This window comes from Anomaloglossus baeobatrachus, chromosome 4, assembly GCF_048569485.1.
Source record: "Anomaloglossus baeobatrachus isolate aAnoBae1 chromosome 4, aAnoBae1.hap1, whole genome shotgun sequence".
NCBI lineage: Eukaryota > Metazoa > Chordata > Amphibia > Anura > Aromobatidae > Anomaloglossus > Anomaloglossus baeobatrachus.
The window spans coordinates 590,735,636-590,807,724 of record NC_134356.1 but is presented as its reverse complement, the minus strand read 5'-3'; positions in this window follow the sequence as shown (position 1 = coordinate 590,807,724).

Genomic DNA, 72,089 nt, shown 5'->3' with positions numbered 1-72,089 from the left:
TAGCAGTGAGTACGACAGTGCCACCCGGCCGCGCACCGCCCTGCACCACCCAGCTACCCCCAAGGGGCCCCGGGGCCACCATCCCTACCCACGGAGGGGTTAACATCTTGCTGCACTACCATCTCCCCCGGGTGTCCCGTAACTGCAGCGGTGGTGTCTACACCTTCACCACATCCCGTGGGTGGCGTCACGAATTCAAGCGCGGCTCCGGCCGTGCACCTACCTAACCCCCACCAAAAGCGCCAGCATCCCCTTTCAGAGAGAAGTGACCCCGGGTCGGGAGGCGCTCGAGCCACCCACCAATGAGCCCGGATCCGAGCGGCTCGGCTGCGGCCGAGCGCGGGGCGGTACACATGTGTAATCATTTGTGAAAGTGATTTACTTTACCCACATTACCTTATACCATAGTGCTTGTTCATACAGGCTTATTTATGTTTGTCTTTTGGGTTACATGTTTTTAACTATTTAAGTAAAGGTTAAGTTTTAATAATTGATTTCTACCCTCACTGATCTGTATACATTGTCTCTTGGTAGACTGTTTCATATTGCTGAATTGATCATGAAGAAGTCACGCTATGAGATCTACAGATCAAATCCAGTGAAAAAGCTTGGTGTAACTTACTGGGCTACTTGCAGTAGTTTTGAAAATAGCACTGTTTTTTCTACTAGTTCTGTCAATGATGAACTTTTTTAACTCCATCTGCATCCTTGATTCCGAGCTTTCTGTCTACACTAAGGGGCACTTTGCACACTACGACATCACAGGTGTGATGTCGGTGGGGTCAAATTGAAAGTGACGCACATCCGGCGTCGCAGGCGATATCGTAGTGTGTAAAACATTTTTGATATGATTAATGAGCGCAAAAGCGTCATAATCGTATCATTGGTGTAGCCTCGGTCATTTCCATGAATTGGGAAATACCGATGCTACGATGTTGTTCATCGTTCCTGCATCAACACACATCGCTGTGTGTGAAGCCGCAGGAGAGAGGAACATCTCCTACCTGCGTCTGCGGTTCACGCCGGCTATGCCGAAGGAAGGAGGGGGGCGGGATGTTTACGTCCCGCTCATCTCCGCCCCTCCGCTTCTATTGGCCGCCTGCCGTGTGACGTCGCTGTGATACCGCACGACCCGCCCCCTTAATAAGGAGGTGGTTCGCAGGCCAGAGCGACGTCGCAGGGCAGGTGAATGCATGTGAAGCTGGCGTAGCGATAATGTTCACTACGGCAGCTATCACAAGATATCGCAGCTGCGACGGGGGCGGGGACTATTGCGCACGGCATTGCAGCATCGGCTTGCGATGTCGTAGTGTGCAAAGGGCCCCTATGTATAGGCAAAAAGCAAAAACCAGTGGTGGGGTGAAGTACTCTGAGCTCATGAATATTAACGCCTACTTAGCAGCAGATTATTATTGAGAGAACAAGCAGAGTGGCAACTGAAATAACAGTGTTTTATCAAAACTACTGCAAGAATCCAAGAAAGTAACCCAGCGTTAGGATCGGGAGCCTAGCTCCTACATCATGTTGCTCTCAATTGGTGCAGCATAACCCTAGTAACAGAATCTCTTTTACTTGACTATCTCAATGACATATGATGTTGTAAATGTCAGGTTAAAATTTGCCACCTCTTGTACCTACGCCCCACGCTCAAGTCTTTTGAAGGCTCTAACAGGTTTTCTCCAGGATTGACCTATATTTAACTCCATCCATCTTCTTATCAATGCTTAATAATGTCCCTGGCCCTGCTGAAGAAAACCATCCCCACATCATGATGCTACCACCACTATGTTTGTTGATGGGGATGGTATTTTCACTGGCATGTGCAGTGTTAGTTCTCCACCACACAGAATGTTTCTCATTTAGCCCATAACGTCTACTTTAGTCTCATCTGACCAAAGCATTTTCTTTCTACATGCTTTCTGTGTCGGGACTTCTTATGGTTTGCTTTGAAAGGCCAAATTTCTGGTGTATACAACTAATAGTTGTCCTGTGAATAAATTATCCGCAGATCTCAGCTTGTCATTGAGCCGATAACTCAATCTGAGCACTCGCCGACTCCGGGCGCAATATCTTTGAAGCCCACACCGCTGACAGTTCCTGGATGTTTTTTCTGCCTCACAGCGCCTCTGAGCATCTGGGCCACCTTCTGCCCTGTCCTGCTCCACAATCACACCTGCCTCCCGCCCCACCACTGCTGCCTCACCGCCCTGCTCCACAACCGCTCCTGCCTCTTGGGACCCCAGCTCCACCACTGCTGCCACACCGCCCTGCTCCGCAACCGCCTCTGCCTCCTGTGACCCCCTCTCTACCACTGCTCCCACCCCTCCTGGTAAGACACCACTGGATTTGAAGATGGACCCTTTTTTTTCTTGGTCGGTGGGGTCAAATTGAAAGTGACGCACATCCGGCATCGCATGCGACATCGCAGTGTGTAAAGCCTGGATGATACGATTAACGAGCGCAAAAGCGTCGTAATCGTATCATCGGTGCAGCGTCGGCGTAATCCATAATTACGCTGACGCCATGGTCCGATGTTGTTCCTCGCTCCTGCGGCAGCACACATCGCTGTGTGTGAAGTCGCAGGAGCGAGGAACATCTCCTACCGGCCTCACTGCGGCTTCCGTAGGATATGCGGAAGGAAGGAGGTGGGCAGGATGTTTACATCCTGCTCATCTCCGCCCCTCCGCTCTGATTGGCCGCCTACCGTGTGACGTCGCAGTGACGCCGCACGACCCGCCCCCTTAACAAGGAGGCGGGCCGCCGGCCACAGGGACGTCGCACGGCAGGTGAGTGTGTGTGTGAAGCTGGCGTAGCGATAACTTTCGCTACGCCAGCTATCACCACATATCGCTGCTGCGACGGGGGCGGGCACTATCGCACTCGGCATCGCAGCATCGGCCTGCGATGTCGCAGTGTGCAAAGTGCCCCTTAGAGTCTCCCTTCAACCTTAAAAACTATGATACTATGATAGATACCAAAAACTGCCTTCTTGAATAAATTTGTATTGGTAAAGACATTTAGCATAGTTTTCTAAAGCCATTACTACAATAATAGAATTCTACCATGAAACATTTTCGCTTGTACTGTACGTTCCTTAATCTCTGGTTGTCTGCCCATTTTGCTGGGTATAAATCCTGATGTCTGCTGTGGTGTTCTGGGCTTTCAGCATCTGATGTTAAGAACAGCAATATCTCCGAGGCCAAGGCAATCCCTTGTCGACACAGTTTTATACAGAAAGTCCTATTAAGCTTATCTTAACCATGATTTTTTTTCTTTTTCTTTCAATATTGTAAGGCTAACTTAAAAACCTACTGCAGATGCAATTTACTGGGGGGGAAATTACTAAAGCTGTGTTCACACACAGTTCACACACAGTTGTTATGCTTATTGAATTTTTGCATTTTTGTATGCCTTTTCCCCCTTATTTTCCCCCTTATTTGGTGCATTTTTTGGTGCTGATGTGAAGCCATGTTTTGAATGTGGTTTTTATAGTACAGAAAAGCTTTGATTCTGCACTTAAAAAATACCTGCACATTTTTACATGTTTTTTTAGACTTCATATAGATGTTCTGAAGGAAAAAAAAGGACCAAAACCTTAGGGGCACTTTGCACACTACGACATCGCAGGTGCGATGTCGGTGGGGTCAAATTGAAAGTGACGCACATCCGGCGTCGCAGGCGATATCGTAGTGTGTAAAGCCTTTTTGATACAATTAACGAGAGCAAAATCATCGTAATCGTATCATCGGTGTAGCGTCTGTCATTTCCATAATTTGGAAATGACCGATGTTACGATGTTGTTCCTTGTTCCAGCGGAATCACACATCGCTGTGTGTGAAGCCGCAGGAGCGAGGAACATCTCCTACCTGCGTCCTGCGGCTCACGCCAGCTATGCGGAAGGAAGGAGGTGGGCGGGATGTTTACGTGCCGCTCATCTCCACCCCTCCGCTTCTATTGGCCGCCTGCCGTGTGACATCGCTATGACGCCGCACGACCCGCCCCCTTAATAAGGAGGCCTGGTCACCCGCCAGAGCAACGTCGCAGGGCAGGTGAGTGCATGTGGAGCTGGCGTAGCGATAATGTTCGCTACGCCAGCTATCACCATGATATCGCAGCTGCGACGGTGGCGGGGACTATCGTGCTCAGTGTGTCGCCCGGGGATAAGGGGTACTCAGATCCGGGCCACGGGGTCACTTCTGTGGGTATCACGGTGGCGTGACCCGGTCTGTGATCCCAGGCTCCACAGTAAGAAGGGGGTTAGGTAAGGGAGATTGTCTGTGACGCCACCCGTGGTGTGCGGTGAGGTAACAGAGCACCGCCGCTGCCGGTTAATGGATCCCGGGGATGGTGGTGGGCAGCAAGGTGGTGATTTCCCTCCACGGGTAGGGTGTTGGTGTCCCGGGACCCCGGTGAGGTGGTGCAGGGAGGGGATGGAGACGGTCTGAGAGCTGTGCGTCCGGTTGGACTGGGAGATGTTGTTACTCACAGTTCGCTTTGCAGAAAATTCACACAGAGTCAGGAATTAACCAGAAACTGCCGGAGTCCGCAGCCTTCGGTACGGGGGGTGTTAGTGTCCCACACACGGTGCAGCAGCCCCTGTTCTTTCCCTGCAGCCAGGTGCCTCTCTCTCCACTCTCTTCCTCTTTCTCCTCAGCCGGGAACGGGGAGTCCCCTCCCCTGCAGTGATCCGGGTCAACCTAGGTACCGGCGGGCCGCTACCCTGCCCCGGCTACCTCTGGCCCCTTCCTCACTAACAGCCTGTCTCGGCCCTTTTGGAGCACGCTTCTTTAGCAGCCCGGCAGCTACAACTCCGGGCTCCTCTCCTGTCTCTCTCTCCACACACTCTGCTCCAGCCCCTCCCCTCTGCTCTGTTTTTCTCTTACACTGGGGGATGTGGTTTGTCCTGCTGCACCGGTGTGGGATCAGGTTACCAAGAAGGATTAACTCTTTCTGTGACAACCTGGCTTTGACAGGGCATCACACTCAGCATCGCAAGCATCGGCTTGCGATGTCGTAGTGTGCAAAGTGCCCCTTAGAGTTTAGTCAAGTCTTTAGACGCACAGTGGGATCAATTTTTATGAAATCACATCTACTTTGATTGGACTGCAGGGTATGGCATGGCAGTAGTCATGGGCAAAGGATTGACTCCATACGCCAGGCACGCTACATGAAATACCTGGATCTGACTTGGTGTGTGGACTTTGACTGTGTGGGCTCATGTAGGCAGCATGTTGCCGCTGTTCTCGGATGGCCAGGACCATAAGACAACTCTGGAGACGACCATTTCAATTTAAGAAACAGTTGATAACTTAATGGTTCTGACAGTTCCTCAGTTACAACTTTACACAAGAAATACCAGGCACATAACTTCCAATTCTACAGCACACCATCAGACACCTGTTCAGGTGCCGCTTAGTTGTTCTCAATGTTATTGCCACTATGAGTTCCAGCATAACCCAGTTTAACATACCAGTTAAGTTTGTGACGGTCATTTTCCCTTCCAGCAAGACCTTGTCTAGTCTCAATAATGGTCCAGTCATGACTCGAGTAAAGCCTTCTGTTTCCAGATGCTCTGGGACAACTCACTCAGGTAGTTGACTACGTTCACATGCCAGTGAGGATAGCCCGGTGTCTTGACAGTTAGGGGTCCTGGCCATTAATCTGTACTCAGGCTCTTTCAGTCTATGGCCACTCATTTGATTGTCAGTCTCTAGCCCTCTCATTGTTCTCGTCCGATGCTTAAACCAACAATCAAGGATTTCCAGTCCTGTCTCTCTTCTTCCTCCTGTCACAAGTCAACCAATGCATACAGCCTCAACAGTCTGCCGCCTATGTGTCCGTCCTTACTACACAAGGCCTAAGTATTACATTTTTCTAAAAAAAAATGGGTTTAATAGAGAAAATAATTAATTTCTTTACGTCATTTACCGATCACCATAAATATTCTGATAACTGTTCCAGGTCTTTGCGATTACAGGGACACCAAATATGTCCATGTAATTTGCTGATTTGTGATGTTTATTATTTCATTAAAAGGTACATTAAAATGAGATTTGGTATAATTGTTTTTTTATTATCTTTTTAGTTATTTTATAGGAAGAAAAAAAAAAATCTCTTTATTTTCTCTTTAGTGTACAGGGACCCCGAAATACCCTGCTATATATACAGTACTTGTATCACTATGTACTAGTATCTGTGGCGCTAGAGCCTGCAAAGCAGATCAAGTATAGAGGAAGGAAGAGCTACAGAGCAGGCGAAGAGAGTGAGGTAGTCGGTACAAAAGCCCTGACATGCCAGGATAGTGAGACTGAGCCCTCAAATCGGGACAGTCCCTATGAATTTGGGATGGCTGGGAGCTATGTTCTGGGCCACATGACAACAGTTGCGACCTACTGATTCACTACAGTGTTGACTACTGTGACCAGATGTCCCTTCCTATTGTAAGTCTATGAGACTCAAAATGAGGCTCTCTACAGTCTCGAGGTGGTTAAGGACTAGAGCCACTCTAGAAGAATTAAAAGACAGCTACAGGTAAGACATTACTGATACCTGAAATAAGTAAAAAATGGTGGCATTGTAGGGGATGCAGGAGTGAAAAGACACACAATAGTGCCTAATCTGAGAGTCTACAAATGAACGTCACCATCTGCTGACTAAAGTTGGTAAGACTAGAGAAAGTAAAGAGAATGACAAAGAGTAAGAACCAAAGAGCAACATCCCCTAAGGAGTAGATAAAAAGAGACACTAAGGCTATGTGCGCACTTACCGGATTTTGCCGCGGATTGTCTGCGGATTTGCTGCATGTTTCGCTGCAGAAAATGTTCATAACATCTCTGCAGTGATTCACCAGCAAAACCTATGGGGAAAAAAAATCCTGTGCGCACTAGGCGGATTTTGACAGCTGTATGTTTTGCTGCGGGATTCCCGCAGCAAAAACAATTGCATGTCAATTCTTTTCCGCTCGTCGCTGCGGTATTTCACTCCATTGACTCCAATGTAATCGTGAAATCCCGCAGGGAATAACGCAGGAAGCAAATTCTGTGCAGTTCACTGCGTTTTCCTGCGTTATTCCCTGCGGTATTTCGCGGTTTACCTCCGGTAATGTACATCGCCTGTCTGCGGTTTTGCAGGGAAGTGATGTCATTACAGGAAGAGGAAGCCGTGCAGAGAGTAAACACACACATCACAAGCATCACAGACATAGAACACACATAGAAAGCAAACGGAAATATAGAAAACAAAACACGTGGGCTCCGCTGTATATTTACCGTCCAGCCGAGGTAAACACACAGCGGCGGCCCGGTATTCTCAAGCTGGGGAGGGAGAGGGGCAGGGTTAATGTCCCCCGCCTCACTCCCACCTCCCGCAGCCGAGAATATCAGCCGCAGCTGCCCCGGGACTGTCGCATGCATTATGCGGCAGTACCGGGGTGTCCCCGGCTCTTCCTGCAGCCGTGTAGTAGTGGCAGTCAGGGTAATACAAGGAGTTAATGGTGCCGGATCGCCGCCATTAACTCCAGGCTTGATCATGGCAGCGTCTATGTGACAGCTGACATGATCAACCCGTAAGTAAAGTGAAAAAACACACAGAAAAATCCTTTATTTTAAATAAAACACAAACAAGCCTCATTCACCCTTTTATTAACCCCTCCCGAAACAAAGCTCCGACGTAATCCACAGCTCTGGCGTCCTGCGATGCTTGCATCCAGCCGCGACTGACACAGACACTGCTGAATGCAGCCTCGCAGCGAGACAGCAGAGGTAACTTCAGGGTATTTCCCACGGCCGGTAATGTGAACTCACTGCCGACCGTGAGAAATTCAGAGTGTGCTCACAGGGACTCTATCTATCCCTCTATCTATCCTTCTATCTATCTATCCCTCTATCTATCTATCCCTCTATCTATCTATCATCCTTCTATCTATCCCTCTATCTATCTATCCCTCTATCTATCTATCATCCTTCTATCTATCCCTCTATCTATCTATCATCCTTCTATCTATCCCTCTGTCAGAATGGCCGGAGCACTGCCCCCCCCTCCCCCCGGGCATGTGAGGAGGCCAGCATGATGCTGATTGGAGTGGAGGTCATGGTGTCATGGGTAGGGGAGGGGGGGTAGGCCCGGGTACAGGATAAAAGGTGAAGCTGGGGGAGGAGTGACACTTTTCCCGCTTTGGGACACAAGTGAGAGTCCCCATCCCTGTACCTGTCATGGACTCCGTGGATCAGCTCCTGGAGCGGCTGAGAGCTGCTGCTGGGACCATCCCCCCAGGTGGCTGCAGAGCATGGTAGCGAGGATCTTCGGTGGGAGTCCGGGGGGGGCAGGGACTGCACCCCTGCGACAGCGGGCCCCCGGAGGTCTGGACCGGCAGAGAGGCGGTCACCTGACCTGACTCCCAGGGCCCAGCGTCGCCACAGAAGCCCCTCCGGGGACCCTCCAGGCCGGACGCCGCGAGCTGCGAGGTCCAGCAGGCCCCGGCCTGGGAGGAATTCTAACGGGCGGCTGGGCCCAGCGGCGGTCGGCAGGCCTGCGCTGGAGTTGGGGGCGGGGCCTGCTGCCGCCTTGTCGGCGAGTGACGTCAGCGGTGCGGCGGGGCGCTCTGGTGATGTACCTGCCGAGCGCCCTGAGCCCCTTCTCCCTGCAGCATCGATGTCTCAGAGGGATCCCTGTGAAGCGGGCGAAGCCAGGCGGCTGCGGTCGGCAACACATCGGGCCTGGTATTCAGGGCCTGAGGCTACAGAGGCCCTGTCTGGAAGAGGAGCCACTTGGAGCGGGGACGGGGGGGGGGGGCTGTGCTCGGAGAACCCTGAAGAGAATATGCAGCTCCCTCTCTTGTGTCGGCGCCACTGATCGACGGGTCCAGGATGTGCGGCCTCTGGGGCCTCGGGCTGTGCGGCTACAAGAGCCAGTGGAGCGGAGTCAGAGGGGAGGAGCCAAGTCAAGCTAGATCGGAGGGACGTCAGGATGCGGGAGGTCCGGCTGGCGGGGTCTCTACCCTTGTGCAGCTTGGTGAGTATGATTCTATGTTTTGTTTGTCTTCACATTATGTCAGGTACACAGTATGGGGGGGGGGGTGACAGGTCGGCGGGGGGTTCAGATTTGGGGGTGCTGTGGCAGCTTGGCTTAATCTGTCTGTCATTGCGGTTAGTGAGTCCACGGGTGGGAGTATTTCTTCCCCAATATCGGCTCAAACAGAAAAGGATAAGGAGGATAGGATGAATTTGGCTGATTGCACGCGCGGAGAGGTTTATGTGGGTTTTGAGGGCCCATTGGATTCCCATCTTAAGAAGAAAGTGGGGAAAAAGATCTGGAAGAATGAGTATATTGGGACATTTTCCCTCACCCCATTGGCAAAAAGTTTAGTTGGACAAAAAGGGGAAAATGATGTTAGCAAGCAGGAAAATGAGAAGTGGCGGTGGAGTTTGATTCCTCAGACATTTGATATTTGATTGCAGGCGTTGCAGTTTGGGCAAGCAATTGGCAAAAAGGGCCGAAGAATTGTTCTCATTGGTTTTGCTATATGGGCTCCATTGGGGAGGCCTATAGGGTTTATGAGGAGCAGACCTGGCTGTGTTCTGACGAGTATTTTCGTCAGAGGAAGGCTATCAGTCCAACCATAACATGGGATCAGATGGATATAGGTTTGGGGTGCGGGTGATGGGCCAGCCAGGTATGGGCAGTCCATTCAGGGCATGGCTGGGTTATACGGCCAGTATGGAGGCCAGGGTGCTAGTGGTCAGTACGGAAAGGCGGGTCCCAGAAGCCAGTTTGTGGGGATAAGTTAATGAGGGGTAATGCAAGTTCGGTGCCATTTGCTGGTTTTTAAAATACCTCGGCACCCGAGCAGCAGAACATCCCATGGGCATCCAAGTGTTTTTAAAAGAATAAGCCCAAGTCCGCTACCTCTAATACACAAGGGTCAGATGCCGATGAGCTTAGTCGGATGGTTCCGTACCTAAATAGGTATACTGATAGGAACAAAACTGAAATTTTTGAGGTTAGGTTGGAGAGGGTTTTAGGATTCCTGCTCCTGTTTGATGTTACAGGGACAACCAGGAAGCTGCCTTTGGCATATCAGCATGCGGGAGCCAGGTTAATTTCGGCAGATCCACCATCTGTCTCATCCCGGGGTAGGTCAGTGAATGATGGTATACTGGCTGAGCTTTGTTCAGTGGTGTATACGTCATTTGAGGAGGCTATAAAATGGGAGAAACGTTGTGGGAGGGGTGCGTTGATGGCAAAGGCAGATGTTGAGTCAGCTTTCTGGCTCTTGTCAGTTCATCCGGAATGGGTCCGGTTATTGGGTTGTTGTTGGGAGGGATATTATTTGGTGGACCGCTGCTTGCCAATGGGTGGTTCAATATCATGAGCATTTAGTGAAACGGTTAGTTCTTTTTAGAATGGGTGGTGCGTGATGTTTTTTGGTTTGGCTTCACTGGTACATTACCTGGATGAATTTTGTGGGATCGGTTGTTTCGGCACAGTGCACCAGCATTCTAGCAGCAATGGAAGGGGTAGCGAGGTGTTTTGGGGTGTTTTTGCACTGGAAGACCTGTTGGGTCAAAATACTTGTATTTGTTTCTGGGCGTTGTAATTGACTTAGTGATTTGGGAGGTTCGGCTTCCTGACGACAAGGTCGCGGCGCTAAAAGTGGATGTAGCATGGGCATGCCGGTGAAGGTAATTACGATTAAGGGAGGTTCAATCACTTGGAAAAAACTTAATTTGTGTGTTGGGTAATGTCAATGGGCTACGTTTTTTCACGTCGGCTAGCTTGCGCTACAGCTGCAGTGCTTGCTCTTCACCACGACATACTTTTGTCGGCGGAACAATAAGGGGACTTGTCGGTTTGGGGAGAGGTTTTTTGCTATGGGATAATGGTCATTGCTGCTAAGGGATGAGGGGGGGAATATGTCGAATGGGGAGTGGTTTACGGATGCTGCGGGTGGCTCAGGTTTCGGGGCCTTCTTTCAGGGTCAGTGGTGTGGATCGGTGACCAGTAAGTGGGATGGCGGAGGGTGTGATAAGGAATGTGTCGCTATTGGAAAGTTTTCCAATTTTGGTCCCACTTCATTTGTGGAGGCACCAGTTGTCTAATACGTAGAATCAGGTTTAAATATGACAATATGGGGTGGTGCTGGCGATTAAGCATGTCGCAGCATCCTATCCCCCAGTTGTACGAAGTGTTGCGGCAGCTGGTTGAATTGTTGGAAACTTAATGCGTGGCACACCAGTTCGTGTACCGGGGATAGTGAACCTAATAGCGGATTCCCTTTCTTGTTTTCAGTGGGGTAGTTTATGGGTTTGTGCACCGGAGACAGACGTCAGCAGCTTGTAGTGCCCTGCGCACTTTTGGAAATTGTGTCTTCCAGCAGCAGGACCACTGATTCGGGCCCTTTTTGACTGGTACCACTTGGGCGGCGTATCAAGCCACATGGGTTCTCGGGGAGCAGTGCGTGAGTAGTTGCAGGTTGACGGCCTGTGTCGTTTTAGCTTATGGGAATGTTTGGGTAAGGAATTTGCACGTAGTTTGTACATCGGCATGGTAGTATCATTGTTATGGTTGGCTTTTTCGGGGGCGTTTTGTCGGGGCGTTGTGTATTGGTGAATTGGCATTTCCCAGTATGACGTTCACCGGGGGATGGGGTAGTGGTGGCATCCTAATCTTGGAACATGGGGATCAAATTTGGATCTGGAAATCAAAAATGGATGAAGTGGGGGCACGCAGGTGGGTTCGTTTAAGGCAGTTCACGGCACCGGGTATGTGCCCGTGGCAGTGTTTTGAGTTTGGCAAGGGTCCACCCGAGTCTGGATGGCCCATTGTTATGTCACGAGGATGGGTTTTGTGTATGAAGATCAGTAATTAGAGTTTTTCGTCCATGTTTTGAGATCATGGGGGTTAGATCCGGTGATTTGTGCGTTGCATTCTCTTGGTATTGAGGCGGCGACGGAAGCCTCTATGTGTTTATCCCCGCTGAGACAGTTTAACAGATTGGCCGAGGGAAGTCTTAGCGTTGTTAAGTTGTAGGTTCAGCCGGTTTTTGTGGATAATTGACCGGGGGACGGGTTTCGATAGAGGGGGCCTGGGGGTGTCATTTTTGGTGTTTGTATTGGAGCTAATTGGTCTTGGCGGTTTGTGCATTTTGTTTCAGAAGCCCCCACTTCCCCCCCCCCCTTTTTCTGCTTGGTCTGGATCCTGGGCCATTCTAATGTGTATTGGGGGATATAGAGAGCAGAGGCGAGAGGGAACGGGAGACAGCTGATTTTCAGAGGGATAGGGTTCTTGTCAGATGGCCCGGGATCAGGGGTATGGGGTGGAATAGGGTATTGCAGGAGGTGCATAGGTATGCCTGTTGCCCGTTTTGGACAGGCTTCCTGAATTGTTGGTTTACACGTCGGGGGGAAATGGGTGAGCGGCTTTTTCGCATTTTGGTGAACAATATTTAAGCTGTTTTGTTGCGGTTATGGGTGTCTTGTACAGGCATGATAATTGTGTGGTCGGACATGGTTTCCGACAAGGGTTTGGGCAGAAAAGCACGGTATGGGGAGAAGCTGAATAAGGCTCGAGTGAAGGCTCATATGGTTATCTCAAAAATTGTTAGCCGCAAAGGGGGGTGTTGCGGTACGGCATTTGGAGTTGGAGCGGAAGGATGAAGAATTTTTGTAGGGGAATGGGGTGCATTTGAATGCAGTAAGGATCGTTGTGTGGGCCCTTGGATCAATGGGAGATATTGAACGGGCTTTGCTATTGCGGGGGGTCTCAGGCACTTGAAGGTTATCAAGGTGCCCTCGTTGTGGCAGGTTTATTGGTGGGTCCTTGAAGTTGGTTTAAATTGGTTCGGGGAACCCATCCGGTTATGGATCCCCTCATTGGCAGAATGGTTGGTCACCTGGTGATTTTTGGGGGATCCCGACGGGGTATGTCGGGGCCCCCGTGGGTGTTTGGTGGTTAATGGAGGAATAACCCTCACTGTTTGGTGCTCCTGAGCCAGTGTGGGTAACGGCTGGGAGCAATTTGGTTCTATGTTTTGGTTATGGGAATCACCAGGGTTTTAGCTTCAAGGACCTTACCATAATGCAATTTTCTATATGTTATGTATTTGTTTAATAAATGGCTGCTATGGCCAAAATTATCCAAAGATAAATTGGTGTCTGAGTGGTTATTAACGGATAAGGGGGAATTGAAAAGGGAAGTGTGTGCTAAATTCTGGCCGGAATCTACAATTCCAGGGTCATGACTATCTATGTATTCTTCTGTCTATTCTTCTGTCTATTTCTCTATCTCAGAATGAAATGACTTTTTTTTTTTTTCTTTCAATGTGCTTTATTGCAGTGAATGCAATAAAGCACATACCAACCCGCATGCGGCAAAACCACGGTAAAACCGCAGAAAACCGCATGCGGTTTTCGGGTGCGGTTTGCCGCGTTTTTTTACCCCGGGTGCGGTAATCTTTGAATACCTGCGGAATTTTCTTGAGAAAATTCCATTTTCCAGTGCGCACATAGCCTAAGTCAGATGACAGCTGTAGTGCAGTTAAAGTCTGGAAGATCAGATAAGGGGACAAGTCGTCACCTGGCAATGGAGCCAGCCAGACCTGTGTGAAGTGTGTTGTCTTAAAGCTGCCATCAAGAGATCAGATTTGTGGACAATTGAGAGACCAGATCCAAGTCAACTGAGCAGGTCTGAAAAAGACTACCAGGCTATGTCAGAATTACCGATGCATTAATCGATACGGGACTTGTGGCAGAGCAGTGTGGTACTGTGGACTCTTGTTAAGGCCTGTATGACACTTAAGGTCCAGTCACACTAAGCAACTTACCAGCGATCCCAACAACGATAGGGATCGCTGGTAAGTTGCTAGGAGGTTGCTGGTGAGATGTCACACTGCGACGCTCCAGCGATCCCACCAGCAACCTGACCTGGCAGGGATCGCTGGAGCGTCGCTACACGAGTTGCTGGTGAGCTCACCAGCAACCAGTGACCAGCCCCCAGCGCCGCGTGGAAGATGCTGCGCTTGGTAACTAAGGTAAATATCGGGTAACCAACCCGATATTTACCTTGGTTACCAGCGCACGGAGCTACACGTGCAGAGAGCAGGGAGCAGCGCACACTGAGCGCTGGCTCCCTGCTCTCCTAGTTACAGCACACAACGGGTTAATTACCCGATGTGTGCTGCAGCTACATGTGCACAGAGCAGGAGCCGGCACTGACAGTGAGAGCGGCGGACGCTGGTAACAAAGGTAAATATCGGGTAACCAAGGACAGGGCTTCTTGGTTACCCGATGTTTACATTGGTTACCAGCCTCCGCAGAAGCCGGCTCCTGCTGCCTGCACATTTAGTTGTTGCTGTCTCGCTGTCACACACAGCGATCTGTGCTTCACAGCGGGACAGCAACAACTAAATAATGGCCCAGGACATTCAGCAACAACCAGCGACCTCACAGCAGGGGCCAGGTTATTGCTGGATGTCACACACAACAACATCGCTAGCAACGTCACAAAAGTTGTTCGTTAGCAGCGATGTTGCTAGCGATGTTGCTTAGTGTGACGGGGCCTTTATGAGAGTCAACGGAGTGACGACTGTAATGGGCACGAATAGACAATGACACACTACACTTAGGATATTAGGTCTAACTTACCATTACAATAATAGTTGAACAATAGTGTGTTAGTAAAATTGTTTTAATACTCAGTGAGTTGTAATAGCAGAATAATAGTGGGCTGATAGCATTCTCTTAATTCCCAGTATACAGTGGGTACGGAAAGTATTCAGACCCCTTTACATTTTTCCCTTTTTTGTTTCATTGCAGCCATTTGGTAAATTCAAAAAGTTCATTTTTTTTCTTATTAATGTACACTCTGCACCCCGTCTTGACAGAAAAAACAGAAATGTAGACATTTTTGCAAATTTATTAAACAAGAAAAACTGAAATATCACATGGTCATAAGTATTCAGATCCTTTGCTCAGTATAGAGTAGAAGCACCCTTTTAAGCTAGTACAGCCAAGAGTCTTCTTGGGAATGTTGCAACAACTACCTGGATTTGGGGATCTTCTGTCATTCTAATTTGCAGATTCTCTCCAGTTCCGTCAGGTTGGATGGTGAACGTTGGTGGACAGCCATTTTCAGGTCTCTCCAGAGATGCTCAATTGGGTTTAGGTCAGAGCTCTGGCTGGGCCAGTCAAGAATGGTCACAGAGTTGTTCTGAATCCACTCCTTTATTATTTTAGCTGTGTGCTTAGGGTCATTGTCGTGTTGGAAGGTGAACCTTTGGCCAAGTCTGAGGTTCAGAGCACCCTGGAAGACTTTTTCTTCCAGGATATCTCTGTACTTGGCCGCATTTATCTTTCCTTCTATTGCAACCAGTTGTCCTGTCCCTGCAGCTGCAAAAAACACCCCCATAGCATGATGTTGCCACCACCATGTTTCACTGTTGGGAATGTAATGGACAGGTGATGAGCAGTGCCTGGTTTTCTCCACACATACAGCTTAGAATTATCACCAAAAAGTTCTATCTACGTCTCATCAAACCAGGGAATCTTATTTCTCATAGTCTGGAAGTTCTTCATGTGTTTTTTTGCAAACTCTATGCGAGCTTTCATATGTCTTACACTGAGGAGAGAATTCAGTCATGCCACTCTACCATAAAGACCCGACTGGTGGAGGGCTGCAGTGATAGTTGATATTGTGCAACTTTCTCTCATCTGCCTACTGCATCTCTGGAGCTCAGCCACAGAGATCTTGGGGTTCTTCTTTACCTCTCTCACCAAGGCTCTTCTCAGGTCTATGTGTCAGGTCTAGGCAACCCAGCCGACACATACCCTCGCATTGCTGGGGTTGCCGGCGTACGCTGGTGTGGGCTCCCGTGCATAAGGGGGGCGGGGTACGCTGGTAACCATGGTACACATCGGGTAATATTGTGTAGCATGGTTACCAGCGTATGCCGGCTCCCTGCCCATTCAGATCGTTGGTCTCCCGCTGTCACACACTGATGTGTGCTGCACAGCAGGAAACCAACAAGTGACCCAGCACTATCTCTTTGAATACTTACCTGATGTGTACCATGCTTACTAGCATACCCCGACTCCCGGAACACGTACGCTAACAATGATACACATCAGGTAACTATGGAAACCGCTTTGCATAGTTGCCCCCTCGGCCATGCCCCCATGCTCGGCCACACCCTCCGCTCTGCCTCTGCCCCGCTCGGCCACGCCCCCCACACTCTGCCCCCTCAGCCACGCCTCCCCCACACTCTGCCCCGCTCGGCCACGCCCCCCACACTCTGCCCTGCTCGACCACGCCCACCATGCTCATCCACGCCTCCCCGTTCAGCCACACACCCCACTTGGCCTCGCCCCCCACACTTTGCCCCCCCACGGCCATGCCCCCCACACTCTGCCCCCCCTCAGCCACGCCCCCCACACTCTGCCCCTCGGCCACGCCCCCCACACTCTACCCCCTCGGCCACGCCCCCACACGCTCGGCCACGCCCCCACACGCTCGGCCACACCTCTCCGCTCGGGCACGTCTGCCCCGCTCAGCCACGCCCCCACACACATTGGGCACCTATACACCACCCCCAGGACTACTCCACCTATCAGACACCTCTCCTCCAGGACTACTCCTCCTATTATACTCCCCTTCCCCAGGACTACTTCTCCTTTTATCCTCCTCTCTCCCCAAGGACAACTCCTCCTATTATACTCCTCACCCCCAGGACGACTATTCCTATTATACTCCTCTCCCCCCAGGACTACTCCTCCTATTATCCTCCTCTCACCCCAGGACTACTCCTGCTATTATACTTCTCACCCCAGGACTACTCCTCCTATTATACTTCTCACCTCCAGGACTACTCCTCCTATTATACTCCTCACCTCCAGGACTACTCCTCCTATTATACTCCTTACCTCCAGGACTACTCCTCCTATTATACTCCTTACCTCCAGGACTACTCCTCCTATTATACTCCTTACCTCCAGGACTACTCCTCCTATTATACTCCTCACCTCCAGGATTACTACTCCTATTATTCTTCTCTCCCCCCAGGACTACTCCTCCTATAATACTCCTCTCCCCCCAGGTCTCTTCCTTTTATTATCCTCCTCTCCCCCCAGGACTACTCCACCTATTATCCTCCTCTCCCCCCAGGACTACTCCACCTATTATCCTCCTCTCCCCCCAGGACTACTCCACCTATTATCCTGCTCTCCCCCCAGGACTCCTCCTCCTATTATCCTGCTCTCCCCCCAGGACTACTTCTCCTATTATACTCCTCTCCCCCCAGGACTACTTCTATTATACTCCTCTCACCCCAGGACTACTCCTATTATCCTCCTTTCTCCCCAGGACTACTCCTCCTATTATCCTGCTCTCCCCACAGGACTACTCCTCCTATTATCCTCCTCTCCCCCCAGGACTACTCCTCCTATTATCCTCCTCTCCCCCCAGGACTACTCCTCCTATTATCCTCCTCTCCCCCAGGACTACTCCACCTATTATCCTCCTCTCCCCCCAGGACTACTCCTCTTATTATACTCCTCACCTCCAGGACTACTCCTCCTATTATACTCCTTACCTCCAGGACTACTCCTCCTATTATCCTCCTCTCCCCCCAGGACTAATCCTCCTATTAGACTCCTCTCCCCCCAGGACTACTCCTCCTATTATCCTCCTCTCCCCCCAGGACTACTCCACCTATTATCCTCCTCTCCCCCCAGGACTACTCCTCCTATTATCCTGCTCTCCCCCCAGGACTACTTCTCCTATTATACTCCTCTCCCCCCAGGACTACTTCTATTATACTCCTCTCACCCCAGGACTACTCGTATTATCCTCCTTTCTCCCCAGGACTACTCCTCCTATTATCCTCCTCTCCCCCCAGGACTACTCCTCCTATTAGACTCCTCTCCCCCCAGGACTACTCCTCCTATTATCCTCCTCTCCCCCCAGGACTACTCCTCCTATTATCCTCCTCTCTCCCCAGGACTACTCCTCCTATTATACTCCTCTCCCCCCAGGACTACTTCTATTATACTCCTCTCACCCCAGGACTCCTCCTCCTATTATCCTCCTTTCTCCCCAGGACTACTCCTCCTATTATACTCCTCTCCCCCCAGGACTACTTCTCCTATTATACTCCTCTCCCCCCAGGACTACTTCTCCTATTATCCTCCTCTCCCCCCAGGACTACTCCTCTTATTATACTCCTCACCTCCAGGACTACTCCTCCTATTACACTCCTCACCTCAAGGACTACTCCTCCTATTACACTCCTCACCTCAAGGACTACTACTCCTATTATTCTTCTCTCCCCCCAGGACTACTCCTCCTATAATACTCCTCTCCCCCCAGGACTACTCCACCTACTATCCTCCTCTCCCCCCAGGACTACTCCACCTATTATCCTCCTCTCCCCCCAGGACTACTCCACCTATTTTCCTACTCTCCCCCCAGGACTACTCCACCTATTATCCTCCTCTCCCCCCAGGACTACTCCTCCTATTATCCTGCTCTCCCCCCAGGACTACTTCTCCTATTATACTCCTCTCCCCCCAGGACTACTTCTATTATACTCCTCTCACCCCAGGACTACTCCTATTATCCTCCTTTCTCCCCAGGACTACTCCTCCTATTATCCTGCTCTCCCCCCAGGACTACTCCTCCTATTATCCTCCTCTCCCCCCAGGACTACTCCTCCTATTATACTCCTTTCCCCCCAGGACTACTCCTCCTATTATCCTCCTCTCCCCCCAGGACTACTCCTCCTATTATCCTCCTCTCCCCCCAGGACTACTCCTCCTATTATTCTTCTCTCCCCCCAGGAATACTCCTCCTATTAGACTCCTCACCCCCAGGACGACTACTCCTATTATCCTCCACTCGCCCCAGGAATACTCCTCCTATTAGACTCCTCTCCCCCCAGGACTACTCCTCCTATTAGACTCCTCTCCCCCCAGGACTACTCCACCTATTATCCTCCTCTCCCCCCAGGACTACTCCTCCTATTATACTCCTCACCTCCAGGACTACTCCTCCTATTATCCTCCTTTCTCCCCAGAACTACTCCTCCTATTATCCTCCACTCCCCCCGGACTACTCCTCTTATTAGACTCCTCTCCCCCAGGACTACTCCTCCTATTATACTCCTCTCCCCCCAGGACTACTTCTATTATACTGCTCCCCCCCAGGAATACTCCTCCTATTAGACTCCTCACCCCCAGGACTACTCCTCCTATTATCCTCCTCTCCCCCCAGGAATACTCCTCCTATTAGACTCCTCACCCCCAGGACTACTACTCCTATTATCCTCCTCTCCCCCCAGGAATACTCCTCCTATTATACTCCTCTCTCCCCAGGACTACTCCTCCTATTATACTCCTCACCTCCAGGACTACTCCTCCTATTATCCTCCTCTCCCCCCAGGACTATTCCTCCTATTATCCTCCTCTCCCCCCAGGACTACATTTATTATACTCCTCTCACCCCAGGACTACTCCTCCTATTATCCTCCTCTCTCCCCAGGACTACTCCTCCTATTATCCTGCTCTCCCCACAGGACTACTCCTCCTATTATCCTCCTCTCCCCCCAGGACTACTCATCCTATTATTCTTTTCCCTCCCCAGTACTACTACTCCTATTATCCTCCTCTCCCCCCAGGAATACTCCTCCTATTAGACTCCTCACCCCCAAGACTACTCCTCCTAATATCCTCCTCTTCCCCCAGGACTACTCCTCCTATTATACTCCTTACCTCTAGGACTACTCCTCCTATTATCCTCCTCTCCCCCCAGGACTACTCCTCCTATTATACTCCTCACCTCCAGATCTACTCCTCCTATTATACTCCTCTCCCCCAGGACTCCTCCTCCTCCTATTATACTCCTCTCCCCCCAGGACTCCTCCTCCTATTATCCTCCTCTCCCCCCAGGACTACTCCTCCTATTATACTCCTCTCCCCCCAGGACTTCTCCTCCTATTATCCTGCTCTCCCCCAGGACTACTCCTCCTATTAGACTCCTCTCCCCCCAGGACTACTCCTCCTATTAGACTCCTCACCCCCAGGATGATTACTTCTATTATCCTCCTCTCCCCCCAGGAATATTCCTCCTATTGTCCTCTTCTCCCCCCAGGACTACTCCTCCTATTATACTCCTCTCCTCCAGTGTCGCGGGCGGAGGAGGGGACGCTGCGCTCTCCCACTGCTCGGGTCCGGCACGGCTACTACTGCTCGGTGGTGGCTCGAGCGGTGGGCCGGATCCCGGGGACTCGAGCGGCGCTCCTCGCCCGTGAGTGAAAAGGGGGGTGAATTTGTGGGGATTTATTGTCCGTGACACCACCCACGGTTGTGGTGATTTAGGTGACACCACCGCTGCTCTGGACGGGGATCCCGGGAGCGGTGACAGGGAGAGAGCTGAGTTGTTAATTCTCCCCTCCGTGGGTAGGGGGTTGTGTTGTCCCGGGGCCCGGTGATGGGGTAGGAATGGTTGATGGCAGGCGGGTTGCGGGGCCTGGTGAGGTGCAGGGTCGCAGAGGCAGCGCTGTGCCGCACGGCACGGTGGTACTCACTCAGCCTGAGACGATGATACAGTTCTCGGTAAAACACACGGCTGGAAAGACGGGTCCCACGGACGGCTGCTGTTGCTTTTCCCCGGCAGGTTGACGGTGACTGCTTTTCCCTGCACCTAAGTACGGTAAACGGTTCCAATGGGTTCCCACCGGTAACCCGCTCCCCGGCTTGGATATGGGCCGGAGGAGCCCCTTTTGCCCGCAGGCGCTGGCCCTGAGAAACGGTTGCCTTGGCGGTGGCGGTGTCTCCCCCACTGGGTTGGACTGTTGCCTTCTGTCGGGACTTGACTGTTTGGAAACCCAGGAGGTCCCCTTCACTAACGGATTCGGCAAATTCATGGCGACTCCTAGCCTTGCCGGGGTCCGAAAAGCCCCTGCCAGATGGTGCTGGCTTCTCCTTGTGTACCGGTCCATCCATGGTCCTTACGGTAAACTCCGATAGGCCACTCCTGCAGACGGTGACCACCATCTGCCAACCTTGCTGCTCCATCCAGGCCACACACCCGGACTAACTTCAGATCACTCAACTACCACTTTGCTCCTCACACTTGCTCCTCCACAACTAATCTAATCTGACTGTCGTTCCCTCCTCCAGGACTGTGAACTCCTCGGTGGGTGGAGACCAACCACCTGGCTCCACCCCCTGGTGTGGACATCAGCCCCTGAAGGAAGGCAACAAGGGTTTTGTGTCTGGCTTAGATGTGCCTAACCGGGGTATAGGGTTTGGTGGTGTAATTACCTGTGGCCCCTGGCTTGTCCAGGGCCCCACACCAGGACTACTCCTCCTATTATACTCCTCTCTCCGCAGGAATACTCCACCTATTATCCTCCTTTCTCCCCAGGACTACTCCTCCTATTATCCTCCTCTCCCCACAGGACTACTCCTCCTATTATTCTTCTCTCCCCACAGGACTACTCCTCCTATTAGACTCCTCTCCCCCCAGGACTACTCCTCCTATTAGACTCCTCACCCCCAGGATGACTACTCCTATTATCCTCCTCTCCCCCCAGGAATACCCCTCCTATTATCCTCCTCTCCCCTAGGACTACTCCTCCTATTATTCTCCTTTCTCCCCAGGACTGCTCCTCCTATTATCCTCCTCTCTCCCCAGGGCTACTCCTCCTATTAGACTCCTCTCCCCCTAGGACTACTCCTCCTATTATACTCCTCTCCCCCCAGGACTACTCCCCCTATTATACTCCTCACCTCCAGGACTACTCCTCCTATTATCCTCCTCTCCCCCCAGGACTATTCCTACTATTATACTCCTCTCCCTCCAGGACTACTCCTCCAACACACACACACACACACACACACTGCACAAAATATACCTTCCCCCAAAACACACACACACCCACATAAACCGTGCAACACATACAGCACCACACACACACACAACGCTGCAGACACACAGCGCTCTACAAACAACGCAACACACAAACAACACCGCTCTCACACACCCCCACCCAGACAACACCCAGAACATTTACAGCGCACTACACAAATACTTGGCAACTACAGACAACATCTATATATATATGTCACGCTCCCGGTGTCCCGGCAGCCCTCCTTACCCACTGAGCCGGTTTCTGCATCGCACCACCGCTCCGTACCCACTGATCCAGTCGTACCTGCATCGCACCACCGCTCCGTGCTCACTGATCCAGTCGCACCTGCATCGCACCACCGCTCCGTACCCACTGATCCAGCCTCGCCAGCGCACCACCACTCCTTGCCCACTGATCCAGTTCACATGTCCGCCGGTCACGCCTGCCGCTCCCGTTCATGCTCCCCTGAGTCCTGTTCCTGGTCTCAGGAGTCTGACTGAGTCTTAGCCACATGGTTCTGTATAGGACCGGGCCGCGCCCACTCTCCTGGTCTTATAGGCCCAGCACACCTGCAGCAGGAAATGACATGAGGCCGTGCTGGGTATATAAGACTGGCCTTTCCATGTGGGCGGGGCCTGATCAACGTGTCCTGAAGCTTGTCTTTTGAGCTAGGTGCTCAGGTCCCCTAGTGCTGTGTCCTGTTACCTGGAGTACTGTTTGTGTTTCCTACCCGGCACCTGTACCAGTATACCATACAGTCTTAGGAACTCCGTGACCCCAGTGACTTTGTTCTTCCCGTCCCCTGTGGGACGTGGCTCCCGTCCCGGCCACGCCAGTGCTCCGGCTGCCATGAACCCTGCCCCCCGGTGGGGTGCTCGGTCCAGCGGATCCACCTCCTGGGTCTACCAGTCCTCCTGGCCCTGACAGATTGATCAGGCCATGGATCCCGCTGGAGCACAAACGTCTGAGCTGGCTGAACTACGCCAGGAACTGGTGCAACAGCGTGAAACCTTACACCGCATACTGAAGTTCCTGACGTCTGTAGATAACCGGTTGTACACATTACAGACCGCCGCCTCGTCTCAGTCCACGCAGCAAACGGTGTCTGGATCCGAACCCGTTGTCTCCGCGGCCTCGCAACTTCACCTCGCTGCTCCGCCTCGGTATGCCGGGGACCCCAAGAACTGCCGGGGGTTTTTGAACCAGTGCTCGCTGCACTTCAAATTACTCCCGCACCTCTTCGCTTCCGACCAAGCCAAGATAGCCTTTGTTATGTCACACCTGGAAGGCGAAGCGTTGGCCTGGAAAAATCCGTTGTGGGAGAACGAGGATCCGGTGACGACCGACATCCGGGAATTCCTTCAGGCTTTTCGAAGTACCTTTGATGAACCGGGACGCACTACCGTGGTTACCTCCTCGCTCCTCCGGCTACGCCAAGGAACCCTGACGGTGGGCCAGTATGCAATCCAGTTCCGTACGCTGGCTTCTGAGTTGGGGTGGAACAACGATGCATTAACTGCCGCCTTCTGGGAGGGGCTCTCCGGCCGCATTAAGGATGAATTAGCCGGTCGTGACGTTCCCCGTACTTTGGACGCTCTGATATCCCTAGCCACCCGGATTGACCTCCGTTTCCAAGAGCGAACCAAGGAAGTATCCCGGGAGAAGCGACCAATCCGTCACATCTCCGTTCCGCAGAGGTCTACCGTTCCCCCGCCACTGCCGTTCTGCGATTCCACTCCTGAACCAATGCAAATTGACCGACTGAGCCAAGCTGAGCAACGCCGTGCAGAGCGACTCGCCCAGGGCCTGTGTTTCTATTGTGGAAGCGGTTCACATCTGCTCCACTCATGCCCTGAGAGACCAGGAACATCCCGAGTCCAAGGGATGCTGGGAACCGCCACCCTTGGTACTGGAGTCCCCTCAGTCCCGGTTACACAGACTGTCCAAGTTACGACTGAGAGGGTCCGGTTCACGGCAGAGGCTCACATTGATTCGGGGGCAGCAGGTAATTTCATTCACCAATCTACAGTGTCCCGATACCAGATACCTGTGACCCCGCTTGCCAAACCCCTCTGGTTCGCCTCCGTGGACGGAAAACCGTTATACGAACCCGTCGTATATACAACCGAACCCGTGAGACTCTGTGTTGGTGCTCTGCACACTGAGACTATTACGTTGTATGTCATCCCGAGAATGGCTCCCACACTTCTGCTGGGTCTGCCCTGGCTACAACTCCATGACCCTGACATCAGTTGGCGGTCTGGCGCAATCACTCGCTGGAGTCCCTTGTGCAATGATAGCTGTCTACAGCCCATTCCTCGGCCCCTGGCACCTGACCCTGTCATGCCTCAAGAAGAAGAGGAAACGACGCAGTCCAGTGTTGTACCACAGCTCCTGGCACTTGAGCCTTTGGTACCACCGGACAAATAAGAAAAAACGTTTGGAACTCCATTCTATGTCTGAACTGGGTGCAAAAACCTAAAAAACATCACTATGGGGAGATAAGGTATGCACACCAGTGACTATGTAAGGGGAATACATGGAATAGCAGAAACTGCTGTGTGAATACTGACATGAAAAATTCAATAGCTATATGTGTAGTGGGTGGGCCTACCCCCTACTAGTTTAGCATAGTTTACCCGGCATTGTGATTATTAAAAGTGTTGATTTTATATATATATGTGTTGTGTTAGGGCACCCCCTAGTGGCCGGGTGGGACGGCTGTTGCCACCGGGGAAGGAGGAGTCGGCCGGATATCTAGGGAAGGTCTGAGTGTGTGTGAGGTAGTAGGATCCGGGACAGCAGGCAGTGAACATCTAGAGCGGCAAATGTGAGTGTGTGAGCGGAACACCAGGGGACACCGGAGTAAAGGAGGTGGACGCAACCTCAGGGTCTATTCCGCTGGTGTGGGTCCAGTGCGTGCTTGACCGGAGAGTGGGAGCCCAGAGAAGAGGAGTATCTAGGGCATATCCCCACCAGAGGGCGCGTTTGGGCAGGTTGTCCCCAGCTCCACTAATATTGCCGGAATCTGCTGACCGGAGTGTTGTTCTTTTCTGTGTGAATAAATGGCAGTTTTTATGCATTTCAACTTTTGCCTGAAGACTCTTTATGCATCGGCCGGGGAAAGAGATGTCCCACCCTGCACACTCCAGTTAGTCGCAGAAGTTGAAGAAGTGGTGAAACCAGGGGTCTGCCTCAGTACCAGTGTCACGACTACACAGCCGGAGGTACCCCTGGGCCATCACTTCATGTGGCGTAGTCGGCAGGATGCGAGTCTCCTGCCAGGGACCCAAGAGGCTGAAGATCAGGTAGTCCCTGAAGTACAGGATCCTGATTATGGAAGAAGAGTCCCCTGGTGGGAAGAGAACACAGGGCCCGTAGCGTTGGACCGGGCCCAGGAAGAAGAAAAGGCGCGAAAAGTTGGCGCCGAAAGAAGAGCCTGGGGCTGGCCGGTGCCGAAGAGGAGGTACGGAGTACTCCGCCCAAAGAGGGGAGGCGCCAGCTCCAGGGCATTGAGGAAAACATACAAAGTGGGCGGAGTTCGGAAAAGAAAGAAGTACCGCCGCGGAGGAGTCAAGAGAAAGCGTGAGGCTGGGGGAGGATTCTGTTTAAGAGCGGGAAACAGAAGCCCGCCTCCTTTTTCCTCAGTCTGCGTTATGACTCTGCCGCTTGCTACAACACAGCGATTAGAGATGGCAGCACTTGGACAACCAGAGGAATTGGCTACCACCATGGCGCTGATTAGCTTAGGCCGGGGCCGACCCAGGTTCGCTCCTGCCAGTGAAGCAGCTTTGGTGGATCTTCCAACCGGACCGGGAGGCTCTACACGCCCTGACAAAGTGTCGTGGAAAACCACCTGGGACGCACAGACCAGAAGCACCATCACTGAAGTGAGGGCGATTTATGCTACTCCATCAGGAAGCCGTCCAGGGGTTACAGCCTTCCCGTGGGAGACCTCACAGCTTGACGCCGCTGCTCCACCATATGCTCCCGTGTCGGAGCCGGCCGAAGACTTTGCCGAGCGACTGGAGAAAGACCACCGTGGCTTCGTCTGGGACCCGGTAGTCGTCCCGCCCGCTGAGCCGCACCCCAGAGCGCCGTCCCCGAAGCTCGACCCTGTACAGGAACGTCTCCTGGCTGAAAATCTTGTCCGGAAGATGCTGTCCGGTCCGGGCGGAGAGGAGCTGGCCCTGCAGTTTACCACCGGCGTGGTGGTAAAATTTAACCAGAAAGAAGGGTACGGCTTCATCCGCGAGATCAGCACCGGGGACGACTATTTTTATAATAGGGTCCACCTGGATGTGGAGGGGTTGCCCCGGCGTCTCCACACCCTTTGGCCGGGCGAAAAGGTCCAGTTTTTGCCGGACGCGGGAAGTCGCGGCCTGTTTGCAGTGGCCGTTAACCACATGCCAACCACCCGGGAAGCGGAACTGTGGCAAGAGGAGCTGGAGTGGGAGGAGCAACAAGAGCGACGCCGGAGCCATGCCAGACCGGTTCCGTCCGAGCCCTCTCACTCCCGGCGCATCATGGCTGCTGCCCCAGAAACAGCGACGGAACCGACCCTTGACCCGGAGAAGATTCCATCCGTGGTAGCGGTAACACAAAATGTTACCAACAAGCCGGTCATCATGCTAGACGCGTCGCCACCCGCGCCACCACCATCCCGGGCAGCGACGCCATCACCTCCGCGAGGAGCTACAGCAGCTGCGCCAGTGGAGCCGCCTTTCGCCCCTGTGTCCTTCAGAAGAATCCGCCGCCAGCCGGGACAATCTCTGGGGGCCTACATCCAGGCTCAAGCAGAGGAATGGAAGCGGGCCTGGCCCCCAGAGTAAGTCTCCACTGTTACCTGTTGTTTAAGTCCGGTGCTGTTTAACCGGCAGCAGTTATGTTAAAGTTCTGTGGGTCTGTTGCCCGCCAACTAAGACCAGGAGCGCTATTGAGCCTCCGGGCGCCCATCTACGACCGGGAGCGCTGTTGCGTCTCCGGGCGCCATCGTAAGACCGGGAGCGCTATTGAGCCTCCGGGCGCTGCCTAAAGACCGGGAGCGCTGCTGCGCCTCTGAGCGCCCCAAGGACCGGGAGCGCCGCTGAACTGGTGCCGCCGTGGTCGTGGACTGACCCAAAAGGTTTTGCTGTTTTAATGTGTTTACAGTTAAGAGCCTTGCCGGGAGGCTCGGATTTTAAGAGGGGAGGCATGTAGTGGGTGGGCCTACCCCCTACTAGTTTAGCATAGTTTACCCGGCATTGTGATTATTAAAAGTGTTGATTTTATATATATATATGTGTTGTGTTAGGGCACCCCCTAGTGGCCGGGTGGGACGGCTGTTGCCACCGGGGAAGGAGGAGTCGGCCGGATATCTAGGGAAGGTCTGAGTGTGTGTGAGGTAGTAGGATCCGGGACAGCAGGCAGTGAACATCTAGAGCGGCAAATGTGAGTGTGTGAGCGGAACACCAGGGGACACCGGAGTAAAGGAGGTGGACGCAACCTCAGGGTCTATTCCGCTGGTGTGGGTCCAGTGCGTGCTTGACCGGAGAGTGGGAGCCCAGAGAAGAGGAGTATCTAGGGCATATCCCCACCAGAGGGCGCGTTTGGGCAGGTTGTCCCCAGCTCCACTAATATTGCCGGAATCTGCTGACCGGAGTGTTGTTCTTTTCTGTGTGAATAAATGGCAGTTTTTATGCATTTCAACTTTTGCCTGAAGACTCTTTATGCATCGGCCGGGGAAAGAGATGTCCCACCCTGCACACTCCAGTTAGTCGCAGAAGTTGAGGAAGTGGTGAAACCAGGGGTCTGCCTCAGTACCAGTGTCACGACTACACAGCCGGAGGTACCCCTGGGCCATCACTTCATATGTACGAATGAAATGTGGAAAAATGGAACCTGCATTACTGCCATGAATATATGAATAAAGAGAAATTTAGCTACTGAATTGATCAATGCAATAGAGCCCCAACACTACGCCAAAGTATTTCTCTACGTTGGGGTCCCTAGCTTGTGTGTGTCCTCTCATGCAGTTAAAAAACTTACCGTGTATGGGAAGCTGAGACCCAGGCTATATATACGATGTGGATTGGCAATAGGTGTGTATGGGGAGGGTTCCCAAACGAAAATCAACTAACAAATAAGAAAAAACGTTTGGAACTCCATTCTATGTCTGAACTGGGTGCAAAAACCTAAAAAACATCACTATGGGGAGATAAGGTATGCACACCAGTGACTATGTAAGGGGAATACATGGAATAGCAGAAACTGCTGTGTGAATACTGACATGAAAAATTCAATAGCTATATGTACGAATGAAATGTGGAAAAATGGAACCTGCATTACTGCCATGAATATATGAATAAAGAGAAATTTAGCTACTGAATTGATCAATGCAATAGAGCCCCAACACTACGCCAAAGTATTTCTCTACGTTGGGGTCCCTAGCTTGTGTGTGTCCTCTCATGCAGTTAAAAAACTTACCGTGTATGGGAAGCTGAGACCCAGGCTATGTATACGATGTGTATTGGCAATAGGTGTGTGGGGAGGGTTCCCAAATGAAAATCAACTAACAAATAAGAAAAAACGTTTGGAACTCCATTCTATGTCTGAACTGGGTGCAAAAACATGTTCGTATTCGTACATATAGCTATTGAATTTTTCATGTCAGTATTCACACAGCAGTTTCTGCTATTCCATGTATTCCCCTTACATAGTCACTGGTGTGCATACCTTATCTCCCCATAGTGATGTTTTTTAGGTTTTTGCACCCAGTTCAGACATAGAATGGAGTTCCAAACGTTTTTTCTTATTTGTTAGTTGATTTTCGTTTGGGAAGCCTCCCCATACACACCTATTGCCAATCCACATCGTATATATAGCCTGGGTCTCAGCTTCCCATACACGGTAAGTTTTTTAACTGCATGAGAGGACACACACAAGCTAGGGACCCCAACGTAGAGAAATACTTTGGCGTAGTGTTGGGGCTCTATTGCATTGATCAATTCAGTAGCTAAATTTCTCTTTATTCAGATATTCATGGCAGTAATGCAGGTTCCATTTTTCCACATTTCATTCGTACATATAGCTATTGAATTTTTCATGCCAGTATTCACACAGCAGTTTCTGCTATTCCATGTATTCCCCTTTGGTACCACCGGGTCCTGAAGAGACGACGCAGTCTAGCGTCGTTCCACCGTCCCTGGCTATTGAGATTTTGATGCCACCAGCTACTGAGGATGAGACACTGTCCTGTACCCGGTCCGAGACACCCGATCCGGTCGTCCAAGACTCCAGTCCTACTTCTGACTGTCCTCCCCTTTCCGTTGCCTCCGTTGCCGCTGACTTGGGTTCTCCGATACGGGACATAGTGGCCATGAAAACGGTCCGGGGAAAGCAGTCCTTCCTGGTCGATTGGGTGGATTGCGGTCCTGAGGCCCGGTCCTGGTTGTCCCGGAAGTACGTTGCTGCCCCTCTTCGGCGCGCCTACTTGTCCCGGCCGCGGGGAGGGGGGCTTCAAGGGGGGGTACTGTCACGCTCCCGGTGTCCCGGCAACCCTCCTTACCCATTGAGCCGGTTTCTGCATCGCACCACCGCTCCGTACCCACTGATCCAGTCGTACCTGCATCGCACCACCGCTCTGTACCCACTGATCCAGTCGGACCTGCATCGCACCACCGCTCCATACTCACTGATCCAGTTGCACCTGCATCGCACCACCGCTCCGTACCCACTGATCCAGCCTCGCCAGCGCACCACCACTCCTTGCCCACTGATCCAGTTCACATGTCCGCCGGTCACGCCTGCTGCTCCCGTTCATGCTCCCCTGAGTCCTGTTCCTGGTCTCAGGAGTCTGACTGAGTCTTAGCCACATGGTTCTGTATAGGACCGGGCCGCGCCCACTCTCCTGGTCTTATAGGACCAGCACACCTGCAGCAGGAAATGACATGAGGCCGTGCTGGGTATATAAGACTGGCCTTTCCATGTGGGCGGGGCCTGATCAACGTGTCCTGAAGCTTGTCTTTTGAGCTAGGTGCTCAGGTCCCCTAGTGCTGTGTCCTGTTACCTGGAGTACTGTTTGTGTTTCCTACCCGGCACCTGTACCAGTATACCATACAGTCTTAGGAACTCCATGACCCCAGTGACTTTGTTCTTCCCGTCCCCTGTGGGACGTGGCTCCCATCCCGGCCACGCCAGTGCTCCGGCTGCCGTGAACCCTGCCCCCCGGTGGGGTGCTCGGTCCAGCAGATCCACCTCCTGGGTCTACCAGTCCTCCTGGCCCTGACAATATATAACAAAAATCATACATTAACTACACAATAAATTCTAGAATACCCGATGTGTTAGAATCAGGCCACCTTCTAGTATATATATATGTGTGTTTCTCTTTCTGTATTGAATTACTGAAATAAATTAACGTTTTGGTGATATTCAAAGTTACTGAGATGCACCTGTATATTACCCATCTCCAAGCTTATGCTCCTTTACTGCCTCATCTCCATTCTGAACTCCCCATACTGCCCGATCCCCATAGAGACCCCCTTCTATTGTTCTAGCTCCACACAAACTCCCCGTATACAGCCCCATCTTCATACAGAGCCCACCTATACTGCCTTACTTCCATATTGAAGCCCCCCATCTCCAAACAGAGCCTACTTTTACTGCCTCATCTCTATAAAAATCTCACCTACACTGCGTCGTCGGCATGCAGTTCCCCACTATACTGATTAATCTCCATACAGAGCCACCCTATACTGCCACACCATCATACTGAACACCCTATACTGCACAATCTCCATACTGAGCCCTGTATACTGCCCCATCTCCATAGAGAGCCAACCTATATTACCCAGTCGCTAAATTGAGCGCTTTTTACTGCCGTATGTCCATTTTTAGTCCCTCTATATGGCCCTATCTTCATTCAGAAGCCCCTTATTCCCTACTAATGTTAAAATACCTGTCTGTGGAGCCTCGGAGCACCCCCTGATCCCACATGCCTTTTTACGTTATGTTGTCGAAAGTTCTTTATTAGACCAGGGGGAGAACTTGCCCTCATCATTAGACATTTAATGCTTTCAGAGCCCAAGTCTGAGGCTGAGTTTATTTATTAGATTATTAATATCTACTAATATTTTAATGAGGATTTTGAATGAGATTTATGTTATTTAAGAATTGATGTTGGTTAATAAAGATGCGGCTAATAATTCACCACTTAAATTTTGTCCTGGATTTATCTATTTCTTACATTCCGGCTTTAGTATGAGGGAAAATGCTCTAATATTACATTTCCATGGAACATCAGATACAGAGTTCTTTATTTTTTTCTGCCAGAGGAAGGAATATAAAGAAGATGTTATAGTTAAGCTGTCATGGCACTGAGATGTCATAGGACTTTGTGATGTCACCGGTCACTGCTTCATACAGCCATGTTTTACCTGAATTTCTCTGAGGGTTTTGTAGGAGACAGAGGAGTAGAGAAGAATGTTGTGTGAGAGAAAAAATATACTACTGCGCAGATTTTTTGAAAATGGAGTGGATCTTCACTCATCTACCTGCTCCATCCCAGGCTTCAGCCATGAAGAGTAGTTGTTTCAGGTTCAGGAATGAGCACTATTCGGCTGCGTCATTTGATTACGTTCCTAACGTTTCAATAAAATAGGCTAAAATACCTGTGAGGTCATGGAAACAATTCTGAACACGAGAGAAGAGGAGCAAGGCTTTTATTGTTTCACCGGATGCTGCTCCTGTAATAATGAAGAAAAAACTAAGCAGATTCACCAATTGAGTTGAAACAAATTGAGGTGGGTCTGATTGAGAAGCTGCCCCATCAGTCAGCAAGGGAAATCCTATCAAGATCCCAACCTCCTAATACTGAAAAAAAGGAGGTTCTTGTATTCCCTCAGGAAAAGGTTTGGATTAGCAAAGCGTCAGCCACCAGTCCCCAAATATAAGACCGTTGGAACTCAAGTAAGTGAGAAAGACCTCAATGACATCCAAGTGGCCTCCAAAACTACAAGCACTGATACCATAATTAGAGTCTCGACAGAGACACAAGTAGAGACAAGAGACCTAGACTTCATCTTCTGGATATCATTGCCGCGTTTCTCCAGAAAAAGTAACATCCTGCCATCAATAGGAACAACACCACCTAAAGAACAGCTCTGCATATCTAAGCCGCTGCCACCAATCGGAAGATGTGTAATTGCTGTGAAAAAGCTGAAGCCTGTCACAGAGTGTCTGGAGATTAAACATCTAAAATGTGAAGAACATCAACATCAAAAGTGATAACATCAAATCTAACCATCACTATACTAGTTACTCACTTATACAGCGCCATTAATTCCACAGCGCTTTACATACATCAACAAGTCTATCCCCATTGGGGCTCACAATCTAAATTCCCAATCAGAATGTCTTTGGAGTGTGGGCGGAAACCCACACAAACACGGGGAGAAAATACACCTTGAAGATGTTGTCCTTGATGGGAATTTAACCCAGGACCCAGGGCTACAAAGCAACAGTACTAACCACTAAGACACTATGCTACCCATGTATCTATAAAGACTAACATCTGAGGACAAGAACGTAATCTTGGATCCTATAATATAGAAGAAAGGGACATTGCCGCTTAAAGATAAAGAATAGAACGTTGCATCAGGAAGTCACTGTATGGAGAAGAGTGAGAAGAGTCAGTAGTTTGGGCACCATGTCACCTCCACTGGACATTGAAAATGTAAGTGTTTTGGTGCAGAACGGTCCTGTGCTCTGAGATATTCATCAAGAAGTCAACCACCATCACTTCTGAAAGGAGAGCGGCTGGGAAGAGTTCATACAGGAGATACATCAATCAAGAGAGGATTTCAGCTTCATGAGCAAACCATCAAAAAATACGTGACTGTCACATAATTCTCCCATGTTTGTATAACTATAAACCTCGGGGAGACCAGGATCTGCATACTTCCCAGGGGGCAATGCACCTAGGATTTCACTGTTCTGAGCGCCTTTGCTGGCTGCCGGCAGTGTTTTCTCTGGCTGGTCTCCCAAAGATCAGTGATTGTTTTGTCTTGTAAGATACTTTATTGTCCACCAGCAATTATCTAGCTAATTATCTATGAATGGGCCGCTTTGAGTTCTCTACACATGTGGCACACATTGATGTATCACGTGCCAAATTGTGTTTTAACAGTTTGTGATTTATTATTATATATTTCAAGTGAAATGTTAAAATCGGTTTACGTTACAATACCAAGCCTAACCAAATGGTTCACTGTTGATGACACATATGTCAGTAAAAACAGGAAAGGCAGACGACGTTTGCTTATGAACATGTAGAGAAATATCTTAATGCACCCCCTGGTAGTTTAAATATTTATTGCAGTCTTTTGCATTTTTAAGTTACACAAATGTAAGGGCATATATGTGTAGGAGTGTTGCATTGCTTGGAACATTGTGGCGCCCCTGTGGCTTCACGCGCCACAGGGTACTGCACCTCACCAGAGGTGCAGTATTCATCTCGGATACGGAAGAGGTCGACGCCGGTAAACCACCAAAAAACACACCAACCAACATATAACACGGAAGCTCTTCCATTGGGACTGGGCTAGGGTAGCTTCTGGGGTGGCCATCATGAGGTATGAGACCTCTTGCCCACTAGTTCAGGGACCCAGGAGGTAGGGCACCAACAGGGGCAGTTAGAAGCCATCACAAACATTAGTGAGTTGGATCCGGGCGCAGCAATTGCTAGGTCGCACTCAGGAGGAGAATAGCCGAGACACGGACAGTTGAGGACCTGTGGTCTGGAGCTGGAGGCTCGACCCAGGTTTTTAGGAAAGAAGGGGGATCCCAGAGTTTGCGGGGACTGCAAAAGGCACCTGTGACCCTTTCCACGGTGCAGGAGCTGTGGTGGAGGGAAACCATCGAAAGGAGACACACAGAAGCAAACACTGGCCACGACCTCTGAAGTATCCGGGATCTGCTGAGGTCCATCACAGCGTAGCTCGGTGCACCAATGGCAGTGTGATTCCAGTAAGTAAGAACCTTGAGCTGCACCCTCTGTGTCGTCCCATCTCTACTGGCAGGGGCGCCTCTGCGCTCCAGCACTATAAACTATAATTACCATCATCCTCCTTGGGGCCTTGCTCTACCTGTGAAGAGCTGTAACACCCAAGCTGCGTCACCATCCGCCCCAGCAGAGAGAGAAGTCCCACAGCAGCGGCTAATAATTGGTCGCACACCACAGGTGGTGTCACGAACAACTACTCCCATCGTGCCCATCCCCAGCCTTATTGACACCGCCGGGGTCACGGAACCGGGCAAGGCCAACACGGCGACCCATGAGAAGAACCCGGTAACGGGTAAACCCAGAACCCCGTTGGCATGACATCATAGAATAATAATATTTATTTACTTATATACTGGAATTCCTTAGCACTTCTCGTACATATAAAAACATCACTGTCCCCATTGGGGCTCATAACCTAAATTCCCTGTCAGTATATCTTTGCAGTGTGGGAGTAAACTGAAGAAAACCAATGAAAACACGGAGAGAACATACAGACTCCATGCAGATGTTGTTCTTAGTGGGATTTGAACCAAGGATCCCAGCAATGCAAGACTACAGTGCTGCTAACCACTGAGACACCATGCCACTCAGGAGCAGACATGTCATTGGTGCAGCCTGTGTAGACGCACAGGGGCTTAAGAGGTTAGTGGGCCCATTGCTACCTCCAAAGCAGGTGGAATTGTGCATTTTGATGCGCTCTTGAGCTATAAAGGACCAATATAAAGTATTTGCATAAGAGCCCTTTTTTGTCTGTGTCCGCCATTGATGCCACCCATCAAAAATTTTGAATATTAATTTTGTCTCCCTACCCCAGAATTCATTATGCATGTGATAAACTCAGTGACGTTAGGGACCCTTATTAAAGGTCCATTTGCATGGGAAGACTATCTTGTATGAGTGATCCTAAAAGTCCTCATTTCCTGATAATCATGCAGTGTAAATAGGCTATTAATTGCCCAATGAAGATGAAAAATGCTCAAGCATCAGATGAAATGATCTTTTGGTTTGGACAAAACATCTTCGTTTATGGCGGCTTTACTCAATGTAATTGTATTGAGTGAGGTTGGATACAGTTGGAATGAGGGTGGAAGTATGTCAATGCGCACAATGTGAGGACTTACAAGTCTGCAGTCACATAGAGTGACTGCAGACTTGTAGCTTATGGATGCAAATTAGCTAATTTAATCGCAGCTTCAAAAGTGGGTTTACACCACCCAACCTGCGGCGTCTAACAGCCAATCAGCTACTTCTTTGCAGTTGTTTATTAGCCTGTTCTGTTATACATTGCTCACAGAAGCACATTTCTTATTTACAGAGAACAATGCACTGCTTAGAAGAATGATCTTTTTAAAAAAAACAAAAAATTCTATCACCCGTTGAACTATATTTTGCTAGGTTTGTCAGTTGATCAGCAGCCTGTTTACACTGCCCAATTATCAGGAAAAGAGAGTTCATAGAACATTCATAATAATCTTGCAGTCTACGAGGGGCGATCCAAAACTAATGATAATCGGTTATTTCTATTGCACACAGAAATTAAAATAAAATGTTTTCTTCTCTCTTAGGTACCCACGAGTCCAGGAAAAAAAATCACTTAACTAGGCCACGATTCCCGGGAGCTACATTCATTTGAATATGAACTGCCGAGGAGTGAACATCAAAATGGAAAAAAACGAGCTCAGAGCTGTCATCAAATACCTCTGCTTGAAAACAATGACTACCAAAGACATACACAGCGACTTGGTGGCAACATTGGGGGACTCTTCTCCTCCATATTCCACAGTTGCACGCTGGGCCAAGGAATTTAAGCTGGGAAGAACATCGACGGAAGATGAACATCGTGAAGGACACCCATCCACGTCCCTCAATGAAGAAAATGTGAAAAAAGTTGAAGAAGTTGTATTGGCAGATTGAAGAGTGACTATCAGGCATGTAGCTGAGGTCACAGGGATCTCACATGGCAGTATTCAAAGAATCCTTGCAAAAGAATTGCATATGAGAAAGGTCTCCGTGCGTTGGGTGCCAAAAATGTTAACCGACGAGCAAAAGAAGAAACGAGTTGACATTTCAATAGCAAATCTTGAAAAGTTCCAAGCAGACAAGAATTTTTTGACACGTTTTTTTGACCATGGACGAGACCTGGATCCACCACTTTGATCCCGAAACTAAACAACAATTGATGAAATGGAAACGAGCCGACGAACCGAATGCCAAAGAAATTCAAAGTGTCAAGCTCAGCAGGGAAGGTTATGGCGTCCGTTTTTTGGGACGCTGAAGGAATTATTATGGTGGACTATTTGGAGAAGGGAGCCACTATTACGGGCTCCTACTACGCAGAACAAATAAGAAGATTGCGGGAGGCTATCAAGGAAAAAAGGCGCAGCAAACTGCGGGCTGGAGTGCTGTTTCACCAAGATAACGCGCCGGCTCACAAAGCTGCAGTTGCCATGGCAACCATTCAAGAAGTGGGCTTTGAACTGGTGGAACACCCCCCCTATTCGCCAGATCTAGCCCCCAGTGACTTCTTTCTCTTTCCTCGCCTCAAGGAACACCTCCGGGACAAGAAATTTGATGACAACAGCGACGTGATAACTGCTGTTGGGGATTTTTTTGAGGGTCAAGATCAAGACATTTTTTCGAAGGGAATTCTAAGTTTAGAAAAGAGATGGACTAAATGTATAGACTTGTTAGGAGACTATGTAGAAAAATAAGGTTTCTTTTTAATATATTCATTGTGTTTCTTATTGATTATCATTACTTTTGGATCGCCCTTCGTATATGCACCTTAAAGGGAACCTGTCAGGTCCTCCGTGGTCCAAAAACCACCAGCAGTTGTGTCTGCCTATCTAAATTCCCTGCCTAACAAACCCTTTATTACATTGGACATACTGTATAAACAGATCTTTGTCACATGTCCCTGCATTAAAAAAAAAATGGACATTTTCCTCCAGCACGCCATTATCTGCCTTCTGCGTCCTTGGTGTCAGTCACCGCTGGAGCAGCGCCTATCTCCGATACTGCTGTGTACGCTCTATACACAGCGCTGTACAGAATAGGGATAGCCCTTTCTATCAGTCCTTTTAAGGGCTAATACCGGCAGGGTCAGAGCCATAGGTGAGAGGTCCGTGAAAACAGAGTTTAACAGCTACACAAGATGACAGTGTCTGTGTAGCTAAGGTCAGGGATTTCCTCCCTGCATTTCCCCATTAGGAGGGATAGAAAGGCAGGCTTCCTTTCCTCTACCCAGAGACCCACAACCCTGCCACTGTACCCTCCTGCCCTTTGCACACTCAAACTCATTGTTACTAAGCCATTATACTAGCAAACACTGAGAGAACTTAGTGGCATCCTAAACGTGGCTGTTGGACTTCTGTATTGTCCCACTAGTGCAAAGATATTTGCAGCACGTCTGCCTGCATTGCACACTCAAACTCATTGTTACTAAGCCATTATACTAGCAAACACTGAGTGAACTTAGTGGCATCCTAAAAGTGGCTGTTGGACTTCTGTATCGTCCCACTAGTGCAAAGATATTTGCAGCACGTCTGCCTGCATTGCACACTCAAACTCATTGTTACTAAGCCATTATACTAGCTAACACTGAGTGAACTTAGTGGCATCCTAAACGTGGCTGTTGGACTTCTGTATTGTCCCACTAGTGCAAAGATATTTGCAGCACGTCTGCCTGCATTGCACACTCAAACTCAATACTACTAAGCCATTATACTAGCAAACACTGAGTGAACTTAGTGGCATCCTAAATGTGGCTGTTAGACTTCTGTATTGTCCCACTAGTGCAAAGATATTTGCAGCACATCTGCCTGCATTGCACACTCAAACTCATTGTTACTAAGCCATTATACTAGCAAACACTGAGTGAACTTAGTGGCATCCTAAAAGTGGCCGTTGGACTTCTGTATTGTCCCACTAGTGCAAAGATATTTGCAGCACGTCTGCCTGCATTGCACACTCAAACTCATTGTTACTAAGCCATTATACTAGCAAACACTGAGTGAACTTAGTGGCATCCTAAAAGTGGCTGTTGGACTTCTGTATTGTACCACTAGTGCAAAGATATTTGCAGCACGTCTGCCTGCATTGCACACTCAAACTCATTGTTACTAAGCCATTATACTAGCAAACACTGCTGCCAGTTTAAGGGCCGTAGTTGCATTGTCAGGGATAATTATTGTTGTTTATTCTGCTGTTAATAAAGCTAGACCACCGCTGAAATCTACACCACCTCTCAATTTTTACTACCACATTTTAAGTGCACAATCTTGTCGCTATCAAAATGTGTGGCAAAATGACAGATGCTGGTGGAAAGGGGAAGAGGCGTGGTGGAAAAGGAAAAAAAGGGTTTGTCCGTGGGGAAGGTGGCAAAGCTCCATTATCATCTGCTGAAGATAGACCATCTACCAGCAAAAGTAAGATGTCTACTACTTACCGTGGACAATCCGATGTGCTCCCTTTTTTACGGACATGAACAACTGGAACAAAGGTAGATGATGGCCAAAAAAGGAAAATGCTTGAATGGATCTCAAGTGGTCCAACAAGTGCCCTCTCCACCACCTCAACTACCGCATCCAAAAAACACCAGTCCTCTGAGTTGTCATTCCAATCAAACTTGCTTTCTCCCAGCTCTGAAGTCTCCATCCGCCCTGCACAGTATGGTGGAACTGAGATGGCTGAGTCTGCAGAGTTGTTCAGTCACACTATAGCCTGGGAATCAGAGCTCTGCTCCCAAGCTACAGTGAGTACAGACCAGGAAATGGTCTGCAGTGATGCCCAGAACCTTTGTGACTCTGATTCAGGCCATGAGGACCAAGTTTCTGAGCATAATGTTGACCCTTTTTCACAAACTGTAACACCTGTTGTTATAGACAATGAGGAACATACTGATGATGATGAGACGCAGATACCAGATTGGGATGACAACTTAAATATTTGGTCAGGGTAAGAAGAGGCTCGGTCTGAGGGTGAGGGGAGTGCAAACACAACAATTGATGAGGAAGTTCTAGATCCCACCTACTGTCAACCCACAGTCAGGCCCTCGAGGAGGTGAAGAGAGACAGTGGAGGAGGATGTAACTGAAGACGAAGTTACCTTGCGCCTTCCTGGACAGAGTAGGAGTACTGGTAGCACGTCTACAACTGCATCCTCAGCCACCACTGTGCCTCTGAGTACTAGTCGGGGTGGATCAGCAGGTCGCATGCCCTCTAAGCCTTGCCTAGCCTGGTCCTTTTTTGACATAGCAAAAGATCGCCCAAATTATGTGATCTGTAAAATTTGTCGTGATTCTGTTAGTAGAGGGCAAAACCTCAGCAGTTTGACAACTTCTTCCATGAATCGTCACATGAATAAATATCATATGTCCCAGTGGGAAGCTCACCGTGCTGCAACGCGGCCTAGCGGAGCGAACCATCCACCGCCTGTCCCTTCTAGTGCATCCGCGCGCTTTTCATCTTCTAGGACTGTGGGGACAGCTGTCACACCTGGTTTTCCACGCACAACTTCCACCACTGTAACCACAACAGGCAGTTTGCTTGGTAGGTCGTCAGTTGGTTTGGAAGGGGAAACAAGTACGTGTGTACAGCTCTCTCAGACATCGATAGCACCAACGTTGGATGAAGGCGACATCATGTCTACGCCTGCACTTTCCTCACAAAGCTGCATTTTTCCAGGGACACCCTACTCAACACCGTCTACACACAGCAGCCAGATCTCTGTCCCTCAGATGTGGACAAATAAAAGGCCATTTCCTGTGACCCATGACAAAGCTAAGAGGTTGACTTTATCCCTCTGTAAGCTCTTGGCTACCGAAATGCTGCCTTTCCGCCTGGTGGACACACAGGATTTTAGAGACCTTATGTCTGTCGCTGTGCCCCTGTACCAGATGCGCAGTCGCCACTACTTCTCTAAGAAAGGTGTGCCCGCGCTACACCAGCATGTCGCACACAACATCACCGCTTCCTTGAGAAACTCTGTGTGTCAACGGGTGCATTTCACCACCGATACTTGGACCAGTAAGCATGGACAGGGACGTTACATGTCGCTGACTGGGCACTGGGTAACTATGGTGATAGATGGTGAAGGGTCTGCTGCACAAGTCTTGCCGTCCCCACGACTTGTGTGTCAATCCTCTGTCTGTCCAAGTTCCGCCACTGCTTCTGCCTCCTCCACCTCATCTGGGTCCTCCACCTCCGCCCCAAGCCTGCCTGGTCAGGCCACCAGCGTTCGCACTGCGCAGAAGGAATCACGCACCCCTCATTACTATGCTGGCAGCAGAGCGCAACGGCATCAGGCGGTCTTTAGCTTGACATGTCTTGGAAATAGGAGTCACACAATGGCTGAGTTGTTGGCAGCTCTGGAGACTGAGTTTAATAAATGGTTGTCTCCACTCAACCTGCAGCCTGGTAAGGCCGTGTGCGACAATGCTGCAAACCTGGGTGCGGCCCTTCGCCTGGGCAAGGTGACACACGTGCCTTGTATGGCTCACGTGTTGAACCTTGTTGTCCAGCAATTTTTAACACACTATCCCAGCCTAGATGGCCTTCTGACCAGGGCACGAAAACTGTGTGCTCACTTCCATCGTTCAACCGCCGCAGCTGAGCGACTTGCATCGCTCCAGAAGTCTTTCGGCCTGCCGGTTCATCGCCTGAAATGCGATGTGCCGACACGCTGGAATTCGACTCTCCACATGTTACAGCGACTGTGGCAGCACCGTCGAGCCCTGGTGCAATACGTCATGACGTATAGCCTGGGCCAACGAGATGCAGAGGTGGGGCAGATCACCCTGATGGAGTGGTCTCAGATCAAGGACCTATGCACCCTTCTGCACAGTTTCGACATGGCGAAGAATATGTTTAGCGCTGACAATGCCATTATCAGCATGACAATTCCAGTCATTTACATGCTGGAGCACACGCTAAACACTATTCGGAGTCAGGGGGTGAGACAACAGGAAGGGGAGGACCTACAGGAGGATTCAAATGCGCAAGACACAACAACATCACCAAGGTCCAGATGTTCATCTTCACCAACGCGGCAGGCATGGGACCATGGGGGACAGGGATCAACAAGGGCGAATGGTAGCAGGCGAAATGTTGAGGAAGGTGCAAGAGAACATGAAGAAATGGAGGACAAACTGTCCATGGACATGGAAGACTCAGCGGATGAGGGAGACCTTGGTCAAATTTCAGTTGAAAGAGGTTGGGGGGAGATGTCAGAGGAAGAAAGAACGGTTAGCACCTCTATGCCAAAAACAACACAGCGTGGACTTGGTCCGCATGGCTGCACAAGACACATGAGCGCCTTCTTGCTGCACTACCTCCAACATGACCCTCATATTGTCAAAATTAGAAGTGATGATGACTATTGGCTATTAGATCCCCGGTACAGGTCCAAATTTTGTGACATAATTCCAGCCATAGAAAGGGACGCACGTATGCAGGAGTATCAGCAGAAGCTCGGCTTTTCCACCAAACAACCGTGCAGGTGCAGGGAGTGAATCTCCCAGTTGTAACTTGACAAACATGGGACGGTCTCGTCATCTTCAACAGTCTACCCGTACCAGTAGCACCGTATCTGGTGCTGGTAACAGCAATTTTATGGAATCTTTTCATAATTTTTTCATAATTTTTTTAGACCGTCCTTTGCAAGGCCACCAGAGAAAACAAGTCTGACACATGGTCAACGGCTGGAGAGGATGATACAGGAGTATCTCCAAATGAACATTGATGCCATGACTTTGCAAATGGAGCCTTGCTCATTTTAGGCTTCAAATCTTGAAAAATGGCCAGAGCTCCCAACTTACGCCTTGGAGATTTTGTCGTGTCCAGCTGCCAGCGTTGTCTCTGAACGTGTCTTCAGTGCTGCTGGGTGTGTGCTGACAGATAAGCGCACGCGTCTGTCCAGTGACAATGTGGACCGACTAACGTTCATCAAAATGAACAAGTCATGGATCCACAAGGAATTTACTACCCCTGTGTCATCCTGGGGAGAGTAAATGCTTGTGGATTTGGAATGTGCTTGATGCAAATCAAAACATCCTGTTTGCAACTAGGGCACAAGTACTGCCACTGATGGGGTGTCTGTGTGGCCCAATTTTGGGAAAAAAGGGAGACTCCGCTTGGAGTAACCCTTGCTTGCTGTGTTTTTTAAAAGAAGCCAAGAAGAACAAGTCATGGTTCAGCAAAGACTTCGCTACCTACCCCGGTGTCATCCTGGGGACGGTTAAGTATGGCGTATTTTTGAATGTGCTTGATGCAAATCTAGGTGTGAAGTGTACAACTAGGGCACAAGTGCTGCCACTGAATGGGTGGGTGTGTGTGGGGCCCAATTTTTGGAAAAAAAAGGGAGACTCCGCTTGGAGTAACCCTTGCTTGCTGTGTTTTTTAAAAGGAGCCAAGATGAACACGTCATGGTTCAGCAAAGACTTTGCTACCTAACCCGGGGTCATCCTGGGGACGGTTAAGGATGGCGTATTTTTGAATGTGCTTGATGCAAATCTAGCTGTGAAGTGTACAACTAGGGCACAAGTGCTGCCACTGCATGGGTGGGTGTATGTGGGGCCCAATTTTTGGAAAAAAAGGGAGACTCCACTTGGAGTAACCCTTGCTTGCTGTGTTTTTTAAAACTAGCCAAGATGAACAAGTCATGGTTCAGCAAAGACTTTGCTACCTAACCCGGGGTCATCCTGGGGACGGTTAAGTATGGCGTATTTTTGAATGTGCTTGATGCAAATCAAAACATCCTGTTTGCAACTAGGGCACAAGTACTGCCACTGATGGGGTGTCTGTGTGGCCCAATTTTTGGAAAAAAGGGAGACTCCGCTTGTAGTAACCCCTGCTTGCTGTGTTTTTTGAAAGGAGCCAAGATGAACAAGTCATGGTTCAGCAAAGACTTTGCTACCTAACCCGGTGTCATCCTGGGGACGGATAAGGATGGCGTATTTTTGAATGTGCTTGATGCAAATCTAGCTGTGAAGTGTACAACTAGGGCACAAGTGCTGCCACTGAATGGGTGGGTGTGTGTGGGGCCCAATTTTTGGAAAAAAAGGGAGACTCCGCTTGGAGTAACCCTTGCTTACATTGTTTTTAAAAATGATCCAAGATGAACAGAGCTGGGATCAGGAAAGACTTTGATACCTATCCCGGTGTCATCCTGGGGACGGTTAAGAATGGCGTATTTTTGAATGTGCTTGATGCAAATCTAGCTGTGAAGTGTACAACTGGGGCACAAGTGCTGCCACTGAAGGGGTGGGTGTGTGTGTGGCCCAATTTTGGAAAAAAGTGAGAACTCCGCTTGGAGTCACCTTGTGGTGTTTTACATGATTTAAGAAGGGCGTGCCATGCCTATATCTGTGTCTCCTCCTCTATTTTCCTTGTCCAGCTCTTTTGTTTTCGCATGAGTATATGTCCTTGTCACTTTCCCATGTGTTTGTGTTGTGTTGTGAGTTGTTTGTCACCTTTTGGACACCTTTGAGGGTGTTTTCTAGGTGTTTTTATGTGTTTGTGATTGCTTGCCATTGTTTCCTATGTGGTTCGAGTTCGGTTCGGCGAACGTTCGACGAACTGAACTCGAACGAGACCTCCGTTCGACGAACCGAACTCGAGCCGAACCACGACCGGTTCGCTCATCTCTAGTGATAACAGGATTAACAAGAGTAGGCATCAACGTCAGTGCTCTACAAATTAACTGCATGCGCGGCTTTGCTTCCTTACATTATTGAGCATGCGCGTGAACAGAAGTGAAGAAGAAAATTGGATGCCATCTTATCCAGTAATATTTGGGCTGCTATATCTAGTGCCAGACAGCTGCTCAAACTCATTGAGAAACTGAATGACAAGAACAATATTACAAGGGTAAATTATTCCAGTTTTTAATAGCTGTGAAATATCATACAATTCTGGACAGATACATTTCCCAGCTTAATATTTGGCTTGGCCTGTTTACTCGATTTTTAGTGACTGTATCATTTTGTCCAATAACTTTTTGATCACTTATTTTGCCACAATGTTTATGTCTATTAGATATGCTGTTTTTTTGTGCAGCCAAGAATAAGCCGACTCATATCTTGTATTACAACATGAAGAGCCATCCTTCCAGCAGGACTAATTAGAAAATTATAAGTACCAGCTGCCGACACCGAAATTTTGCCATGTAAAGGCAAGGGGGGGGGTTAAGTGGTATACACTATAACTACTAATTTCACAAAGAACATCTGTGCTTTACAATCATATATCATGATCGTACTTTATGCTTTTGGTGAATCTTATCAATAGGATGTTAGTAATTTACTAATTTATCAGTTTCTCAAAATCTGATCATTTTGTACAAATGAAATGAACATCATGAATCAAAATTGTCATAGTAACTTAAAACTATACTTAACCCCTCAAGGACCAAGCCACTTAACACATTAATTACCGAGCCTCATTTCTCATATCTGACCAGCGTCAAGTTATAAGGTAATAACTCTGAAACACTTCAACATATCCCTGTGATCTTAAGCGTGTATTATCCTGACATGTTGTACTTCATGTTAGTGGCAATTGTTGGTCAATATTAATTGTGTTTATCAAAATATAAAAGAAAATTGGAAAAAAATAGAACATATTCAAATATTCAATTTTTAGGCCCTTAAACCAGATAGGTATATTGTTACGGCTAGGACAGCAGTTACCTTTATGGCCAGTTTGGGGATTTGGATCCACTGGACCACAGAGTACACGCTTACCCTGGAGGGGCATGAGTAAGCAGCTACCTGGTCTTCTCTAGAGCCTTTTGTGGTGACGTTAGGTTTGTAGTTCAAGTAGCCGCCAGGTTCCAATTCAAGGCAGTCCCCGGATCCACAGTAGCTGAACTGAAGGACAGCAGGAGAGGCGGAATCGGAGTCACAGGCGGGACAGGATCAGACTCGGTTCAGATTCAGATGTGACGGCAGATACAGACAGGACAGGTTCAGGTTCAAGTACAAGTTCACGAACATGGATTCAGGAACTCAGGCAGGCACCAGGACACTGCAACAGATTCAGGAACACAGGCAGGTACCGGGACACGGAAAACAGGAACGGATTCAAGAACACAGGCAGGAATCGGGAAACTGGAAAAGATTCAGGTCCTTGGACCGGTACAAAAATGTAACCAGGAACACAGATACTGGTGCTCTGGAATTAATTCAGGAACTCTGGCTGGTATCGGGACACAGGAACAAAATCAAGAACTCAGGCCGGTACTGAGACAGAGGAACAAATTCAGGAACTCAGGCTGGTACCAGTACTCAGGATTCAGGGACTCAGACTTGTTCGGAATCACGATTGGTTCAGGAATATGGGCAAGTATCGAATCTGGAACGAGTACCAGGGATCAGACAATAGCCGCAAGGAAAACTGGTTGGTACAGGAGAAAAACATTGCACAAGCACCTCTAAATAGGGGAAGGTGCCTTTAATACCTGATTCCTGCCAGCAATAAACTTCAGGAGTGCATGCTCTGCCGTTTTCAGAAGCGGGGAGTGTGAGCGTCCTAAGGGCACAGGACTTGAGAACAGGGAGCATAGGGGCATAGAAGCAGGTGGAACAGCTGGGCAGCCAGGGTGGTGAGTAATAGTATGTCGGCATCCCTGCCAATTAGTACAGGAAAGTCGGTGTTACATATACCATACAAAATAGATAAATAGCATTTTCCACATATCTATTTTACATCAGTACCATTTTTTAAACTTTTTTTTAGTTAGGAAATTAGAAGGGTTAAAAGTTCTAAAAACTTTTGGAACTCAAGATTGGCTGAAATCGATAGCGATTGCCATGTCACATTTGCAGAATCTCTGATGTGCCTAAACAGTGGAAACCCCCACAAGTGACCCCATTTTGGAAACTAGACCCCTCAAAGAATTTATCTAACTGTGTGGGAGCCCAAGTGCTTCATAGAATTTTATAATATTGAAAAAAAACATATTTATCCTACACAAATTTTGTTTTAGCCCAAAATTTTACATTTTAACTAGGGCAACAGGAAAAAATGAAGTATACAATTTGTTGTGCAATTTGTCCTGAGTATGCTGATACCCCATATGTGGTGGAAAACTACTGTTCAGGTGCACGGCAGGGCTCAGAAGGAAAGGCACACTATCTGACTTATGGAACTGGGATCGATAATGGGCGTCATGTCATGTTTGCAGAGCTCTGATGTGTCTAAACAATGGAACCACCCCAAAAGTGACCACAGTTTGTAAACTAGACACCCCCAAGGAATTTATCTAGATTTGTGGTGAGCATCTTGAACCCATTTGTGCATCACAGAATTTTATAATATTGGGTTGTAAAAATGAAACATTATATTTTTTTCAGCAAAAATGATGCTAAAAGCCCAAAGTTTTAATTTTTACAAGGCTAACAGTAGAAAATGGACCACAAAATTTGTTACAAAACTTCTAAGTACAATAATGCCAAACATGTGGACCCTAACTATGGTTTAGGCACACTATGGGCCTCAGAAGGGAGGGGGCATTTGGATTTCGGAGTTCAGATTTCACTGGATTTCTTATTTTTTTTTTTTGGGGGGGGCGACTATTGCTTTTTTCCAGAGCCTTTCTGCTACTAGTAATGTGGAAGCCGCCTATATTTCTGTTAACAGATGACAGACCTCTGTGTCTTTGAAATGCTCTATTGAATATTACATTGAAGCTTACCATATTATGATCGCTGCTTCCCACCTGCTCCTGGACCTGTACATCTGGAATTGTATCTGGTCTATGTGATACGACCAAATCCAGAAAATTATCTCCCCTGGTCAGTTCATCTTCCATCTGAAAGAGGTAATTATCTTGAATTGTAGATAAGAACTTTCAGCTTTTAGCACAACCAGAAGATTCTATGTCCCACTGAATGTCAGGATAGTTGAAATCCCCCATTATAAGGAACCGATTACTATTTGCTGCCTTTCTAATTTGTTGCAGCAATTTATCCTCTACCTGTACTGGTTTATTAGGAGTCTTACAGTAAACTCCAATCAAGAGCTTTCTATTATTCCCCTCCTCATGTACATTTACCCATACTGACTAAATTGTTGCAGCTTCCCACAATTTCATCATTGAGGACAGGTGTTAAGTCAGATTTAACAAAAATACACACCTTTCCACAATTTTTGTCTTTCTGGTTCTTTGGAAATGTAGGGTAACCATCTAAGTTTGTTGCCCAATCATAGTTTTCGTTCCTCCAGCTGTCTGTATTGCCCACCACATCGTAATCCGTGGATGACATAAGAATCTCCAACTCATTCATTTTGTTTGCAAGACCCTGCATTTGCCAGTAGACATTTAATACTATTAGCACTTTTACTACTCCTACACCTGCTCATAAGCTGGTGTCACACTAAGCGACAGCGACAACGACGTCGCTGTTACGTCACCATTTTCGGTGACGTAACAGCGACCTTGTAAGTCGCTGTTATGATCGCTGCTTAGCTGTCAAACACAGCAGAAGCAGCGATCATAACGTCGCTGTGCTACATGTGCAGAGAGCAGGGAGCCGCGCTTAGCGCTGGCTCCTTGCTCTCCTAGGTACAGTACACATCGGGTTAATTAACCCGATGTGTGCTGCAGCTACATGTCACAGTGCAGTGAGCAAGGAGCCGCGCGCACTGCTTAGCACTGGCTCCTTGCTCTCCTTGCTACAGTATACATCGGGTTAATTACCCGATGCGTACTGCAGCCACATGTCACAGTGCAGGAGCCGGCACTGGCAGCAAGAGCGGAGGCTGGTAACCAGCGTAAACATCGGGTAACCAGGGAAAGGTCTTCCCTTGGTTACCCGATGTTTACGCTGGTTACAGCTTACCGCAGCTGCCAGGCCGGCTCCTGATCGCTTCATTTTGTCGCTCTCTCGCTGTCACACACAGCGATGTGTGTGTCACAGCGGGAGAGTGACGACCAAAAAATGAAGCTGGACATTCAGCAACGACCGGCGACCTCACAGCAGGGGCCAGGTCGTTGCTGGATGTCACACACAGCGACAGCGACGGGACGTCGCTGCAACGTCACAGAAAATGGTGACGTAGCAGCGACGTCGTTGTCGTCGTCGTTATGTGTGACACCAGCTTTATTCTTTGATTGTAATTTTATTTTTCATATTATAAAAATTTATGTCACATTTTTAGTATCAGACACATACAGTAGATCAATTTGCGTGATAATAAGATTGAGCACACTGATTTAAAAACAGTGTTTCGTATACAAATGAAATGGATGTCTTAGTGAGGAGTTAGTTTGGCTTCTTGAACCCAGTTCTCACGCACGGACTTGGGAAAGGTATGGTGCATGTCGAGACACACAACAAACAGGTGTTTTACCAACAACAAACATGAGGTACACTGGGAACGCTTTAACAACAGTGGGCCCTGGTGCTACTGAAGGGGAGAAGGGGAAAATGGGACACCTCCTGCACTGACCTTCAGCTGTACCCTGCACTCCTAGCCAATCCCTACACAGGTTCTGCACCTGTCGCCGAGCAAGATACCTGAAACCCTAAGAGACCCTGCAATAACCCTGGCTAGTGAGTTGGCAAGTGATAATCACTAGTCCGACCACTGCACTAATACAACATGAAGGGAAGTCATAAGAGACAGGCGAAACAACAAAAGGATAAAGCCCAGCTTCATGGCTGCAGTCAGACACCAGGACTGCAGCCTACACTGCTTCACAGCAACCAGGGCTCCAGCAGCTCCTTCCACCTCAAGGCCTAGCTAGTGAATGGATTCAGAATAATTGGTGCCTTCTACTGGGAGTTGTGACCATATATAGGCAAAGGAAGTGGTCACCAATCAGAAGCACCTAAAGCCAGGAGTCACAAGCTGCTGGAAAGCAAAACTGACATTAACCCTTTCAACACGAAAGGAAAGGAAATACTTTTAATGTGAGGAGTCTCAGATAGTAAAGACAGCGTCTGGCCCAGATCCTGTCACAAGGCTCTAGTAACAAAGAGACAGCCATCACACCACTGGACATGGTGTCCACTCATATGTTTGTATTTCTAGTAGTAGTTGCTATTTTTGAAGATTCAGAATTCTAGCTAGTAGAGAAGGATACTAGTTAATGCCCTTATTGAGTCCAGGCAAAACCCCTTACATTGTAAAAAAAAAGCATGGAAATCCTGATTCATTAAGACTGGTGTTTCATATACCAGTTATAATGAGGAGCGTGAAGTAGTAAATTACACCAATTTTATTAAGAGTAGCTGTGATACCAATGTGATATGACTGAAAGAATGTGTGATTAGATAGGGATCATAATCAAAAGATAGGAGTGATCCCAGATATTATTTGACCTATCAATAATTCAGTATCAAAGAGATGTCCTCTCTATAGCCAATTTCTATGACCAAAGAATACATGTCAAACAGGTTTTGAAGCAGTTTCACGATAATAAGGAAGTAACATTTACAGTTCCACTTACCGGAAACTTGTGGTTGGCTTAAAGACAGGTTTAAGGAAGCTTGCATATGAAATTTACGGCTCATTGCAATATTTCACTAACACTATGGTCAACTGTGGTCGGTCAGTTGTCAACTGGCAGGATGTACAAGTAAATGTGCAGGAAGCTGCTGGTGCCCACAGCAGTTTGTGGTCAAGTTACATGAACATGACTCAGCTGTCACATGCTGGTGACCATTTAAACACAACCTACAAAGTTTTCCTATAAAAATACACCGGACTCGCTTAATGTTAAAGGGATACCTTCCAGGACATTGAAGTGTACGCACTGTTCCTGTGATGCAAGATGCCATGATGTTGTTTCCTTTATCATTAAATCGAGTTCCCTCCGATGTGAAAGGATTGCTACAACAAACGGTAATGTTGATGCATATTTCTGTTATTGTATAAGATTCTATGACTATAGTTCTAAATGCCTATGTACCATTAACTATTCATGTGCTATTAAAATAAATAGTATCTTGCTATAAAGAATATTAGTATTCGTGCCTGATTAGGATATCAGTGAGCGCTTCGTAAGTACGGGCTTTCAGCCCCCTTTTTAGTAGAATTTAGCAAGACATAAATTGGCGTAGTCGGCAGGATTACTTCTATAAGAAGTAATTAAACTAATTTTTGTAATTTAGAAATTAAAAACATATATTTGGCAAATTTCCAGATATATTTTTTCAATCTTTTTTCATAGTGTCAAAATGTTCAGAAAACGTAAGGATAATGTTAAGGAGGTTGTTGTGGAGATCCCATGCTGGACTGAGGCTCCCTACAAATTTATAGCACATGAATTGGTCAATTGTGGATTGGCAGAACAATGGCAGAATAAGCTCAAGGGTTGTGAAGCTACTGATGTTGTGAATGTACTCAGTAGTGCCCCTGTGAAAACAGGTGATGTAGTGTCTTGTGGATTGGTAGAACAATGGCAGGACAAGCTCAAGGGTTGTGAAGTTACTGATGTTGTGAATGTACTCAGTAGTGCCCCTGTGAAAACAGGTGATGTAGTGTCTTGTGGATTGGTAGAACAATGGCAGGACAAGCTTAAGGGTAGTGAAGCTACTGATGTTGTGAATGTACTCAGTGGTGCCCCTGTGAAAGCAGGTGATGTAGCGTCTTGTGGATTGGCAGAACAATGGCAGGACAAGCTTATGGGTAGTGAAGCTACTGATGTTGTGAATGTACTCAGTGGTGCCCCTGTGAAAGCAGGTGATGTAGTGTCTTTAGCACGGCACAAACAATGGCAGGATAAGCTCAAGGGTAGTGAAGCTACTGATGTGAATGTACTCAGTGGTGTCCCTGTGAAAGCAGGTGATGTAGTGTCTTTAGCACGGCGCAAACAATGGCAGGATAAGCTTAAGGGTAGTGAAGCTACTGATGTTGTGAATGTATTCGGTAGTGTCCCTGTGAAAGCAGGTGATGTAGTGTCTTTAGCACGGCGCAAACAATGGCAGAATAAGCTTAAGGGTAGTGAAGCTACTGATGTTGTGAATGTATTCGGTAGTGTCCCTGTGAAAGCAGGTGATGTAGTGTCTTTAGCATGGCACAAACAATGGCAGGATAAGCTTAAGGGTAGTGAATAGAGTTGAGCGCGGTTCGTGGTTCGAGGTTCTCCAGTTCTAAGCTCGAGTGATTTTTGGGGCTGTTCGAGATCGAACTAGAACTCGAGCTTTTTGCAAAAGCTCGATAGTTCTAGATACGTTCGAGAACGGTTCTAGCAGCAAAAAGCAGGGCTTTTTACAGCTACAGTGTGCAGGAGCCATCGCTGGCAGCCTGCCACAAGCTGGTAACCAAGATAAACATCGGGTATCCAAGCAAAGCGCTTTGGTTAGTAACCCGATGTTTATCTTAGTTACGTGCAGGAAGCCCACACTTCCCGCTCAGCTCACTCCGCCCCCTCCTGCCCGCAGCATGTATACATACATATACACACACACACACTCTCACTCACGCACACCCCCCCCCCCCTCCCAGCTACAGTGTGCAGGAGCCATCACTGGCAGCCTGCCACAAGCTGGTAACCAAGATAAACATCGGGTATCCAAGCAAAGTGCTTTGGTTAGTAACCCGATGTTTATCTTAGTTACGTGCAGGAAGCCCACACTTCCCGCTCAGCTCACTCCGCCCCCTCCTGCCCGCAGCATGTATACATACATATACACACACGCACACACACACACACACTCTCACACACCCCCCCCCCGCTCGGCTTACCTGTGGTGATGAAGCCCCGCCATCCCGACCTCAGCGCTGTCACTGTCCTCCATGGCCGCCGCTTGTCACATAACCTATCGCTTCCGACCCAAGACTGACACTGGCGGTGGCGTCACGAACCTCTCGCGATACTTGATGTGAAGGCGCCGGTCATTGACCTCAGTGACAGGGGCTGTCAGTGTGCTGGAGATCAGCACAGGTAATGTACCTCGCTGACAGCAGCACTTGTCATCCCCTGCAGTGACCTGGGCTGACCCATTGATGTTAGCTCAGGTCACTGCATTGCTCTCCCAGCCAATGGGGAACATCCTGCTCTTCATTGACTGGGACAGTGTGGATCGTCATGGCAACCCCTTGGATTACACCAGACCTGGATTTGTTTTTCTTTCTAATAAATTGGTTAAAGAGGGAATGTTTTGGGGAGTGTTTTTTAAAATAAAAATGTGTTTGTCGTGTCGTCTATTTTTTTTTATTACTGACTGGGTTGGTGATGTCGGGTATCTGATAGACGCCTGACCTCACCAACCCCAGGGCTTGATGCCAGGTGACATTACACATCTGGTATTAACCCCATATATTACCCCGTTTGCCACCGCACCAGGGCACGGGATGAGCTGGGGCGAAGCACCAGGATTGGCGCATCTAATGGATGCGCCACTTCTGGGGCGGCTGCGGCCTGCTATTTTTAGGCTTGGGAGAGTCCAATAACCATGGACCTCCCTAGTCTGAGAATATCAGGCCCCAGCTGTCTGCTTTACCTTGGCTGGTGATCCAATTTTGGGGGACCCCTACGTGTTTTTTTTTTTTTTAAATTATTTATTTAATTTAAAATAACAGCGTGGGGTGCCCTCAGTTTTGGATTACCAGCCAAGGTGAGGTTGCCAGCTGTGGTCTGCAGGCTGCAGCCATCTGCTTTACCCTAGCTGGCTACAAAACTAGGGGGAACCCTACGTCATTTTTTTTTTTTCATTTTTTTGGCTAAATACAAAGCTAAGAACCCCTTAGTGCCACATGAAAGGCACCAAAGGGTGCTCCACTTTTTCTCCATTTTTTCTCCACTTTTTCTCCACTTTTTCTCCACTTTTTCTCCATTTATTCTCCACTTCTTCTCCATTTTTTTCTCCACTTTTTCTCCACTTTTTCTCGACTTTTTCTCGACTTTTTCTCCACTTTTTCTCCATTTATTCTCCACTTTTTCTCCACTTTTTCTCCATTTTTTCTCCACTTTTTCTCCACTTTTTCTCCACTTTTTCTCCATTTATTCTCCACTTTTTCTCCACTTTTTCTCCACTTTTTCTCCATTTTTTTCTCCACTTTTTCTCCACTTTTTCTCCATTTTTTTCTCCACTTTTTCTCCACTTTTTCTCCATTTTTTTCTCCACTTTTTCTCCACTTTTTCTCCACTTTTTCTCCATTTATTCTCCACTTTTTCTCCATTTTTTCTCCATTTTTTTCTCCACTTTTTCTCCACTTATTCTCCACTTTTTCTCCACTTTTTCTCCACTTTTTCTCCATTTATTCTCCACTTTTTCTCCACTTTTTCTCCATTTTTTTCTCCACTTTTTCTCCACTTTTTCTCCATTTATTCTCCACTTTTTCTCCACTTTTTCTCCACTTTTTCTCCACTTTTTCTCCATTTATTCTCCACTTTTTCTCCACTTTTTCTCCATTTTTTTCTCCACTTTTTCTCCACTTTTTCTCCACTTTTTCTCCACTTTTTCTCCATTTTTTTCTCCACTTTTTCTCCACTTTTTCTCCATTTTTTTCTCCACTTTTTCTCCACTTTTTCTCCACTTTTTCTCCATTTATTCTCCACTTTTTCTCCACTTTTTCTCCACTTTTTCTCCATTTTTTTCTCCACTTTTTCTCCACTTTTTCTCCACTTTTTCTCCACTTATTCTCCACTTTTTCTCCACTTTTTCTCCACTTTTTCTCCACTTTTTCTCCACTTTTTCTCCACTTTTTCTCCACTTTTTCTCCACTTATTCTCCACTTTTTCTCCACTTTTTCTCCACTTTTTCTCCATTTATTCTCCACTTTTTCTCCACTTTTTCTCCATTTTTTTCTCCACTTTTTCTCCACTTTTTCTCCACTTATTCTCCACTTTTTCTCCACTTTTTCTCCACTTTTTCTCCACTTTTTCTCCATTTATTCTCCACTTATTCTCCACTTTTTCTCCACTTTTTCTCCATTTTTTTCTCCACTTTTTCTCCACTTTTTCTCCATTTATTCTCCATTTATTCTCCACTTTTTCTCCACTTTTTCTCCACTTTTTCTCCACTTTTTCTCCACTTATTCTCCACTTTTTCTCCACTTTTTCTCCACTTTTTCTCCATTTATTCTCCACTTATTCTCCACTTTTTCTCCACTTTTTCTCCATTTATTCTCCACTTTTTCTTCACTTTTTCTCCATTTTTTTCTCCACTTTTTCTCCACTTTTTCTCCATTTATTCTCCACTTTTTCTCCCCTTTTTCTCCACTTTTTCTCCACTTTTTCTCCACTTTTTCTCCACTTATTCTCCACTTTTTCTCCACTTTTTCTCCATTTATTCTCCACTTTTTCTTCACTTTTTCTCCATTTTTTTCTCCACTTTTTCTCAACTTTTTCTCCATTTATTCTCCACTTTTTCTCCACTTTTTCTCCACTTTTTCTCCACTTTTTCTCCATTTATTCTCCAGTTTTTCTCCACTTTTTCTCCATTTTTTTCTCCACTTTTTCTCCACTTTTTCTCCACTTTTTCTCCACTTTTTCTCCAGTTTTTTTCTCCACTTTTTCTCCACTTTTTCTCCATTTATTCTCCACTTTTTCTCCCCTTTTTCTCCACTTTTTCTCCACTTTTTCTCCACTTTTTCTCCACTTTTTCTCCACTTTTTCTCCACTTTTTCTCCACTTATTCTCCACTTTTTCTCCACTTTTTCTCCATTTATTCTCCACTTTTTCTCCACTTTTTCTCCACTTTTTTCTCCACTTTTTCTCAACTTTTTCTCCATTTATTCTCCACTTTTTCTCCACTTTTTCTCCTTTTTTTTCTCCACTTATTCTCCACTTTTTCTCCACTTTTTCTCCATTTATTCTCCACTTTTTCTCCACTTTTTCTCCTTTTTTTTCTCCACTTTTTCTCCACTTTTTCTCTACTTTTTCTCCATTTATTCTCCACTTTTTCTCCATTTTTTTCTCCACTTTTTCTCCACTTTTTCTCCATTTTTTTCTCCACTTTTTCTCCACCTTTTCTCCACTTTTTCTCCACTTTTTCTCCACTTTTTCTCCACTTTTTCTCCATTTATTCTCCACTTTTTCTCCATTTTTTCTCCACTTTTTCTCCACTTTTTCTCCATTTATTCTCCACTTTTTCTCCACTTTTTCTCCACTTTTTCTCCACTTTTTCTCCACTTTTTCTCCATTTATTCTCCACTTTTTCTCCACTTTTTCTCCACTTTTTCTCCACTTTTTCTCCACTTTTTCTCCACTTTTTCTCCTTTTTTTTCTCCACTTTTTCTCCACTTTTTCTCCACTTTTTCTCCATTTATTCTCCACTTTTTCTCCATTTTTTTCTCCACTTTTTCTCCACTTTTTCTCCATTTTTTTCTCCACTTTTTCTCCACTTTTTCTCCACTTTTTCTCCACTTTTTCTCCACTTTTTCTCCACTTTTTCTCCACTTTTTCTCCACTTATTCTCCATTTATTCTCCACTTTTTCTCCATTTTTTTCTCCACTTTTTCTCCACTTTTTCTCCACTTTTTCTCCATTTATTCTCCACTTTTTCTCCACTTTTTCTCCACTTTTTCTCCACTTTTTCTCCACTTATTCTCCACTTTTTCTCCACTTTTTCTCCATTTATTCTCCACTTTTTCTCCTTTTTTTTCTCCACTTATTCTCCACTTTTTCTCCACTTTTTCTCCATTTATTCTCCACTTTTTCTCCACTTTTTCTCCTTTTTTTTCTCCACTTTTTCTCCACTTTTTCTCCATTTATTCTCCACTTTTTCTCCACTTTTTCTCCATTTTTTTCTCCACTTTTTCTCCACTTTTTCTCCATTTTTTTCTCCACTTTTTCTCCATTTTTTTCTCCACTTTTTCTCCACTTTTTCTCCACTTTTTCTCCACTTTTTCTCCACTTTTTCTCCACTTTTTCTCCACTTTTTCTCCACTTTTTCTCCACTTATTCTCCACTTTTTCTCCACTTATTCTCCACTTTTTCTCCACTTTTTTCTCCACTTTTTCTCCACTGTTTCTCCACTTTTTCTCCACTTTTTCTCCACTTTTTCTCCACTTATTCTCTACTTATTCTCCACTTTTTCTCCACTTTTTCTCCACTTTTTCTCCGTTCTTTTTCTATGGTCGGTCTACCCATTAGCTCTGCCATGCATACTGTAGCTCTACACCTACTGCACATGTTACTTTATGATTGACATCTCTTTCGTACCAGAGCTGTCTAAGTCTACTCTGACCCCATATTTGTCATTACTATATTGTCCTTGTACTGTATTATGACATTTGTATCATGTGTTTCATTTCTTGCTGTGTTGCAATTTTTTTGCTGCATGCCAATTGTACCTCTACATTGTTCGAGTTTATGTTATTGTTCTCTCACTCTTATGTGATACTGATTATTGTCATTTTTCATGATTACATGCAGATAAGTCCAATCTGACGAAGGCTCAGGCCGAAACGTCAATTGTAACTTGTTTTGGACAAAAACATATATGCTTATGAAAAAAAAAATGTTCTTAATACGGACCAATAAAGAGTGATTTTGCATTACTATCCATTGGGACTTACTGACTTAGTCTGGGAGATTTAGAGTGCCGAGGTTACTCACTAATTGTATCTATTATTACCTCTGAGCACCTATATACCAGTGAGCAGAGCTTCCTCTACAGTAGTTCTCCTGATTAGGCATGCCCTTACCTCATGAGCAGGGCATTGCAGCTTTGGTAGCAACCATTACGACATGGACTCTGCTGCTGTGGACCCGGGGAGAGTGAGTGCAGATTCATTGCACCCACACTCCTCACATGAAGGGTCCGCACTCCTAGAAAATGGGGGATACGTTCCCTGAGTGTCTCCCCCCCATATTCTAGACGGTCCAGAGTCGTCGTGGGACCCCTTTATTTTTTTTCTTACAATAAATTGGTGAAAGAGGAAATGTTTTGGGGACTGTTTTTTCAAATAAATTTCTTTTGTCGATTTTTTGTTTTTGTTAGTACTGACAGTTTATGATGTTGGGTATCTAATAGACGCCATGACATCACAAACTGCTGGGCTTGATCTCAGGTGACTTTACAGCTAGTATCAACCCGATTTATTACCCCGTTTGCCACTGCACCAGGGCACGGGATGAGCTGGGGTGAAGCGCCAGGATTGGCGCATCTAGTGGATGCGCCACGTCTGGGTTGCCTGCGGCCTGCTATTTTTAGGCTGTGAAGGCCCAATAACTATGGACCTTCCCACCCTGAGAATACCAGACCACAGCTGTCCGCTTTACCTTGGCTGGTGATCCAATTTGGATGGGACCCTACTTTTTTTGTGTAATTATTAATATTTATAAAATAATTATAAAAAAGAGCCTGAGGGGACCTCCACATTGGATCCCCAACCACGGTAAAGCTGCCAGCTGTGGTTTTCAGGCTACAGCCGTCTGCTTTACCCTAGCTGGCTATCAAAAATGGGGGGACCCAACGTCATTTTTTTTTTTTAACTATTTTTTAAATAGAAAAAATTAATGGGCTTCCCTGTATTTTGATTGCCAACCAAGGTAACGGCAGGCAGATGGGGGTGGCAACCCATAGCTGTCTGCTTTATCTGCGCTGAGAATCAAAAATACCGCGGAGCGCTACGTCATTTTTTTAAAGATTTGTTTTTACAGCACTGTGATGTCCAGCAATCAAAATACAGGGAAGCCCATTTTATTTTTAGTTATTTATATAAATAATTAAAAAAAATAAATATGGGCTCCCGCTGCATTTTTTGTATTGCTAGCTAAGGGTAATCCAAGCAGCTACTGGCTGCTAACCCCCACTGCTTGGTGTTACCTTCACTGGCAATGGAAAATCCAGGGAAGCATTTTTTATTTTTTTTGCCAAAAAACTACAAAAAAAGGACGTGAGCTTCGCCATATTTTTGTATGCTAGCCAGGTATAGCAGGCAGGTGCTGGAAGAGTTGGATACAGCGCCAGAATATGGCGCTTCTATGAAAATGCCATTTTCTGAGGCGGCTGCAGACTGCAATTCGCAGCAGTGGGGCCCAGAAAGCTCAGGCCAACCTGTGCTGCGGATTTCAATCCCCAGCTGCCTAGTTGTACCTGGCTGGACACAAAAATGGGGCGAAGCCTACGTCATTTGTTTTCTAATTATTTCATGAAATTCATGAAATAATAAAAAAAGGGCTTCCCTTTATTTTTGGTTCCCAGCCGGGTACAAATAGGCAACTGGGGGTTGGGGGCAGCCGTACCTGCCTGCTGTACCTGGCTAGCATACAAAAATATGGCGAAGCCCACATAATTTTTTCAGGGGGCAAAAAACTTCTGCATACAGTCCTGGATGGAGTATGCTGAGCCTTGTAGTTCTGCAGCTGCTGTCTGTCTGTATGGAGAAGAGCAGACAGCAGCTGCAGAGCTACAAGGCTCAGCATACTCCATCCAGGACTGTATGCAGAATTTTTTTGCCCACCAAAAAAATGACGTGGGCTTCGCCATATTTTTGTATGCTAGCCAGGTACAGCTGGCAGCCACGGGCTGCCTCCAACCCCCAGTTGCCTATTTGTACCCGGCTGGGAACCAAAAATATAGGGAAGCCCGTTTTTTTTAATTATTTCACTTATTTCATGAAATAATTAAAAAACAAATGACGTGGGCTTCGCCCTATTTTTGTGTCCAGCCGGGTACAACTAGGCAGCTGGGGATTGGAATCCGCAGCACAGGTTAGCCCGAGGTTTGTGGGCGCCTCTGCTGCGGATTTCAGTCCGCAGCCGTCCCAGAAAATGGCGCTCTCATAGAAGCGCCATCATCTGGCGCTGTATCCAACTCTTCCAACAGCCCTGGAGCCGGGTGGCTTGTTGGGTAATCATGAGTTAATACTGGCTTTGTTTTACCAGCCAGTATTAAGCCAGAGATTCTTAATGTCAGGCACGTTTGACCCGGCCATTAAGAATCTCCAATAAAGGGTTAAAAAAAAGACACCACACAGAGAAAAAATACTTTAATAGAAATAAATACACAGACACATTAGAGACTCCATCTTTATTACCCCCTGTCAGCCCTCCACGATCCTGCTCTTCTGTCTTCTTTCTTTCTAGTGTAGTAGTAGTGACGATTGTAGTGAGGATGAGATTCACCAGCTCATCACTTGGGGATGGGGAACCTCCATCCTCACTGCAATCATCACTAGTGTAGTAGTAGTGACGATTGTAGTGAGGAAGGATGAGATTCACCAGCTCATCACTTGGGGCTGGGGAACCTCCATCCTCACTACAATCATCACTAGTGTAGTAGTAGTGACGATTGTAGTGAGGATGAGGTTCAACAGCTCATCACTTGGGGCTGGGGAACCTCCATCCTCACTACAATCATCACTACAATCGGGAAGCAGCGTGCAGCCTTCACTCCGTGAGTGATCAGTGCTGGCTGCTAGCGGTAACGCTGACAGACGCGTTACCATAGCAACGGTGCTCTCGGAGCCGCGGTTAGCGGTGACGTCACCGCTAACTGCGTTGCTATGGCAACGGTGATCTCCGTTAATGACCGGCTGTGTCAGCCGGTCCCTAACGGAACGGGGAGTCGACCGTGTGCTAGAGCATGTCGCCGGTACACGGCGATACACATATGTGCACCGTGTACCGGAGAGATGCACTCGCAGGTCCTACATGACGTGTCATAGTCATGTGACCAGTCTGTAGCCAATGAGATAATAGCCACGTGACTGGTCACATGGCTATTTTGACGTCACGATAGGTCCTGCATCTCTGCTGGCAGTGCAGGTCACCGGGAGGATTCAGCGATCATCGGATGGAATAGCGGCAGGAGACAGAGTGCAGAAGGGATCGCGAGGACCGGTAAGTGTTATGGCAATGTTTATTAACTCTTTGTGTACATTTATAATGCATTTTTATGTGTTTGTGATTGCCTCCCATTCTAGCCTATACGTTCGAGTTCGGTTCGTCGAACGTTCGACGAACCGAACTTGAACGGGACCCCCGTTCGGCGAACCGGCCTCGAGCCGAACCGGGACCAGTTCGCTCATCTCTAGTAGTGAAGCTACTGATGTTGTGAATGTATTCGGTAGTGTCCCTGTGAAAGCAGGTGATGTAGTGTCTTTAGCACGGCGCAAAGAATGGCAGAATAAGCTTAAGGGTAGTGAAGCTACTGATGTTGTGGATGTATTCGGTAGTGTCCCTGTGAAAGCAGGTGATGTAGTGTCTTTAGCACGGCGCAAACAATGGCAGGATAAGCTTAAGGGTAGTGAAGCTACTGATGTGAATGTATTCGGTAGTGTCCCTGTGAAAGCAGGTGATGTAGTGTCTTGTGGATTGGCAGAACAATGGCAGGACAAGCTTAAGGCTTGTGAACCTACTGATGTTGTGAATGTATTCAGTAGTGTCCCTGTGAAAGCAGGTGATGTAGTGTCTTTAGGACGGCGCATCTGGATTTTGGCAAGTGCATATAGTGTAATGCATGAGCGTAATCTAAAGATAGAGAAGAAAAGTTCCCAGATGGAACAAAAGATGATAGAATTAGGTTGCCTGAAAACAGTTCTGGAATGTAATACCAGACTGTTGAAGGATAAATTGGAACATTATCAGAATGTGGCAGAAAAAGCTGCCATAAAAATTGCTCAAAATAAGTACAAGAAAAGAAGAGGAAAAGTAAATAAAACCAAAGTACATAAAAGTATCGCCTCAGCTTCTATAAACTGGGATCCTGATACTTGGGATGGGGATGTGTGGGATTCATCTTCATCATCTGATGAGGAGGATTACCATAAAGGGAAGATTCAGGCTAATCCCATAAGGAGGCGCCTAGAGAGGACAGAGAATGAGATCATCCGGGAACATGTCCGGGATGGTGACAGGAATCTGCAATATGACGAAGATGGTAATGCCATCACAAATGAGAGAACAATTCCTCATGTAAAAAATCGAGTAACCATTGAAGATTACTCTCAGGGAGAAGTTGATAGCATTTTAACACAGTTTAGACAAAAACCAGGAGAAGGAGAAATTCCCTGGTTGGTCAGGGTGCACGATCTCGGAGGAGGTGGAGTGCACTTTGACGCCGGAGACGTGGCAAAATTTGTCACCATGTCTCATGACCCAGTAATTCAGAGATCAATAAAAAATTATTTTGTTGATCATAATGAGCATGGTACTCAAAACTTAATCATGATCTTAGCCCATGCTTTTCTGTACAAATACCCATCAGAAGCAGACTTTCCTATCAATGATAAACCTTGGTATACCTTAAAAGACGGTATGGAAAGGCTGAAGGAAGAAGCAATGAGGAATGCTCTTCCTCTTTTGGGAATGGATGATGATTATCTCCAGTACCCATTGACAGCCAGCATAAGAAATAGGCTGGTTAAACATGCTCCTCCAGCATACAAAACAGTTATTTTAACCTTAACTGTAGCGCTGACTGGAGAATCAATCGGTGTAGTTTTAGGGAGGATGAGGGAGTTACAGGATATGGGACAGTGGGATAAACCATCCCCTGGAGGCCATGTTGGTAACAGTAAACCAAACAATCCTGATTGTAAAGAGAAATCAGTAGGGGAGGCCCCACGGGTGTCTCGCAAAGACATGTTCCAGGCTTTGCTTAAAGCCGGGATCAATAAGGAAAGGATTGATGGAAAGGAGACAGGAGAATTATGGAAGTTGTACAAACAGAAAGTTCTATCCACAAAGAAAGTGACCACTACAAATGTGGAAGGGGGTTCAAAAACCCCCAAGGTAAAGAAATCAGAGGGAAAAGGGGAAAAACCCCCAAAGAATGTGTCTTGGGAAGATTTTCAGTCAGTTTATCCATGGGAAGAACTGGCTGCAGCCGTGGCCACAAAGGTCACGGAAGGAAGGGCTAATACACAGACTGAAGTCTGTGTAAATGAAAGTTCAGAAGGAAGTGATTTACCATAGGTAGCCAGCCAAGCCCCCCTATTGATAAAAAGGGACGAACGTCCCTACGTCAATCTTAGCATACATTGGAAAGGGGGAAATGTTCAAAGAGTCCCAGCTTTGATTGACACGGGGGCGGAGGCTACTTTAATTCATGGAAACCCAGAAAAAATAAAAGGACCTCGAGTAAAAATTGCTGGACTAGGTGGTCAAGTGATCACCGGGGTTCAGACACAGGTAGCTTTGAAGATAGGTAATTTACCTATCAAGCAGTATACGGTGCTGGTAGTTCCTATACCAGAATGTATTTTGGAAATTGATGTCCTAAAAGGGATGACTCTTAATCTAACCGAAGGAAAATTCTCCTTTGGGGTTATGTCTTGTCATAAGGAAATGCAGATCTCACATTATATCAATGATATAATGATACAAGGACAAGATGAGCAAAGTGTGAAAGATCAATTGACAAAACTAGTTGCTCATATGAGGAGTAAAGGATGGGAAATCAATGATGCCAAGGTTCTAGGACCATCTCAGGTGGTAACATGTCTAGGGATTCAGTGGAACAAGGGGCACAGAGAGATCTTGCCCAATGCCAGACAGAAAATTATTAATTTTCTGGTCCCTAAATCCAAACAGGAGACTCAGTCTTATATTGGATTGTTTGATTTTTGGAGACAACATATCCCTCATTTGGGACAAATGTTGGCTCATTTGTACAAAGTAACGAGGAAAAAATATGAGTTCCACTGGGGAGAGGAACAGCAAAATGTGTTTGAGATGGTCAGGGAAGTGTGGCAAGACATTGAAGGGATTATTCAATCTAGCAAGACCACTGTATTTCATTTCGATGCTCATGTCCCTACTAACTCACTTGAACGTTTGTTTAATTCAGAAGCAGATAAAGCAGCAGCCATCAGACAAATCAGTCCAACAGTTGACAAGGCAAGGTACAGCTGTTTGGGCACACCAGAAAGAGCGACACCTTATTCCGCAGGTTTAGACCTCAGTACATTGGAAACTGTCGTGGTACCCCCAGGTAAGGTAAAACCAATTTCAACAGGATTGGGTTGCCAGATACCAAAGGATCAATATGGTCAAATAGCCACTCGTTCTAGTTTAGTGTTAAAAGGAACCATAGTGGTGGGAGGGGTAATAGAGGCAGATTATCAGGGAGAAATCAAGGTACTGATGCTAAATTTTGGAAATGAACCTTTGATCTTGATGAAACACCAGAAGGTGGCTCAGGTGTTGATAATTCCAATAAACTTGTCTGAGATAAGAGAAGGAACTGCCCCGGCAGAATTAACAATACGGGGTACTAAAGGTTTTGGATCCTCTAATATTACAAATGTAGGAGCAAAAATATTGATTCAAAACCTCCAAGGACTGCCCTCAGAGACAGAGGTAATAGCGGTCGGAAAAGATCGTACTTTCCTGATGAGACTAGGAGTGGAGAAGTGGGAATATGTCCCACAAGAAAAATGTTATTTACGAGAATAATAGGGTATCTTTATTTGCAGAAGGTGTGGTAAATAAGCGGAATCCATGGTATCGGTTACTGGGAAGAGCTCGATAGTGAGGAGATGGAGAAATTCCTGTGTTTGATGTTTGCCTCTTTGGTCATTGGATGGACAAGTCTACATCAGGAGGAACCTATGGCGAATAAATTTCTGATGCACCATCACATTTTCAACACACAGATTGCTGGATCTGTACACATTCTTTGGTTGCAGCCACCAGTATCCCTTATCTGGATGTCCCGGTATCGATGGAGGAAATCTTAAAGTGGAAAAGTTGTTCTGATCAGCTTGCTGATAAAGACACTCGATGTGTTCATCTATAGAATGCGACAGTACCCATTTCCGTAGTGGGATGGATCAATCTTCCATGGTGGCAAGGCAATTTGAATGCAACAGTCACCAATTTGCAATATCTGGCTTTTAAGGGAGGAATTTGGGTACTAAGAAATAAATCTGGACTGACTAACCTGGAATTCATCCCTATAGAGAATATAAAAATAAGTTTTGGGACAGCTATAAATACTATAGATGCTTTTAAACCCAGCTTAGTGGAAAGGACAATTCATGATATGTTATGGCCTTATGCCAATATGTTCATAAATGGGACTAGTGAAACTTGTAGTAACATATCGGGAAATGTAATGTGTAATGATTCTTTTGAATATCGAGCAAATGCCAAAACACATGATATTCAAGGGAGCTTTTCAGATAATATTGCTTTTAGTTTTAATATACTGTACAAAAGTAGTGAAAGTGATTATATTTGTGATTCAACGTTTATCTAAACAAACCAAGAAAACAAAATTTGTGGCAAAGACACAGCACGGGTCCCGTGGTGCAGATACAAACCGGACTTCCTCTTATAACATGACAATTTGTTAGTTTTTTATTTAAATTAAATATAATGCAGTTTACTAAAACTTACTGTGATATCATCTAAAACTGACCCAAAACAACAGTAAGAAAAATTGCAATGTTCAAAAAGGCATATCTGAATTTCTCCGTAATGTAATGTAAATGTTTCATGAAATTGGAACTACAGGAAATAACACTGTGGAACAAAGAAGCGCAATGGGGTCTTACCCGGTAAGAATTAATAGACAGAAATTAGGCGCACTCACCTATTGCGATTGTGACAGTCACAACCCCTTTAAACACATGCAGAAATGGTAACAGCCGCAGCCCCGAAGCGTTAGACATAGAATTCAGTAAAAGAAGAAATCGGGTGTACGCCGCACTATCACCATGGAATCCGATGTTAATATAATTATATATTATTTATATAAATACTGTTCCTTGTTGTCCTGATGAAGGAGATGGTTGTCTCTGAAACGCGTCGACCTGTACGAATAATAAAGGAATTATATTAACATCGGATTCCATGGTGATAGCGTGGCGTATACCCAATTTCTTCTACTGAATTCTATGAAATTGGAACTAGCGCTTGGTCTAAATTAGGCAGATTTCATTGATCATATCTGTTGTTAATTGTTTTGGACCCAGAGTGCCTGTCTAAAAAAATTCTCAAAACGTTTCCTCCATATTTATCCTTGAATTTCTGCTTTCTTACTGGGCCGTGCCGTGTTTGCTGTAGTCCGGAACAGAATTGCAGGGTTATTGTTACTGTTTTGTGTTAATAGATGATGAGTTCTCCTGTGTCTGAATGTAGAATGTTAATTATTAAATCTCTATGGTCCATGCAGTGAAATACACAGCAGAGCTGCCAATTCTATTTTGCATGATTATTATAATATATTTACAAAATAGTGATTTTCAATTATTTATTTACCTACAGTTTATAAAACCAGGATATTCCTCCACATAGTGTAAAGTGTTCATTCACATTGGTGGACAAGTCACAATAATTGTAGGGACAATTTATGTAGATGGTCAAAAAGCAACCGATTTCATGGTGTAGTGTGTACCTACACCGCACGACTAGCTCTATCCTCACCTACTGTATCCTCACCCCTCCCTTGTAGACTGTGAGCCCTCGCGGGCAGGGACCTCTATCCTCCTGTATCTGTCTGTGCCTTGTATTGTTTATGATTATTTCACTTGTTTTTTATCCAGGGACTACCTAAATTCCTATATATAAAAGAACATCTTTATTTCATATTCTTTTAAAAACAAAGTCACAAACAATCCCACACTGTGAACACATAACCTAATAGGACCAGGACCACAAAGAGCGTTAGTCAAATATAGATACTTGAATAAAGATATTTCATTGGGATAATAAACCAATATTCATTAATAATAGATTCTAGGAGGACCCTCGCTAGTTCTCTCCGCTACCTAGCAATGGAGATATAACTGATGTTACACGCACCCTAAATGTAAAATGGTGCCCCCATTCCTCGGCGGCTGTCCCTCGGTATCCATCCCTATATCTCCCTCCTTATTGATCAGGATACATAGGATGATAAATATGATAGCAGAAAAAAATAGTACTTATCTCAGATGTTTTCAAGAGAACACCTCCATTCTACTTATTCTCTCCAATATTCAAAAATTCCCACGCTCTCCATAGTCCTTATCCAAATCGGTAATACATATCAAAGTCTCAGTCTCGACGCGTTTCTCCTTACTTATATATAGGGTTCATCAGGAGACAGTTAGGTTTATCATAGGCATCGTCCCAGAGAGGCATGTGCTGCTACATGTGCAGCTGAAATTTTGTTGTGGCGATTGAGCCGTAACTGTCTCCTGATGAACCCTATATATAAGTAGGGAGAAACGCATCGAGACTGAGACTTTGATATGTATTACCGATTTGGATAAGGACTATGGTGAGCGTGGGAATTTTTGAACATTGGAGAGAATAAGTAGCATGGAGGTGTTCTCTTGAAAACGTCTGAGATAAGTACTATTTTTCTGCTATCATATTTATCATCCTATGTATCCTGATCAATAAGGAGGGAGATATAGGGATGGATACCGAGGGACAGCCGCCGAGGAATGGGGGCACCATTTTACATTTAGGGTGCGTGTAACATCAGTTATATCTCCATTGCTAGGTAGCGGAGAGAACTAGCGAGGGTCCTCCTAGAATCTATTATTAATGAATATTGGTTTATTATCCCAATGAAATATCTTTATTCAAGTATCTATATTTGACTAACGCTCTTTGTGGTCCTGGTCCTATCGGGTTATGTGTTCACGGTGTGGGACTGTTTGTGACTTTGTTTTTAAAAGAATATGAAATAAAGATGTGCTTTTATATATAGGAATTTAGGTAGTCCCTGGATAAAAATTGATTTAACTACCTTACAGTATATGATTTTCTTTTTCTGGTGATTATTGTACTTGTCCCTATTATGTATACCCCTTTTCACATGTAGAGCGCTATGGAATAAATGGCGCTATAATAATAAATAATAATAAGACCTACATTATCTGGGAAAAGTATAGTATATCCTAGAGGACAACAGAATAGTATAAGCCTATGTTCACCTCACCATTTGGGCATTCTGTTTGCTTATTTTATTTTGAAAAACAACAGACTAACAGATGTGTTGCTTTACTGATGCAGATAGAAGCAGAGGGACCCTATTGATTATTATGGGGACAATGTGGATTCTGTTCTGTGTCAGCTTTTAGAACAGACTTTATCTTCCATCCTAAAAACTGACATCAACTGATGGACTACATTATAATCGATGCCCCTCTGCTTCATTCTGCATTATTAATACAATGGATCTATTCTGGGCAATGATTCTGTTTGCCTGTTCATTTAAATGGAAAAGAAAAACATAATGTGCAAATGTTAAATGGTGATGTGGTCATAGCCTAACCTGGCATGCAAAGCTTGTGGGCAAAATTAGAAAATAGTGATGGGCAAATCTCAGAAATCCAGGATCGGCAGGTTCAACTGGATTTAACAGCCAATCTGTAAGTTAAAATCAATAAACACAAACACTGAAAAATCCTTTATTTGAAATAAAATACGAAAAAAACCCTCTTTCAACCCTTAATTAACACAAAACACCCAGTTCCGGAGTAATCTACACAAGCTCAGACAACAATTCCGGCTCTGCTACATACATATTGAAGTCACAGCATGCCGGCACAGAACATGTCCACACACTGTGGGCTTCAGGCAGAGACAGACTTAGCTGCAGCTGTCAGCGGTTATGTCATTTGCGGTCACAGCTGGAGGTTCCCATGGTACCCACATGTGACCACAGGTAAACTGACCTCAGGTAACCTCATGGAGGCAATCAGCCTGTGGCACTGCTGATGTGATATGGAAGCCCAGGTTTCTTTGATAGCAGCATTCAGCTCATCTGCATTGTTGGGTCTAGAGTCTCTCATCTTCCTCTTGACAATAGGTTTAGGTCAGGCAAGTTTGCTAGCCAATCAAGCACAGTGATACTGTGGTTATTAAACCAGGTATTGGTACTTTTGGAAGTGTGGACAGGTGCCAACTCCTGCTGGAAAATGAAATTTCCATCTCCAAAAAGCTTGTTGGCAGAGGAAAGCATGAACTGCTCAAAAAAATTCCTGGTAGATTGCTGCTCTGACATTGGTCTTGATAAAACACAGTAAAATTTCCTGGTAGACGGCTGTGCTGACTTTGGTCTTGATAAAACACAGTGAACCTACACCAGCAGATGACATGGCTCCCCAAACCATCACTGATTGTGGAAACTTCACACTAGACCTCAAGCAGCTTGGATTGTGGCCTCTCCACTCTTCCTCCAGACTCTGGGACCTTGATTTCCAAATGAAATTTACTTTCATCTGAAAACAACACCTTGGACCACTGAGCAACAGTCCAGTTCTTTTTCTCCTTGGCCCAGGTAAGACACTTCTGGCGTTGTCTATTGGTGGCTTGACACAAGAAATGTAACAGTTGTAGCCCATGTCCTGGATACGTCTGTGTTTGGTGGCTTTTGAAGCACTGACTCCAGCAGCGGTCCACTCCTTGTGAATCTCCCACAAATTTTTGAATGACCTTTTCTTAACAATTCTATCAAGGCTGTGGTTATCTTAGTTGCTTGTGCACCTATTTCTACCACACTTTTTCCTTCCACTCAACTTTCCATTAATATATTTGGATACAGCACTCTGTGAACAGCCAGCTTCTTTAGCAATGACCTTTTGTGGCTTACCCTCCTTGTGGAGTGTGTCAATGACTGCCTTCTGGACATCTGTCAAGTCAGCAGTCTTCCCTATGATTGTGTAGCCTACTGAACCAGACTAAGGGACCATTTTAAACGCTTATGAAGCCTTTGCATGTGTTTGTGGTAATTATTCTAATTTTCTGAGATAATGACTTTTGGGTTTTCATTGGCTGTAAGCCATAATCATCAACATTAACAGAAATAGCACATGAAATAGATCCCTCTGTGTGTAATGACTCTATATAATATATGCATTTCCTTTTTGTATTAAATTACTGAAATAAATTAACTTTTTGATGATATTCTAATTTATTGAGATGCCCTTTTATTTGTCTAGACTATACAGATAGATTTTCGAGTGACCAGCTAATGAATGCACCAACTGTGGACTGACTAAAAAATTACTCTTTTATGAGATTTGCAAAACAAAATGATTTGCAGTATGTCAGCTACTAATGTACGGCTTTATGTAAGTGGTGAATCAAGTCTAATGGAATTTTACTTTCATTGAAAATTCTGTTTATATGTATACAGCATCAGAGAAAAGACCTCATCTTCCTTAGTTTTTACCTCTCCAGCGCCGGGCTCTGTTCTCTTCTTTTCTGGGTAGCCAGCTGTTACTGTATTAGTACACATCAATTTACCATGGTAATCCAGCACACACCTCTGATCTTATTCTCCCGGGCATTTTAATAGAAAATGAGTAGGTAGTGCTCCAAGTGCCATCCGGCCTATCCAACTCTGCTGCAGCAATTCCTCCGGTCCGTGCTGCTTACCCAGACCAATGGCTTAACGAATCCAAACCACCTAGACTTTCACTGACCAATAAGTTGATAGACTGGAAAAATCTGTTAGACTTACATAATGTGCGTATACTAACTATACACAATGAACTACTTACTCTTTATCCTGTTCAATTTATTTTCTAGAAACCATCATTAAAAAAGGCTTTATGGTAGAATTAAACCCATCCATTTGACCATGGTGTGGATTTGTGGAGTAGTGTAGTTACTCACTGACTTCCACTATGGTATTCTAATGTATAGTTTATTGTCAAAGCCCTAGTGATAAGACTCATTCCTAATTCTTATTCTTGTTATTACATTAACAGACTGAAAACTAAGCCATACTGAAAAGTTCTGCACACAGATACTTATCGAAAGATGTGTTCCCTGCGCATGCCAACTCTAAACACTCAAGCTCAAATTGTCAATTAATTTAAGTAAAAAGCAGCTTGGTGTAGTTGGCAGGATCAGACATGCCACCTGCTGATTCCATGACAAAGTGTCTTCTAACCTTATCAATGACAAGCCGCCTTTGGAAAGCGCACGCTCTGGACTGAGCCATTAGGGTTCAAAAGGACAGAGCTGGACGAGATGTTGATAGCATCTGTGCCGACTTTAATTACATGACTGATAATTACCTCATAATTATATGGAGGAACACCACTGGGGTGCAGTCCATTGTGTACTGCATATACACATATACATATATATATATAAATAAATAAATAAATATATATATATATATCTATATATATAGATATATATATATATACAGTCAGGGCCAGAAATATTTGGACAGTGACACAAGTTTTGTTATTTTAGCTGTTTACATAAACATGTTCAGAAATACAATTATATATACAATATGGACTGAAAGTGCACACTGCCAGCTGCAATATGAGAGTTTTCACATCCAAGGGACCAAAAGTAATTGGACAAGGGACTCTAAGGGCTGCAATTAACTCTGAAGGCGTCTCCCTCGTTAACCTGTAATCAATGAAGTAGTTAAAAGGTCTGGGGTTGATTACAGGTGTGTAGTTTTGCATTTGGAAGCTGTTGCTGTGACCAGACAACATGCGGTCTAAGGAACTCTCAATTGAGGTGAAGCAGAACATCCTGAGGCTGAAAAAAAAGAAAAAATCCATCAGAGAGATAGCAGACATGCTTGGAGTAGCAAAATCAACAGTCGGGTACATTCTGAGAAAAAAGGAATTGACTGGTGAGCTTGGGAACTCAAAAAGGCCTGAGCGTCCACGGATGACAACAGTGGTGGATGATCGCCGCATACTTTCTTTGGTGAAGAAGAACCCATTCACAACATCAACTGAAGTCCAGAACACTCTCAGTGAAGTAGGTGTATCTGTCTCTAAGTCAACAGTAAAGAGAAGACTCCATGAAAGTAAATACAAAGGGTTCACATCTAGGTGCAAACCATTCATCAATTCCAAAAATAGACAGGCCAGAGTTAAATTTGCTGAAAAACACCTCATGAAGCCAGCTCAGTTCTGGAAAAGTATTCTATGGACAGATGAGACCAAGATCAACCTGTACCAGAATGATGGGAAGAAAAAAGTTTGGAGAAGAAAGGGAACGGCACATGATCCAAGGTGTGACGGGGTGTACATCAGAGCAAAGAGAGACAACAGGCCGAGGATGATCCAACAGGTTTACTGGTTTACTAACAGGAATACAGGAACAGCACACGACAAGTCCAAATAAAACAGATTCGGGGGCACCTCCCGATAATCCAAAGTGCCAGATCACAACGTAATAGTCCTTTTCAGAGTCCCAGAAATCCCACACAATCCACTGGACGGCGAGGTCTGTCCGCAGATTCAGATCTCGCTCCCTTCCTCTTCAAAAACTCAACTCCCAACTGCATTTAGAAACAGGAGTGAATTGTTTGAGCTCGTGGGCCCGCCCCTCAAGGGTAGGGGTCTATGCAATGGTTGGGCCCACTAGAAGATTCTAGAAGGTTGGCTCCGAGATGTCTACAGGTTTGTGTAGTTGGCGTTATCCACTGCTTACGAAACAATGAGAAGTTCCCCTGGCTGTGTGGACAGGAGATAATTGCATTATGGGCCCAGAGACACAGGAGATGGGGGGAAGGTATGGTTACTTACATCCCAAGACATTTCAAAGTGTTCAGTAAGTACAACCAAAGGAAAGTGACATCACATCCTGACATAGTATTACAGCAAATACAGTGAGAAGGTAAAATACATCATGACAATTCCTTCCCCTCCCAACTTGTGTACGTACTAGGGACCTCTACAGGTCGCTGGTTAAGTACACGCAGGCATGGCTGACAGGACTCAAGGCTCCTCTTGCCTGGACAGTCCATCTGCATTTTGGTGTTGGCTGCCCCTTCTATATTGTATGGTAAAGTTATAGGGCTGCAGAGCCAGGCTCCATCGCAGTAAGCGTCCATTGTCCCCAGAGACTCTGTTCAGCCAGGTGAGGGGATTGTGATCAGTAACCACAGTGAATTCCCGTCCATACAGATACGGCCGTAGTTTCTTAAGGGCCCACACTACAGCCAGACATTCCTTCTCAACAGTTGCATAGGCCACTTCTCGGTCCAGCAGTTTCCGGCTGAGATAGGCGATGGGGTGCTCGTCCCCAGCTGCATTCACCTGGCTGAGGACAGCTCCCAGTCCATAAGCAGAGGCATCCGTTTGCACAATGAATCTCCTCTTGTAGTCTGGAGCAGCCAGGACAGGATCGCAGATCAAAGCATCCTTCAGCCGGTTAAAAGCCTCATCACAGGCTGGAGTCCAGATCACCAGCCGGGGCATTGTTTTCTTGGTCAGGTCGGTAAGAGGCTTGGCCACAGTACTGAAATGAGAAACAAATTTTCGGTAATAACTGGCAGTGCCCAGAAAAGCCATAACTTGTTTCTTAGTTTGG